This window comes from Nicotiana tabacum, chromosome 23 (assembly GCF_000715075.1).
Source record: "Nicotiana tabacum cultivar K326 chromosome 23, ASM71507v2, whole genome shotgun sequence".
Classification (NCBI taxonomy): Eukaryota; Viridiplantae; Streptophyta; class Magnoliopsida; order Solanales; family Solanaceae; genus Nicotiana; species Nicotiana tabacum.
This window is the reverse complement of record NC_134102.1, coordinates 1538409-1596742: the sequence shown is the minus strand read 5'-3', so window position 1 is coordinate 1596742 and position 58334 is coordinate 1538409. Positions and strand designations below refer to the sequence as shown.

Genomic DNA, 58334 nt, shown 5'->3' with positions numbered 1-58334 from the left:
TCATCAATTCAAGGCAATAGATACTTGTTCTTCACTATAACTTTGTTCAACTGGCGATAATCAATGCACATACGCATAGAACCATATTTTTTCTTCACAAACAAGATAGGAGCACCCCAAGGTGACACACTGGGCCGAATGAAGCCCTTATCAAGCAACTCCTGTAACTGCTCTTTCAACTCAGGTAGAGCCATACAATATGGAGGAATAGAGATGGGCTAAGTGCCCGGCAACAAATCAGTGCCAAAATCAATATCTCAGTCGGGAGGCATGCTTGGAAGGTCAGCTGGAAACACATCTGAAAAATTCCTCACTACTGGGACTGACTCAACTGTAGGGGTATCAATACTGACATCTCTCACATAAGCTAGATACGCATCACACCCCTTCTCAACCATTCGTTGAGCTTTAAGAAATAAAATAACTTTGCTCGGAGTATACTCAAAAGTACCTCTCCACTCTAATCGCGGTAATCCTGGCATAGCCTGCGTCACAGTTTTGGCGTGACAATCAAGAATAGCATAATGGGGCGACAACCAGTCCATGCCCAGGATAATATCAAAATCTACCATACTGAGCAATAATAAATCAGCTTTGGTCTCAAAACCAGTAAGAACAACCAAACATGACCGATACACACGGTCCACAACAAGAGAATCTCCCACAGGTGTAGACACATACACAGAGGAACTCAGAGAATCGTGAGATACACCCAAATACGGGGATAAATAAGAGGACACATAGGAATTAGTGGAGCCTGGATAAAATAAAGCCGACGCATCTCTATGACAGATCGGAACAATACCTGTAATGACAGAGTTGGAAGCAACTGCCTCTGTACGAGCATGAAGAGCATAATAACTGGCCTGGCCTCCCCTCTAGGGCGACCTCTACCTCCCCGACCTCCACCTCGAGCTGGTTGAGCAGGTGGGGAGGTAGCTAGTGCTGTAATCATAGCCTGAGGACCCAGTGGAGCACGCGGTGTCTGAGAAGTCTATGGAGGTGCACCCCTCATAAGTCTGGGGCAATCCCTCACCAGATGGCGAATGTCGCCACACTCAAAATAAGATCTCAGAGGGTGTGGCTGCTGTGACTGGCTTGGGCCAGGTCTGCTGGACTGACCGCTAAGAGCACCCCGTACAAGAGGTGCACTAGATACTGGCGATGCATAATAAGGCTCCTGGGGCCTAGAAGAGATCGGAATACCACTGGCGGCTGGAAGAGCTGAATGAACGGGGCGACTCCCATAGCCCCAACCATGGCAAAATGCAGTTGGGGCACGAGTACCACTATAAGTGCAGACTCTCGAGACCTCTTGGCCTCCCTCTCCTCTCTCTCCCGATCAAGCATACCCTCCAATATCCTAACAATACTCACAACTTGCTAGTAAGAAATATCCATCTCCAACTCCGGAGCCATGCTAAGCCTGATACTAGGGTGGAGTCCCTCAATAAACCGACGAACCCTCTCTCGAACTGTGGCAACCAAGGTTGGTGCATGTCGGGCCAAATCACTGAAGCGAACTACATACTCTGACACAGTCATAGCACCCTGGCGCAACTGCTCAAAATCCGCGCGCCATGAGTCCCTGAGGCTCTGAGGGACATACTCTCTCAAAAATATGTCCGAGCACTGAGTCCATGTAAGTGAAGCTGCCTTAGCCAGACTACTCAACTCATAAGCACGCCACCACTGATAGGCTGTTTCTCTAAGCTGGAATGTAGTAAAGGAGACCCCACTCGACTCCGCTACGCCCATAGTATGAAGAATATGGTGACAATCCTCCAAAAAACCCTGGGCATCCTCTGACACCAATCCACTGAAGGTAGGAGGGTGGTACTTCTTGTACCTCTCAAGTCTGAGTTGCTCCGCCTCAGAAACTGCTGGCCTAACCTCGGGCTGAGCTGGAGCTACCGGCTATATCAGTAAAATCTCTGGAACCTGGTCGACCTGAACCCACTGCTCTGGAGTACTGGCGACGGGAGTCTATGCTCCTCCCCCGACCTGAGATGTGGCAGGAGTAAGTGGAATCAATCCAGCCTGAGCTAAGGTGCTGAACATGCTCAGAAGCTGGGCTAGAGTCTCCTGGAGGGCTGGTGTAGCAACAGGTACCTCAGGTACCTACCCTCCAGCTGGAGCTACTGGGGGATCCTCCGTAGCAGCTCGTACGGGTGCTCTGGCTGCACCGCATGGATGTCCTCGGCTTCTACCCCGGCCCCGGCCGGCTCTAGCAGGGGGCACGGGTGCCTGGTCATCAGATCCGCCTATACATGTCCTCACCACCTATGAGAGAATAGAATACAAAAGCTTAGAATTTCAAAGTCAACAATTTCACACGACAAGGAATCAAGGATGTGTAATTTTTCCTAACAGTTCCATAGCCTCCCGAAGATAAATACAGACGTCTCTGTACCGATCCGCGAGACTCTACTAAACATGCTTGTGACTCACGACACCTACGAACCTAGAGCTCTGATACCAACTTGTCACGACCCAATTTTCCCTCAGTAAGACGTCATGATGGCACCTAGTCTCTACGACTAGGTAAGCCTAACAAAATGTGGAAATAACAAAAATGGAAGTAAAACTTAACAACTAACTGCAACAGATAACTAAATAACTAGTAACAATCTCCCGAGGTACCGCCTCGTAGTCTCAAAAGTAAATGTGCAAGGAAAAATCTCGAGGAACCGCCTCGTAGTCTCAAAAGTAAATATGCAGGGAGAACTCCCGAGGAATTGCCTTGTAGTCTCAAAAGTAAATATGCAGCTCAAACCGATAAATACAATAGTTAACAGCAAGAGTTCTACAGTTAAGACTGATAAAGATCAAAGAAGAACAAGAAAATAACTAGGCATGCTGCACAGAGTTCAAAAAGCAGTTAAAGCACGTAAACATGCGATATTAGACTAAATAGGATAACCACACATGTTGGTATAACTTAATTAAGATGAGAACAGGTTACTATTCAGTAAAATGGTATAACTTAATAAAAATGAAAACAGGTTGCTACCCAGTACAAATTGGGTTTTTACAACAAATAGCCCGTGTACGTACTCGTTACCTCACGTACACGGCGCTCACATATCACAACAGTACCAAATCTTAAGGGGATTCCCCCCCCCCTCCCCCACACAAGGTTAGGCAAGCCACTTATCTCGAACCAAGCTCAATCAATCAGTAAGAATGCCCTTTCCTCGATTATCCGACTTCGAATAGCCCAACTCTAGCCATAAACAATTACATATCATAAATACAACTATAATAGACTAATCTAATTAATGAAATCAAGACTTTAACAAAAATTCCGAAATTTGTCCTAAAAGTCGACTCGGGCCCACGTCTCGGAATCGGGTCAAAGTCACAAAATACGAACACCCAATCAACCATGAGTTCACTCGTACCAAAATTATTCAAATCCGATATCAAAATATGAATCAAAACTCAAAACATAGTTGAAGAATTTCCAACCTTTTCCCCTAAATTTCTCAACCAAATTCCTTAATTAAATGATGAAAACAACTATATATTATTGGAATATAACCATAAACGAGTTAAGAATCATTACCCTAAAGTTTTCTCTGAAAATTTCTTGAATTATCGCCTTAATCCGAGCTCTCTGCGGGCCAATCTCGTACCTGCGCCCACAGACCAAGCTTGACCAAACCGCACCTGCGCTCCTCTTTCCGCATGCGCGAGTCCGCATCTGCGGTCTCCCCAACACATGTGCGAAAACATCAAAAACCAGAAAACTTCAGCAATTTGCATAAGTCCAAATTCAATTTGTAAAGCATGTGAAACACACCCGAGACTCCCGGGAACTCAACTAAATATACCAAAGAGTCCTAAAACACCATATGAACTTAGTCGATCCCTCAAATCACATTAAACAATGCTAAAAACACGAATCATCCTCAAATTCAAACTAAATGAACTTTGAAACTTCAGTTTCTACAACTGATGCCGAAACATATCAAATTACATCCGATTGACCTAAGATTTTGCACACAAGTCACAATTGACATTACAGACCTATTCCAACTTCCGGAATCGAAATCCGACCCCGATATCAAAAAGTCCACTACCGATCAAACTTCCCAAAAATTCAACTTTCGCCATTTCAAGCCTAATTCAGCTACAGACCTTCAATTCACATTCTAGACACACTCCTAAGTCCAAAATCATCCAACGGAACCGACAAAACTCCATTCCGGAGTCGTCTTCACACAGTCCCATCTACGGTAAAAAACCATAGAACTTAAGCTTCCGTTTTAGGGACTAAGTGTCCCAATCACTCCGAAAATCACAATTAAACCTCCCGGCAAGTCACATAAGTAGAAAAACATACGGGGGAAGTAGTAAATAGGGGATCGGGACTAATACACTCAAAACGATCGGCCAGGTTGTTACACCGGGTCCGGTAGCCCCAGCCCATGAGTAACAGTCATGGTGAGGCTGTGACTATTGTTCCTTAGGTTGTGTTTTTTGTTCCAGTAAAATTTTAGGCGGTCTGGGTCTAATGGCATGGGCCCATGCAGAAGGCATTAGGCTATAGCACACGAAAATCTTGAAATCGGGCGGAATTCCAGTTTTATGGCCCTAAAATGTCGAAAAACGAAGAACGGTCATGGAGAGGTGGTGACTATTGTTCCTTAGCAGGAGGCGTGGGCTCTATAGCACATGAAAATTTGGGAATCGGCCGAAATTCTAGTTTTATGGCCCAAAAAGGCCAAAACATAATTGTCATGGCGAGGCGTTGATGTTCCTTAGGCCATTTTTTATGGTTTGGAAATATTTTAGGCAGTCCAGGTCCAGTGGCCTAAGCCCATGCCGAAGGTGTGTGCTATAGCACACGAAAATCTGGGAATCGGGCAGAATTCTATTTTTATGTCCCTAAAATGCCAAAAAAGAGTAACAGACATGGCGAGGCGGCGACTATATTTCATTAGGTCATTTTTTTATGGTCAGAAATTTTTTTAGGTGGTACGGGTTCGATGGCCCGGGTCCATACAGAAGTCATTGGGCTATAGCACACAAAAATCTAGAAATTGGGCGAAATTCCAGTTTTATGGCCTTAAAACGCAAAAAAAAAAAGAGTAACGATCATGGCAAAGTGGTAACTATTGTTCGTTAGGTCATTTTTTATGGTCCGAAAAAATTTTAGGCGGTCCGGGTCCGGTGGCCCAGGACCATGTAGAAGGTGCGGGCATAGCACACCAAAATCTTAAAATTGGACGGAATTCCAGTTTATGGCTCTAAAATGCCAAAATGGGGAATGATCATGGTGAGGCGGTGACTATTGTTCCTTAGATCATTTTTGATGGTCCGACAAAAGTTTATGTGGTCTAGGTGCAGTGTCCCGGACCCATGCAAAAGGTGTGGGCTATAGCACTCATAAATATGGGAATCATGCGAAATTCTAGTTTTATGATCCTAAAAGGCTAAAACGCCAAACAATGAGGAACAATCATGGAGATGCGGTGACTATTGTTCCTTAGGTAGTTTTTGTTGTTCCGAAAAAATTTTAGGTGGTCCGTGACTAGTGGCCTGGGCCCATGTAGATGGCGTGGGATGTAGCATGAGAAAATGTGGGAATCAGGTGGAATTCCAGATTTATGGCTCGAAAACCAAAAAATGAGTAACGGCCATGGAGAGGCAGTGACTGTTATTCCTTAGGTCATTTATGATGGTCCGGCAAAATTTTAGGCGGACCAGGTCTGGTGGCCTGGGCCCATGCATAAGGTGTGGGCTATAGCCATGAAAATTTGGGAATCGGGCAAAATTCTATTTTTTATGGCCCTAAAATGCCAAAAATCGAGGAACAGTCATACCGAGGCGATGAATATTGTTCTATAGGTCATTTTTTATGAGCCGACAAAAATTTAGGCGATTCGGGTTCGGTCGTCCGGACACATGCAGATGGCGTGAATTAAAAGGAATTTCAGTTTTATGGACATAAAAATCCAAAAAATGAGGAACGTTCATGGAGAGGCGATGACTATTGTTCCTTAGGTCATTTTTGATGGCTGAGAAAATTTAGGTGATCCGGGTCCGATTGACCGGACCCAAGCATATGGCGTAGGGCTATAGTGCATAATAATATGGGAATTGGGTAGAATTCCAGTTTTGTAGTTCTAAAAAGCCAATAAATCGAGGAATGTTCATGACGAGGCGATGACTATTGTTCCTTAGCACGTTTCTTTTGGGCCGAAAAAAATTTAAGTGATCCGGGTTCGGTCGCCTGAACCCATCCAAATGGCATGGCCTGTAGCACATGAAAATATGAGAATTAGGCGAAATTCCAGTTTTATGGCCATAAAATGCCAAAATACGAGAAACGATCATGGCGAGACGATGACTATTGTTCCTTAGATCATTTTTTATAAGTCGGAAAATTTTAGGCAATTTGGGTCCAGCCACGCGGACCCATGTAGATGGCGTGAGCTATAGCACACAAAAAATTGGAAAAATGGCGAAATTCAAGTTTTATTACCATAAAATGCCAAATAAGAGGTTTGGTCATGGAGAGGCGATGACTATTTGTCATGACCCAATTTCTCCCTCCGTGAATTGTCGTGACGGCACCTAGTCTCTACGACTAGATAAGCCTAACACTTTGCGAAAATGAAACAAAAGCATGAACATTAACTACTAACAGTAACAAATATCTAATAAGAAACTGAATGCCACTCGGCATATACAATTATCAGCTCTGAAAAGTATGAAAAACAGTATCCGGATTAGTATGGCTAGGGAGTTGGAGATGGATATTTCTTATCAGCAGGTTGTGAGTATCGCCAGGAGATTGAAGGGCATGCTTGCTCGGGATAGAGAGGAGAGGGAGGCCAAGAGGTCTCGAGAGACTAGTCCTTATTCTGGTGTTTGTGCCCCAGCAGCTCGCCATGGTAGGGGTTATGTGAGTCGCCCCGTTCATTTAGCTCTTCCAGCCGCCAGTGGTGTTCTAGCTCCTTCTAGGCCCCAGGAGCCTTATTATGCATCGCCATTATCTAGTGTGCTTCCTGCACGGGGTGTTCCTAGAGGCCAGTCTAGCAGACCTGGCCCAAGCCAGTCACAGTAGCCACGCCCTCCCAGAGCTTGTTTTGAGTGTGGCGACACTCACCATATGGTGAGGGATTTCCCCAGATTTAGGAAGGGTGCACCTCCACAGACTTCTCAGCCACAACGTGCTCCACTGGGTCCTTTGCCTACAACAACAGTTATTAGTCCAGCATTCAAATGGCACCTTATGAGGCTCTGTATGGTAGGTGCTGTCGGTCCCCAGTGGGTTGGTTCAAGCCGGGCGAGGCCAAATTATTGGGTACGGACTTGGTTCAGGATGCCTTGGAGAAGGTTAAGATGATTCAGGATAGACTTCGTACAACCTAGTCCAGGCAGAAGAGTTATGCAGACCGGAAGGTTTGCGATGTTGCATTCATGGTTAGAGAGCGGGTCTTGCTTCGGGTTTTGCCTATGAAAGCCGTTATGAGGTTCGGAAAAGGGGCAAGTTGAGCCTAAGGTTTATTATCCCCTTTAAGGTATTGCGACGAGTTGGGGAGGTTGCTTATGAGCTTGCCTTACCTCCCAGCCTAGTAGGAGTTCATCCGGTATTTTATGTTTCTATGCTCCGGAAGTATCACGGCAATCCGTCTCATGTATTAGACTTCAGTTCAGTTCAGTTGGACAAGGATATATCTTATGTTAAGGAACCATTGGCTATTTTGGACAGGCAGGTTCGGAAGTTGAGATCAAAGAACATTGCATCAGTAAAGGTTCAGTGGCGGGGCCAGCCGGTTGAGGAGGCGACTTGGGAGACCGAGCGGGATATGCGCAGCTGTTATCCTCATCTTTTCACAGCTTTAGGTATGTCTCTATACTCATTCGAGGACGAACGATTGTTTTAAGAGGGGGAGGATGTGACGACCCGGACGGTCATCTTGAGATTTATAGCCTTGATCCCCTATTAACTGCTTTCCACGTATCTATTTCCACTATTGTGACTTGCCGGGAGGTTTCGTTTTGGTTTTTGGAGTGTTTTGGGACACTTGGTCCCTAAATGGAAAGCTTATGTTTTAGGATTTGGACCGTAGTCGGAACTGTGTGAAGACGACTCCAGAATGGAGTTCCGTCAATTATGTTAGCTCCGTTGGGTGATTTTGGGCTTATAAGCGTGTCCGGATTGTGTTTTTGAGGTCTGTAGTTCATTTAGGTTTGAAATGGCGAAAGTTGAATTTTTGGAGTTTTGGACCGGTAGTGAAATTTTTGATATCGGGGTCGGATTCCGATTTCGGAAGTTGGAATAGGTCCGTAGGGTTGAATATGACTTATGTACAAAGATTGGGGTCAATCGGACGTGGTTTGATAGGTTTCGGCAACGGTTGTCGAATTTGGAAAATTCTAAGTTCTTTAAGTTTGAATCGGAGGATGATTTGTGATTTTAGCGTTGTTTAATGTGGTTTGAAGGCTCGACTAAGTTTGTATGGTGTTTTAGGATTGGTTGGTATGTTTAGTTTAGGTCTCGGGGGCCTCGGCTGAGTTTCGGGTGCTTAATGGATGAAAAATTGGACTTGAGCATAATATGAAGTTGCTGGTTCTGGTGTTTTCGCACCTGCGGTGGAAAGTTCACAGGTGCGGCCACGCAGAAGCGAGGAGGAGGTTGCAGGTGCATTCTTATTCATGAGGGACCATGGCCATAGATGCAACGCGGGAGCCGCATAAGCGGAGCCGTATCTGCGGTAATGTGATCGTAGAAGCGGACTTTAGGGGAGGAAGCAAGGTTCCGCAGAAGCGGAGGTGTGAGCGCAGAAGCGCATCCGCAGATGCAGATATTTATGCGCATGTGCAGAGTCTGAAGAGTTAATAAATTTCTGCATGTGCGGAGCTCTAACCGCAGAAGCGGTTATTGGACCGCAGGTGTGGTTTTACTGGCAGAAAAAGGGGTAAAATCGAGGGTTTGATTCATTTCTCCATTTTTGGACTTGGGAGCTCGGAAATTGGCAATTCTTTGAGGGATTTTCAGAGAGAGCTTTGGGGTAACGATCCCTTACTCGATTTTGGTTATATTTCATTTATCTACTATTGTTTTCTTCATTTAATTAAGGAATTTGAGTGAGAAAGTTGGGAAAATGGGGGAAAAGTTCCCCAACCGAATTTTTGAGTTTTGAGTGGGATTTAGACATCGGATTTGGATAATTTTGGTATGAGTGAACTCGTGAGTGAATGGGTGTTCATATTTGGTAACTTTTACTCGATTCCGAGACGTGGCCCCGGGGAGGCTTTTTGGGGCGAATTTTAAATTTCTTGTTTTAAGCTTTGATTTTGATAGCTAGATTAGTTCCTTTTAGTTGTATTCATGTCGTGTAATTGATTTTGGCTAGATTTGGGCCACTCGGAGCCGGATAGTCGTGGGAAAGGCATTGTGGGGGAACTTCCCCTAGGATTTGGTACTGTTTTTGATATATGAGCGTCGTGTACGTGAGGTGACGAGTGCGTACACGGGCTATTGTTGCAAAACTCCATTTTCATTTAGTAAAATACATGTCTTCCTTAACTAAGCAACACTAGCATATGTAATCATCCTGCTTAGTTTAGAACAACATGTCTACATGTCTTAATTGCTTATGTGAACTCTGTGCAGCATGCTTAGTGAATTTCCTACTTCTTCCTTGACTTGTACTTATTCTTAATCGTAAGAATTCATGATGTAGTTGTATTTCTATTGTTTACGCTGCATATTTACTTTGGAACTATGGAACGGTATTCCGGTAGATCCCCCCCTGCTCTGCATATTTACTTTGGGACTATGGAACAGTATTTCGGTAGATCCCCCTGTTCTACATATTTACTTTGGGACTACTGAACGGTATTCCGATAGATCCTCCCTATCTTGCATATTTAATTTGGGACTACAGAATGGTATTCCGATAGATCCCCCCTGCACATTTACGTTTGGGACTACGGGACGGTATCCTGGGAGATCCCCAGTTCTTATCACTGTGTTATGAGTTGTTGTCTTTCATTGATTCTATTCCTGTTAGATTTTTGTATTTATTTTTATTGCAATATTTCATTCTATCTTATTTCATTATACTTATACCAGTAGGGCCCTGACCTAATCTCGTTACTACTCGACCGAGGTTAGGCTTGGCATTTACTGGGTACTGTTGTGGTGTACTCACACCCTTTCCTGTACATGTTTTTTGTGTGCAGATCCAGGTTCATCTTACCAGCCTCATCACTAGTTGCAGTCGCTGCTACTTATTGGAGACTTCAAGGTACATCTACCCACGCCCGCAGATCCTCGGAGTCCCCCTTTATTCCCCTATGTTCATATTTCCTTCCTTCTGTAGAAATGATGTATAGAACCGTTAAGAATTCTCAGTAGCTTGTGACTTGCGGGTCTTCGGGTTTTGATTACAACACCAGCTGCCACCCCACCTGCTCAGCCAGCCCGAGGTGGAGGTCGGGGAGGTAGAGGTCCCCCGAGAGGGGGAGTCCAGGCCAGATATTATGCCCTTTCTTCTCGTACAGAGGTAGTTGCTTCTGATTCTGTCATCACAGGTATTGTTCCAGTCTGTCATAGAGATGCATCGGTATTATTTGACCCAGGCTCTACATATTCCTATGTGTCCTCTTATTTTGCCCCGTATTTGGGCGTATCTCGGGATTCTTTGAGTTCCCTTATTTATGTGTCTACTCTTGTGGGAGATTCTCTTGTTGTGGACCGCGTGTATCAGTCGTGTTTGATTGCTCTTAGTGGTTTTGAGACCAGAGCCAATTTATTATTGCTCAACATTGTGGACTTTGATATTATTTTGGGCATGGACTGGTTGTCACCCCATTATGCTATTCTTGATTCTCACGTTAAGACCGTGACGTTGGCTATGCCAGGACTTCCGCGATTAGAGTGGAGAGATACCTTAGAGTATACTCCCAGCGGAGTTATTTCATTTCTTAATGCTCAATGAATGGTTGAGAAGGGGTGTGACGCGTATCTAGCCTATGTGAGAGATGTCAGTATTGATACCCCTACAGTTGAGTCAGTAGCAGTAGTGAAGGATTTCCCTGATGTGTTTCTAGTTGATCTTTCGGGCATGCCGCCCGACAGAGACATTGATTTTGGCATTGATTTGTTGTTGGGCACTCAGCCCATCTCTATTCTTCCTTATCGTATGACCCCTCATGAGTTGAAGGAGTTGAAGGAACAACTATAGGAATTGCTCGATAAGGGCTTCATTCGGCCCAGTGTGTCACCTTGGGGTGCTCCTATCTTGTTTGTGAAGAAAAAGGATGGTTCTATGTGTATGTGTATTGATTATCGCCAGTTGAACAAAGTCACAATGAAGAACATGTATCCTTTGCCTCGTATTGATGACATGTTTGATCAACTATAGGGTACCAAGGTATTTTCCAAGATTGACTGGCGTTCAGGTTATCATCAGTTGAAGATTCGGGAGCCAGATATCCCGAAGACTGCTTTCAGGACTCGGTATGGCCATTATGAGTTCCTTGTGATGTCATTTGGGTTGTCCAATGCCCCAACCGCCTTTATGCACTTGATGCGCAGTGTGTTCCGGCCCTATATTGATTCTTTCGTCATCGTATTCATTGATGACATTCTAGTGTATTCCCGGACTCGAGAGGAATATGAGCAGCACCTGAGGACAGTGCTTCAGACTTTGAGAGAAAAGAAGTTATATGCAAAGTTCTCAAAATGCGAGTTCTGGTTAGATTCCATGGAATTCTTGGGTCATATTGTGTTGAGTGAGGGGATCAAGGTGGATCCGAAGAAGGTGGAAGCAGTGCAGAGTTGGCCCAGACCGTCCTCAGCGACAGAGATTCGGAGCTTCCTTGGTTTGGCGGGGTATTACCATCGATTTGTTGAGGGATTTGCTTTTATTGCAGCACCTATGACCATGCTGACCCAGAAGGGTGCTCCGTTCAGGTGGACAGAGGAGTGCGAGGAGAGCTTTCAGAAGCTTAAGGCAGCTTTGACTTCAGCCACAGTATTGGTATTACCTTCAGGTTTGGGGTCTTATACAGTTTATTGTGATGCATAACAGGACCGTAGGGTGATTGCCTACGCGTCTAAACAGCTGAAGGTGCATGAAAAGAACTATCATGTCCACGACCTTGAGCTAGTAGCTATTGTTCATGCCTTGAAGATTTGGAGGCACTATTTGTATGGTGTCCCTTGTGAAATCTATACTGATCATCGGAGTTTGCAGCATCTGTTCAAGCAGAAGGATCTTAATTTGCGTCAGAGGAGGTGGTTAGAGCTACTTAAGGATTATGACATTACCATTTTGTACCATCCCGGGAAGGCCAATGTGGCGGCTGATGCTTTGAGTCGTCGGGCAGAGAGTTTGGGGAGTTTAGCATATCTACCAGCAGCAAAGAGGCCTATGGCATTGGATGTTCAGGCCTTAGCCAGCCAGTTTGTGAGATTGGATAATTCTGAGCCGAGTCGAGTATTGGCTTGTGTGGTCTCTCGGTCTTCTCTTTATGATCGTATCAGGGAGCGTTAGTATGATGACCCCCATCTGCTTGTCCTTAAGGACACGGTCCAGCACGGTGATGCTTAAGGAGGTCACTATTGGGGAGGATGGTGCATTGAGGATGCAGGGCAGGTTATGTGTGCCCAATGTGGACGGTTTGTGTGAGTTGATTCTCCAAGAGGCTCACAGCTCGCGGTACTCCATTCATCTGGGTGCCGCAAAGATGTATTAGGACCTGAGGCAGCATTATTGGTGGAGGAGGATGAAGAAGGACATAGTAAAGTATGTGGCTAGATGTCTAAATTGCCAGCAAGTGAAGTATGGGCATCAGCGACCGGGTGGGTTGCTTCAGAAGATAGAGATTCCAGAGTGAAAATGGGAGCGGATCACTATGGACTTCGTTGTTGGACTCCCATGAACTCAGAGGAAGTTTGATGCAGTTTGGGTGATTGTGGACAGGCTGACCAAGTCAGCTCATTTCATTCATGTGGTGACTACCTATTCTTCCGAGCAGCTGGCTCGAATTTACATTCGTGAGATTGTCAGACTTCATGGCGTACCGATATCTGTCATCTCTGACCAGGGCACGCAGTTTACATCGTGGTTTTGGAGAGCCGTACAGCAGGAGTTAAGGACTCGGGTGGAGTTGAGCACAGATTTTCACCCTCAGACGGACGGGCAATCCGAGCGCACTATTCAGATTCTAAAGGATATGCTCTGTGCATGTGTGATGGAGTTTGGAGGTTCTTGGGATCAGTTCTTGCCACTTGCGGAGTCGTCTTCACACAGTTCCAACTACGGTCCAAATCCTAAACCTTAAGCTTTCCGTTTAGGGACTAAGTATCCCAAAACACTCCAAAAACCAAAACGAAACCTTCCGGCAAGTCACAATAGCAGAAATAGATACGGGGAAAGTAGTTAATAGGGGATCAGGGCTATAACTCTCAAGACAACCTGCTGGGTCATCACACTATTATTCCTTAGGTCATTATTTTTAGTCTGGAAGAATTATAGGTGCAGAAGACGGGGGCTATAGCACACGAAAATATCGAAATCGGGTATAACTCCAGTTTTATGGCCCTAAACCGCAAAAAAAAAAGGAACGGTCAAGGTGAGGTAATGGCTATTGTTCCTTAGGTCATTTTTTATGGGCCGACAAAATTTTATGAGATCCGGGTCCGGTCGTTCGGACCCATGCAGATGGCATGGGCTATAGCACAGGAAAGTGAGAGAATCAGATGGAATTTTAATTTTATGGCCCTAAATCACCAAAAACGAGGAACGGTCATGGTAAGGTGATGAATCTTGTTCCTTAGGTTGTTTTTGATTGGCCGGTAAAATATTAGGCAATTCGGGTTCGGTCGCCCGGACCCATGCAGATGGCGTGGATGGGAATTAGGCAGAATTCCAATTTTGTGACCCTAAAACGCCAAAAACGAGGAACGATCATGGCCAGACGATGACTATTGTTTCTTAGATCATTTTTAATGGGCCGACAAAAATTAAGGTGATCCGGGTCCAGTCGCACGAACCCATACAGATAGCATGGGCTATAGCACACAAAAATCTAGTAATCGGACGAAATTTCAGTTTTATGGACATGAAATGCCAAAAAATGAGGAATGGTCATGGAGATGCGATCACTATTATTCCTTAGGTCGTTTTGATGGGCCGGCAAAATTTTAGGTGATCTGGGTACGGTCGCCCCGACCAATGCAGACGGCATGGGCTATTGCACACAAAATTTTGGAATTGAGCGGAATTTCAATTTTATGGCCCTAAAACGCCAAAAACAAGGAACGTTCATGGTGATGACTATTGTTCTTTAGGTCATTTTTTATGGGCCGGCAAAATATTATGCAATCTGGGTCCGGGCGGTGGCATGGGTTGTAGCACACAAAGAATTGAGAATCGGGCAGAATTCCGATTTTATGGCCCTAAAATGCCAAAATACGAGGAGCGGTCATGGCGAGGCGATGACTAGTGTTCCTTAGGTCGTTATAGATGAGCCGGAAAAATTATAGGCGATCGGGGTCCGGTTACCCGGACCCATGTAGATGGCATGGGCTATGCATAATAAAATCTAGGAATCGGGCGGAATTCCAGTTTTATGGCCCTAAAACACCAAAATATGAGGAACGCTCTTGGCAATGACTATTGTTCCTTAGGTCATTTTTTATGGGCCGGTAAAATTTTATGTGATCCGGGTCATGTCGCCCGAACCCATGCAAATGGCGTGGGCTATAGCTCACGAAATTTAGGAATCAGGCGGAATTCCAGTTTTATGGCCCTAAAATACCAAAATGAATAAGGAACGGTCATGGAAAATCTATGACTATTGTTCCTTATAACATTTTTTATGGTCCGAAAAATTTTAGGCGATCCGGGTCTGGTCGCTCGGATGCATGCAGATAGCGTGGGCTATAGAACACGAAAATCTGGAAATCGTGCAGAATTCCTATTTTATGGGTCTAAAATACCAAAAAATGTGGAAAGGTCATGGTGAAACGATAATTATTGTTCCTTCGGTCGTTTTTGATAGGTCGAAAAGTTTTTAGGCAATTCGGGTCCAGTCGCCCGGACCATGCAGATGGCATGGGGTATAATACACAAAAATCTGGAAATCTGACGAAATTCCAATTTTATGGCCCTAAGACGCAAAACAACGAGGAACAGTCATGGTGAGGCGATGACTATTGTTCCTTAGATCGTTTTTTAGGGCTAACAAAATTTTAGGCGATCCGGGTCTGGTCACCCCGACCCATGCAGATGGCATGGGTTATTGCACATGAAAATATGAGAATCTGGTGGAATTCAAGTTTTATGGCCTTAAGACACCAAAAATAAAGAACGATCTTGGCGAAGCGATGACTATTGATCTTTAGGTTGTTTTCGGTGGGCCGATTAAATTTTATGTGATCCGAGTCTGGTCTACCCGACCCATGCATATGGCGTGGGTTGTAGAACACAAATATTTGAGAATCGGGGAAAATTCCAATTTTGTGGCCCTAAAATACCAATAAAAGAGGAACGATCATGGCGAGGCAATGAATATTGTTCCTGAGGTCATTTTGATGGGTCGACAAAATTTTAGGCGATCTGGGTCCGTTATCCCAGTCCCATGCAGATGGCGTGGGCTATAGCATACGAAAATCTGGGAATTGAGCGGAATTCCAGGTTTATGGCTCTAAAACACCAAAAAATGAGGAACGGTAAGGGCGAGGCGATGACTATTGTTCCTTAGGTCATTTTTGATGGCCGGGAAGATTTTAGGCGATCCGAGTACGGTCTCCCAGACCATGCAGATGGCGTAAGCTATAACACACGAAAATCTGGGGATAGTGTGGAATTCTTTTTATATGGCCCTAAAATACCCAAAAATGAGGAACGATCATGGCGAAGCGATGACTATTGTTCCTTAGGTAATTTTTTATGTGTCGGCAAAAGTTTAGGAGATTCGGGTCTTGTCGCCCGGATGCATGTATAGCACACAAAAATCTAGGAATCTAAAGAATTTCAATTTTGTGGCCATAAAATCCCAAACAATGAGGAACGGTCATGGAGAGACTATGACTATGGTTACTTAGGTCCTCTTTGATGGGCCGAAAATTTTTTTGGCGATCCGGGTCTAGTGGCCCGGACCCTTGCAGATGGTTTGGGATATCACACGAAAATATGGTAATTGGGCGGAATTTCAATTTTATGGTCATTAAATGCCAAAAAACAATGAATGGACATAGCGAGGCAATGACTATTATTTCTTAGGTTATTTTTTATGGGCCGGCAAAATTTTAGGCGATCCGGGTCCAGTCGCCCTGACCCATGCATATAGCGTGGGCTATAGCACATGAAAATCTGAGAATCAGGTAGAATTCCAGTTTTCTGGCCCTAAAATACCAAAACAAAAAGAGGAACAGTCATGGAAAGGCGATTACTATTATTCCTTGGATCATTTTTTATGGTCCGGCAAAATTTTAGGGAACGGGGTCAGGTCACCCAGATCCATGCAGATAGTGTGGGCTATAGCATATGAAAATTTAGGAATCGAGCGAAATTCCAGTTTTATAGCCCTAAAATGCCAAAAAATGAGGAACGGCCTTGGCGAGGAGATGACTATTGTTTCTTAAGTCGTTTTTGATGATTTGGCAAAATTTTAGCTTGTCTGGTCACCCAGACCCATGCAGATGGCAAGGGCTATAGCTCAAGAAATCTAGGAATCATGCGGAATTCTACTTTTATGTCCCTAAATTACAAAAGAACTAAGAAACAGTCATGTTAAAGCTATGACTATAGTTCCTTAGATCATTTTTTATGAGCTTAAAAACTTTTAGACGATCCGAGTCTGGTCGCCCGGATGCATGCGGATAGCATGGGCTATAGCATACGAAAATCTGGGAATCGTGCGAAATTCCTATTTTATGACCCTAAAATGCCAAAAAATATGGAAAAGTCATGGAGAAGCAATAACTATTGTTCCTTAGGTCATTTTTTATGGCCGACAAAATTTAGGCAATTCGGATCCGATCGTCCGGACCCATACAGATGGCATGAGCTATAGCACATGAAAATTTGAGAAACTGACAGAATTTCAATTTCTTGTCCCTAAGACGCAAAAAAATGAGGAACAGTCATTGCGAGGCGATGACTATTTTTCCTCAGATCGTTTTTGAGGGCCGGCAAAATTTTAAGCGATCCGAGTCCGGTCTCCCGATCCCATGCAGATGGCGTGGGCTATAGCACACGAAAATATGGGAATCGGGCAAAATTCTAGTTTTATGGCCCTAAAATTCCAAACAATAAGGAACGGTCTTGGAGAGGCGATGACTATTGTTCTTTAGGCCGTTTTCTATAGGCCGATAAATTTTTATACGATCCGAGTCTGGTCTCCCTGACTCATGCAGATGGCGTGGCTATAGCACACGAAAATCTGAAAATCGGGTAAAATTCTATTTTTATGGTCCTAAAACGCTAAATAATGAGGAACGGTCTAGGCGAGATGATGACTAATGTTGCTTAGGTAGTTTTTGATGGGCTGGATAAATTTAGGCAATCCAGGTCTGGTCGTCCGAACCCATGTAGATGGCGTGGGCTATAACACACAAAAATTTAAAAATCGGGCGGAATTCATATTTTATGGCCCTAAAACGCCAAAAAAGAGGAACGGTCATGGTGAAGCAATGACTATTGTTCATTAAGTCATTTTTTATGGGTCGGAAACATTTTAGGCGATTCGGAGCCGGTCACCCGAATTCATGGATGGCGTAGACTGCACACGAAAATTTTGAAATCGTCTTGCATTCCTATTTTATGGTTCTAAAATGCCAAAAAATGAGAAACGGTCATGGCGAAGCGATAACTATTTTTTATTAGGTCATTTTTTATGGACCGGTAAAATTTTATGCGATTCCCTGCCGGTCGCTCGAATTCATGTAGATGGCGTGGACTATAGGATACAAAAAATTAAAAATCGTCCTGAATTCCTATTTTATGGCCCTAAAATACCAAAAAATAAGGAACTGTTATGGTGAAGTGATCACTATTGTTTAATAGGTTATTTTTTATGGGCTTGCAATATTTTATGCGATTCAAAGCCGGTCGCCTGAATTCATGTAGTGTGCTAATGTTCATGTCATCTTCATGAATTTGGATGACCAGTCCCGAATCGCCTAAAATTTTGTGTCCCCATCATAAATGACCTAATAAATAATAGTCATTGCTGCTCCATGATCGTTCCTTATTTTTGGTATTTTAGGGCCGTAAAATAAGAATTTCGCATGATTTTTAATTTTTCGTGTGCTAATGTCCACGCCATCTTCATGAATTTGGGCGACCGGCCTCGAATAGCCTAAAATTTTATGGGCCCATCAGAAATGACCTATTGAATCATAGTAATTGTTTCTCCATGACCGTTCCTCTTTTTTGGCGTTTTAGGGCCATAAAAACGGAATTCTACACAAGTTTTGATTTTTCTTGTGTTAATGTCCAGGTCATTTTATGAATTCGGGCGACTGGCCCCGTATCGCCTAAAATATTTTTGGCCCATCAAAAATAACCTAATGAACAATAGTCATTCGTTAGAGCGCATCAAGGCTTGCTAGTTTGATGACCCTCACTTGTTGGTGTTGAAAGACACGGTACAGTGGGGTAGTTCTAAGAGGGTTGTGATTGCAGACGATGGTGTTAGGCGACTTCAGGGTCGGATTTGTGTTTTGAATGTTTATGGGATGAGAGAGTGATCCTTAAGGAGGCTCCTAGTGCACGGTATTTCACACACCCAGGTGTCACGAAAATGTATCGTGATTCATGTGTATTAGTACAAGGTGATATTGTAGGATTTTTTTAACGGACTCCGATTGGTCTGAAATTCCGTAGGTTCTTAGGAAACAGCCTAGTGAACAATACTCATTATTTCGCAATGATTTTGTAGAATTTCTTGGACGGATTCTGATTGGCCTAAAATTTCGTAGTTCTATAGAAAACGGCCTATTGACAAATACTCATTTTTTGCCATGACTTTCAGTTTTATTTTATGGCGTTTCATGGTCATGCAACACAAATCTATGATTATATCTATTTTTTCGTGTATATTACTACATTAAAAAAAATTGTCGAACTCTAATTGGTCTAAAATTGTGTAGGTGTATAGGAAACGGCTTAGTGACCAATACTCATTGCTTCGCCATGACATCCAGGTTCATTTTATGGTATTTCTGGGTCATGCAATATGAATTTATGATTATATCTACTTTTTCGTATATATTAGTACATGATGATTTTGTAGAATTTCTTTGACGGATTCCAATTGACCAGAAATTTCGTAGGTCCACAGGAAACAGCCTAGTGACAAATACCCATTATTTCGCCATAACTTTCTGGTTTATTTTATGGCATTTCGGGGTCGTGCAACACGAATTTATGATTATAATTCTAATTTTTCGTGTGTATTTGTACATGCTGATTTTGTAGAATATTTTTAACGAACTTCGATTGACCTAAAATTTTGTAAATCAATAGGAAACGGCCTAGTAACCTATACTTATTGCTTCGCCATGACTTTTGATTTTATTTTTTAGTATTTTGAGGTTATGCAACACGAATTTATAATAATATGTATTTTTTCTTGTATTTTTTATCCCTAAAGCAGGGTGGGCTGATATTGCAATTTAAATTACAGAGATTCATGGAGAAAGTTTGTCCACAACTAAATACAGATTTAGGATTTTAACTTGATGCTTTCAAATTTAAGGTTCATATCTATATTGCACATCAAAAGTACTAGATTCGGATGAACTCAGTGGTAAATCACTGGATCCGTCCCTGTCAACAATATTAACATTTAGATGAAACTGGAAAGAATATTAGATGTTGAGTATAACACCATTTATTATTTTTGCTTTCTATCTATCTACTGGTACTTGTGATGTTGTTATTATTTCTATGATTTTTGTTGATGGTACTGATAAATTATCTCTTTTTGTCTTCTTGAAAAGTCGAGAGTCTATCGGAAACAGCTTCTCTACACCCTTGGGTAGAGGTAAGGTCCGCGTATACACTACCCTCCCCAAATCCCACTTGTGGGATTTTACTGGGTCGTCGTCGTTGTTATTGTTGAATATAACACCATTTAACCTTCAACTGTGGTCAATAGTAAGTCAATCGTCATGAGGATAAGAATGTCTTTCACAGCTGACAATGCTTCATCCATGTCTTCTTCACATACAACGAATATTGTTTTAGATTCGTCTTTCACTTGATCTAGCCTACGTATAACCTGAGAATTTGATAAGAAATGAACATCAAATAATGCAGGGGGAAAAAATAACATACTCCATTTCGTTATTTTCAATTATCTTCATCTTAGAGAAATACACAACTTCAAGTAGAGAAAGAACTATCTTTCTAGAGAAATGCGGAGGCTAAGATCAATGGTAAGTTCTAGTAAGTTTCAGAAATGCGGAGGCTAAGATGGATGTGCGGTCATACAATATTAGATAAGATTAAAAATGACCATATTCTTCAAAAGATGCAAGTAGCACACGTTAAGGATAAAATAAGAGGAAATTATGCTTAAGATGGTTTGGTCATGTTCTACGTCGACCTACATATGCACCGGTCCGTACGTGTGAAACTATGGTGAGTAAAGGATAAAAGAGGACGAGGTAGACCTAAAATCACATGTAAATGAGTTGTCTCGCAACACCTATAATTTCTTGGAATCAACACTGACTTAGTTGAATATAGGATACAATTAAAAAAAGAGTCCATATAGGTGATATCTACAAGTTGAGAATAGATTTTAGTCTTGTTAAAGAACTTCTATTACTATTATTATTATTATTATTATTATATGAGTTGAGCTAAACTGAAGAAGTTGGGATTCATATAACGGATCCTAATTTATTTTGGGATTGAAGCGTAATTACTATTGTTGTTGTTATTATTATTTTTTCTACTAATAGGAAGCTAAATCAATTAATTTTTTGCATCAATATATTTCAACTGAAATTATATTTTAATAATTCTCTTAACCTTTTTCTCTAATTGATTCGCTTTACTTTTCTATTTTACAACAAAATGCCGAGTTTAAGAGAACACAACTGTAAAGCATGGCCATTGAGCAAAAAGTAAAAGGATAGAATCTGCCTTTGTTAGTGTGTTAAGTTGAGAATAAAGGCACTCTTAATGCTAAGGCTGGTCTTGTTTGACGATACCAAAATATATACAGCACTCTTCCAAAAAATACCAGTCTTGATATCAAAGAAATCTATATATATATATGCAAGGATGCTCCAACTGATTTTATCGAATATACATACATTCTCAAATGGAAGTTCTGGCAGCTGAATCCATCAGAGGTAGAGCAGACGAAGTGGCTGAATGGTTACATTCTGTCATTGATATAGATGACCCTTCTCCTAGTACAACATCAGTTAATTCAACAGTACCGCGTGAGGAGAAGTACAAAATAAGAAGAAGAATTTCAGTTACTATGAGCCCCGTGTGGTTTCCATTGGTCCAATACACCATGGAAAACCTCATCTTAGAGCCATGGAGAAGTTAAAACCGACAGCAGCAAAAAGACTACTTAAAGACAAGTTATCCATTGAGCAAGCGTACTCAAGTGTTGAACAGGACTTGGTAAGAGCTAGGAATTGTTACTCTCCTAGTCATTTCGAACGTTATGCTAACGACCGTGACTGGTGTCTGATGTTGTTCCTTGACGGCTGCTTTATTATTGAATTCATCTACAGTCCGACCAGGCTGAATATGAAGAAACATGATAGAGATTTGGTGTGTCGTGACCTTTTATTGTTCGAAAATCAATTGCCTTTCCAGGTTCTAGATGTGTTAGCACGCGCATTTGGAATTGACGAGACTTCTTTGCGACTGGTAATTACTGACTGGTTCCTCTTTAAGCAAGGGTTAACAATATCCTCTTATACTATTTTTGATCGTGTAGTGTACGCTATCTTAATTACATCCCTCACGTTCCCCACTCCAGCTCCTGCTCATCTTCTTCAAAGTTTTAGAGGCCTATGGATTCCTTCTTATTTTATAGTAAAAAAAGAAGAAGAAGAAGATGATGAAGAAAAAAAAGAAGATCGTGCTATTTGTGAACCTTTATCAGTCACAGAGCTGAAGAAAATGGGTATTCGCTGCAGTTGTTCAAATAACCCACGATCTCTTGACTCACCAGTCATCCAGCTTAAATCATTTGTGTTATCAGGAGAGTTGTTCCTTCCTCTACTAACTATCGACGAATGGACCAAGACCCTTTTATTAAACCTAGTTGCTTTAGAATTTTTATGCAGAGAACAAGATACAACCTTAGGGGTCTGGTCTTACTTGAATCTCATGAATATGTTGATTAAAGGAGAGGAAGATGTTAAGGAGCTGCGAGCCAGGGGCATACTCCAACTCAGATCCATTAGTAGTGACCAACAAGTGGTTGACCTGTTGAGATATATAACAGCACGTGGAGCGCCTAATCATCGAGCTTACGGGCATCTCGAACGACATATTTTTACTTACTCCAAAAGTAAAATGTTCCCTCTACGACTTCTCCTTGCTGAACTTAAGCATAGGTACTTTCGTGGTCCCTGGAGTTTTCTTGTGTTTCTTGCTGTTCTCTTCACTGTCAGTATGACTGTAATTCAGACCGTCCTCACAGGAATTCAGACTTATAAATAGACCGACTGTGCATGCGCATGTTGCCCGTCTTCACTGTCATTCTTGTTTTTGTTTGTATCTTCATTAGTTGTATTATGATTGTGGTCAAATATGGAAACCCGTTGGATGAGTTTAACTCGTCCAATGGATTTGTTAGGAGGCACTAATTAGGCCTTTTGTTTGGCATCATGTTTCCAATTGTACTTTCCATATATTCATCATATCTTGATTGTGTTCTGTTTACCCGAAAAATGGATAGAGTTGAATTTATACGTAGTTCTAAAGATACGTGGTATAAATTGGCACGAATCGAAAAAGCATGTAGAAAAATATCGAATATTGACTGTAAAAAGGGAATGAAATACAAACCAAACTGAGTAGAAAACGATTTATGAACAAGCAAGATGAATCAATGTACCAGGCTCATAAAAGCATAATCTCTATATGAATCTTAATAATCTTTTCAATATGGGAGTATGTAGATGCCTTTTCTTACAGAAATGATAGTCATTCTTCTTATAGTGAAGAAAATCCTACTTTAGATATAAAAAATACATAGTGGGATCCCGTGATAGATTAGTTTAATTGATTTTTTCTTAATTCCCGTTGAGATTCTCTCCCTTAGTGCGGCTATAATGGCTCTTGTCTCTTAGCTCGATCTTGATCGGACTTGGTATTAGTCGATCTCCAGATTTAGAGATCGATATTGGCTCGAGCTCGATATTGACTCAGTCTCGGTATTGGTCGGTCTCTATCTCTTGAACTCGATAACACCACTTCACATCATAGTTCGATTTGGACCCGAGCTCGATAGTGACTTCGAGCTCGGTATTTGATCGGTCCCTGAAACTTGAGCTAGGTATCCTAGTTTCAGATCTCATCTCGATATTATGAATACAACATTCGGTCCATTACATTCCAATCTTGACTAATCATACAAAGGTCGAAACCGATTTTGACCGTATACATGTTCTTAGTACAATAGTAGAATATGGTACAACAATTCCAGTGAAGACATTCTTTAGTATGCTTACAAGTTTCTTACAATATCTATTTGATCAATAAGGGTCAATTTTTATTACTTCTAAAGCAACCAGGAAGTGTTCTGCTACTTACAAAGCAAAAATACTTTCCTTACGTGTTACCATTACTTATTAATGTCTGATTTTGCTATTGAAAATTCACCAAGAAGCAGAGGATGAGCAACATCGCTTATCTTATTTGCCAACATGAGGAAAAATGTCCATTACAACCATTTACAAATACAGACAAGATATTAGAATTTAGAAGAAATGGAAACATCTGGAGTGATTCTCCCCAACTGTTAACAAAGAGCATATAAACTATCCTAAGTTTTATTTTTCAAGTTTCCTTCCTCAGAAATATTCACATTTTTTCATATTTTATCAGATCACTTTGCTCTTTATCAGTGCATTAGAGGGACTCTGCAAATTGAGGAGCTCCTAAGTCAAGCTCTTGTTTCATTATGCAGTTCATAAACCAGTCACTGCTGAAAGTCCATATTCCCTTCTTAACTGCTGACAGTGCTTCATCCATGTCTTCTTCACATGCAACGAATATCGTTTTAGAATCGTCTTTCACTTGATGTAGTCCATGTATAACCTACGAATTTGGTAAGAAATGGCATCAAATAATGCAGGGAAAAAATGACATGCTCCATCTCCTTATTTTCAATTATTTCCATCTTGGTCGTTTTTTCTCAAGCGGAGAAAGTACAAGTTTACTCCCCTTAGTTGGCCTACCGAGTGCAAATCCAGATTAGTCGAGCCAGTAGATTTTAGATAACAGATGGTGAAAGAGGAGAGTGCAAGTTTGACATGATGTTGGAAAAATATAAACGGCATTATGGATATTCTGAAGATTGCTTGCTCATTAAGCAAATATTAACTCACATTTCCTCCTGCAGATTTTACAATGGTTGATAAGGTACCAACTGGAGGATGGACATGAGCTGCAAGACATATGTCATACCCCTTGAGCAGAGATTGGGGGTATGTTTTTGCTCTAAGAACTGCCCCTTTAAGCTCAGTTCTGTACTTCAGTTCGTAGTCTTCATCCCTCAAAATAAATGGCATTTCATCTGGAAAAATCAACAGGGAATGATCAACAAGTGTCGATAGTCCAATTAAGGTCAAACTTAACAGTTTTTACCCACCTATAAATTTGCCATTCCGGAAGCTTTCTTTCAACCAACTTGGTAACAGTATCCAAGCTCTGATCGCATTTCCACAAGACCAAAAACAAGAACACATGCAAAAAAATAACAAGAGATAGAAGTGAATGACGTAGTATTGTCTATATGTTTAGAAAAATAAGACAGTACATATGACATTAAAAAAAAAATCAAACGGACATTTGGATAGTATCTTAACTTTGTGGCACTATGATGCATTATTTCTAGCCATGACAATCCTACATATTTTTCTAAAAGCACAACAACCAAAATCATCCTATCAAAAATTTATCCTATGGATGCAGACCTAGATTTTCACATAGGTTTGGAACATTTTATGTACATTTTGCATAAAATGATCCCTAATCTCTTATTTGCACGTGCTGTGACAATTTTGCACACACTCTTAAGATGTCCATCTTGTAGAAACTGTCCTTTTCAGAAAGGAAAGCTTAAAGTAGCCTTAAGAAAGAAAATGCTCATCTCTTAACCTCAAATAAATATCAGATGTAAACTCTAGTAATTGTATTCAGGAAATAAGCAGAGAAAACAAAGGGATGGACAATAGTCAGTCCATCTTGTATTTTTAGACTTAGGGCAGTTCACCTCCACCTGAAGCGCCTAGGCTAGCAAACCAAGTAGCTATTTGATCTTGTGTTATGCTGTGTTAGAATGACAAGACTCACTCAAAAATGTAAGTTGCATATCCATCTCATCTTCTATACTTCTGAACTGGGTAACTATGGTGCACAATATACTTTTGGTATAACTATGGTGCGTAAAGTACAATATTGGTCTTTGATTTGATCGTTCCTCGTCGACTGTAGTTCACATGCCCATGGCCAGTATTGAGAGGCTTAAAACCTGGACTTACTTCTGACTACTTTGAACTAGTAGTCTAGTACCATAGCCTAATTAACACAACTCTATGCTTTTACCTTTCCTGGTTTAATTCTCCTTCAATTGATCAGTTTTGGGTTTTTCTCTCTCAATATTACTACCGATAAAGGACTACAGGACAGTGCTGTGAAAAGCGCTCGCTTCAGCGCTTTAAGCGTGAAGCGAAGCGAGGCGGCCACTGTGTTGCTTCTGTAGGGTGAAGCGTAGCAGGTAGGTTGAAGCGTCCGCTTTTGCCAAAAAAGCGAGAAGCGACGGAAGCAGCAGAGCAAGCAGCGACTAGGGTTTCAATTTTCAAGCCCAGGTTTCTTCTTCTTCAGTGCTTAAAATAGCAGCGAAATGCTGCCAAAAAATTTTTCTCCTTCAGTTCTTTTTCTCATTCTCTTCTTCTTATTATTATTTTCGTTTCAGTCCTTAAAACTGCAGTGAAATGCTGCCAAATTTTTTTTTCCTTCAGTTTTTCATCTTTTGTTCCTAGTCTCATTGCCAATTTTTTTAGAATTGGGTATGCAGTTACATGTGTAACATATGTTGTCTATACAATATTTCTTTTAATATTTTTCTTAATTCTGCTTCACTTCAAAAAAGCAAGCGCTTCGCTTCTCGCTTCACGCTTTAAGAGAAAAGGGACTTGTCGCTTTTCCTCGCTTCATACTCTTCACAACACTGCTACAGGAGAACTAGCAGAAACAGTGGACAAAAAAATAGGAAAATAACAACTCCAAATTTATGTAGTCAAGATAGATTAAAATGCCATCAGGGCTGCAGCAAGCAGCACGCGTTGAGAAACTCACCCTGAGCAGAGAGCAGAACAAAAATTCAAGGTTTTCCTCACTTTGCCTGTGACTACGTGTGTGCTTACACTTCCATCAGAAGTAACATTTCCACCAAGGTCTCCGATTATCTGCATAAGCAGCATAACTGTGCATTTAAAAGGAATAATAAATGAGAAGAATCCTCAAATAGGTGACAAAAATAGTTTACAAATTCATATTATGAAAGGGATAAGCATCAAACAATTATTAAAGAAGTATCTGGGAAAAGGGTAGGCAACTAGAGTATACCTTGGTCAAATTTGCTTTTTTATTATCATCAGCAATATTCATCAGCATAATTCTGTAGTTTGTCCCTCTTGAAGAAATGCTTGGGCTACTGTGACCTTTGTATGTCAAATTAACTGTTATAGCTTCTTCAGCATTCTTTTCCAGAGAGCGGCTTGTTAATCGGTCACTAGGATTAATATCTGTCTTACATTTTCTCTTTGAAACTGCAGAGAAACTAATCCCTACATCACTTTCTAAACTATTGTCCTTAGCATGCAAGTCACAGTCAGTTTGATGTCCTCCCTTTATTTTTTTGGATTTAACAGAAGTGTATGAGGTTTCCCAAGTCCTCTTCTTTGATCCTGATGCTGAACAAGAACATTGCTTCAGAAAAGCTTGGCTTTCGCTTTCATTGAATCCCATAGGTCCGTGCTTGCTGCTCCCAGCAGCACCTTCTCCAGGTGGAAAGTCTTGACAATCTTGAAAGAAATACAGAAATGAGAATAGTGATACACATTGAAAGATCTGTAGAAGTCGCAATATGCTCTAAACTTATTTTTTGTTTCTTACTTTCTTTTGAATTCAAAGTAACTAAAAATAATGTTGATGCAGCCAGACATTTAAGGGTCATAAGATTACAAAGTTACCTTGGAGCTAGTAATTATTTTGATGTGTGCAGGGAAGTAATTGTTGCAAGGATAAATAACTTAGCATGGAGTTAATACAAGAGGAAAAATAATGTGGTTCTGTGAATTAGCAGAAGTGGTAGTAGCTTCACTTACCATAGTAGTTAGAGCAGATGCTTTTAATTGCCTCATTTCTGTCCTGGGAATGGTCATTTCCCTCAGACACAGTTTCTCTTTGTTCTTGAAGAACTGGAGATTGGCAATCCTCTCCTGAAGGCTTTAAGGGGAATTTCAAATTTAGATACACTGCAGAATCGGGTAAGCTGTCCTTGTTGAAATGAGAAATCATGAGATTTGAACCACCAGGAAAACACAATACTTTTCAAATATCAGCCTTAATGGAGAGCCTGCGAGCTCTGCCTTTCGTGTCAACTTGACCAATAACTGAAAACCCCTACATATATTGCTTATTATCATAAAGTGTAGGAACAACAGAGAAAGCATACGCATAGCCAGTATCTATGCACCTATTTGATGCAGAGGGATTGTAGAAGGTAAATACCATAATGCATTTTGATATATTTTGTTTTCGACTTGATAAAGTTCATCAAAAATATGGAACTTACCTTAAATAGCATGCTTTGGGAATCTTTTATACATATTTAGTAATGTATTATATTCTAAAACCAGCCATGATTGGTTATAGTTCAACCCCATACAAGCATTATTGAAGGTTTACCTGCCTAAGCCAAAATCCTTCAGACTCCTTACCTCCCTAGCAAAGTACGGTTCGAACGCCCACACCTTGCAATCTTTTCCTCAGCTCCAAATAGATTAAGTGACCAATCCCCTGCAAGTCAAGGTATTAATATTGTCCCAAGTTCCTATACCATTAAACATTATCTATTAGGAAATTTGTCAACATTAATGCATGCAGCTGTTTAAAAGCAGCGAAATGTTGGGATGTTTCAAACTTTAAAAAACTTTTTGAATAGTTATGAAGGAATTGTTAAATGAATGATGTATACCATATTATTTAAAAGTGTTAGTTATGTGTAGTCCCATATTGAAATGGGAGTAATATGTACTTTGTAGACTATAGCTATAAATAGGTCCTCTTGTATTATATTGAGTATCTAATATCAATAATATATTTTCTCCCGTGCTTTCTCACATGGAATCAGAGCGTTAGTGAGAAAAGATCGTTGTGCGTCATTCCAGTGTTAACCGAGAAGAAAAGAACTTAGTCATCTATGTGAAAGTCACTTTCTGTCGGTGTTGTGCTAAAACCAACACCACCACGAGGTAGAACATCCTCCGACGACCAACCCCTGAAAATTTATCCGGCAGAAAAGCTGCCACGCGCCTCCACACGCCGGCAACAACAACTTTTTCTGCAAGGGTTCCGGCAACATTTCGACCATTTTTTCGCAAAGCTTCTTCAGTACAGTATGCTCTTCTCACAATTCCGAGCCTACCCATCTAATTCAAATCAAATTCCGACCACTTTTATATTTTTCCGGCGTGAACAGTGACTTTTCCGGCCTTTCTTTAGAGTGATCTTGTGAGGTTATTCTCTTAGGGTATTTGGGATTAATTAGAGTCTTTATTCTAATTTTGCACTCTTTTTTGTACTCTTATTAGTATAGTAAAATTGCTCATTTCCGTTTGTGGACGTAGGTCACTTTGACCGAACCACGTTAAATTGATATCTTCTTTATCTACTTTAATTGTCGTTGTTATCAACTTCCATTGTCTTTATTATTGCCATTATACCGTTTTTTTGGCTATATTTCGCACTACCCGGGTTTTCGGTTCTAACAAATTGATATCAGAGCCGGATCTAAATGGGTTTGTTTCAGTAGCCAATATGACTCTAACAAAGTCTTATGTTGAAAAATTTGATCGAAGTGCAAACTTTGGAATGTGGCAATTAAAGATGGAAGCTATCCTAATTCAGGATGGCTTAGACTTGGAGTTGCAAGGAAAGGAGAAGAAGCCGGATAAAATGACGGATGAGGAGTTTGCCGTCATAGACAAAGGGGCAAAAGCACGTATCATTTTAAATCTCTCAAATGAAGGTTTTTTACGTGAAGTTTTTGTAGAAACCACAGCCAAAGGCATATGGGAAAAATTGAAAACCTTATATATGAAGGGGACGGTGGAAAATAGACTTTACCTGAAGCAGAAGCTTTATACAATTCGTATAGGTGAAGGTACCTCTATTCTTTCTCATCTTGACACCTTTGATTCCATTCTTATGGATTTGAGTAATATAGATGCTGAAATTAAAGATGAGAATCAAGCCGTGTTATTGCTTTGTTCTCTACCCCCATCTTTTAAGCATATAAGAGATACTATGCTTTATGCAAAGGATAATATCTCTTATAAGGATATTAAATCTATCTTAAAATCAAAAGAACAGATATATAGTGATATTATTGGGGAAGCTAGTGGAACTCAAACGGAAGTTGGCTTGTTTGTTAGGGGCAACTCCGACTCCATATTCAGATACAATAATTTACAGTGTTGCTATTGTCATAAGAAAGGTCACATTATCTCCGAATGCTATAAGCTGAAAAATAAAGAAAAGCATAAGGAAAGAAAAAATGAGCACAAAAATACTAACACCGCCGAAGCTAGTGTAGCAACTGATGAGATTGAGGGGAACTATATTTTTAGCAACTGAAACTAGTTTCAGATTAGACAATGAGTGAATTTTAGATTCCGGTTGTTCATATCATATGTGTCCTAGTAGGGACTTGTTTTCTACATATGATTCAGTTGCAGGTGGAGTTGTCCAATTGGGTAACAATGTTACTTGTAACGTTATTGGCAAAGGTACAATTCGGGTCAGAATGCACGATGATGTGGTGAGAACTCTCACCGATGTTAGATATGTTCCTGAGTTGAAGAAAAATCTCATATCTTTGGGCACTTTAGAATCCCCCGAATGCAAATTCACTGGTGAAGGTGGAGTTTTGAAATTTTTCAAGGTGCTCATGTGATCATGAAAGCACACAGATCTGGTTCGTTGTATACTTTATTGGGCTCACACTGTTATAGGCCCTACTACAGTTTCGGTATCAGACAACTTGTCTGATTTTGACAGTGTTGTGAAGAGCGTGAAGCGAGAAAAAGCGACAAACCTCATTTCGCTTAAAGCGAGAAGCGAAGCGCTCGCTTTTTTGAAGTGAAGCGAAATTTAAAAAAATAAAAAATAATAATATATATATATTGCATAGACAACACATGTAATTGTAAGCAAATGTTCAATTCTTCAATGTAAAAACTAAATAGTAGCATCAACCAAAGCACAAAATGAGCATCCTATTCTTCTACAAGATTGTCAAATTCTTGTATTCCACTATCATTATTATATTGCTCGTCATCTTCTTCAACTTCTTCTTCTTCATCAACTAGGGACAAAGTAGCTGCCTCTTTTCCCTTCCTCTGTGAACTTGAAGTTGAGGTACTCCCCCTCAAACCATAAATCCTCTCCCCAATTCTACGCGCTTCCGCAACATCACCCCAAGTGAAATCAGAAGTTTCCTCAAATACTTTTTCATCTGCATGATCTTCCGGGACTCCAGTTAGCCGTTCATTAGCATCATCGATGTTGTCCAAACTAATTGGATCAATTACATTGCGAGCGTTGTAACGACGCCTCAATGTTCTATTGTACTTAATGAATACTAGATCATTGAGACGCTTCAAGGTTAGTTTGTTTCTTTTTTTGGTATGAATCTGCAAATAATAAGTAATTAGTAAGTTTAGGACAATTGAGATATAATTTAATTATCTCAATATACTAAATCTTTCTTCTTAGTTCTTACATGTTCAAACACGCTCCAATTCCTTTCACACCCGGATGAGCTACATGTTAGACTTAGAACCTTGATGGAAAACTTTTGTAAATCCGGAGTGGAATGGCCATATTGCTTCCACCATTCAAATGTCGAAATAGAACAAATTTTCAAAACATAATATTGATAAAGAAATAACATATTAACTATAAAACAACATATAAGCACTCGCTCACCTGGTGACTTCGTCTTTCTTTGTCTAATTGCCATGTTTTTTCCAAAAAGTTGCTCAGCATTCCTATAAATACTAAACTGCTCTGTTATTTTATCTTGCACGGATTCTTCGGGTATCAACTTCTCAATACATTCATAGTATCCATTCCACAAAGGTTCATCTCCTAGAATCCTTTCTTCATTGTCATAAAACAGTTCCGGGTTCAAAACAAGTCCAGCTGCATGCAAAGGGCTATGAAGCTTACTATCCCACCTTTTATCTATGATCTCAAAGACTCTTTTGTATTTTCTTTGATCACTAAACGAGACTTGAATAGCCTCTTTTGCCCTATCCATTGCTTCGTACAGGTAGCCCATTGGTGGCCTTTGCTCCCCATCCACCAAACGAAGCACTTTAACTAAAGGACCACCAATCTTCAATGCATGAACCACATTGTTCCAGAATGAAGGAGAAAGTATAATATCTGCAGATTCTCTCCCTCGAGCTTTCCTTCCATAGGCACTGTTAGTGTACTCATCTGAAACAAACAACTTCTTCAAATTGTTTTTTTGCTCATACATCCTATGCAAAGTCAAGAAAGCAATAGCAAATCTTGTCTTTGCGGGTTTCACCAAGCTTCTTTGTTTAGTGAATCTCTTCATCATATTCAATAACAAAGGCCTTTGAACAATATAGGAATGCACTCTAATTGCCTGATTAAGATTGAACTAAAGGGTCTTTCCTTGAAAATGTCACCGAAGATCAAATTAATGGAATGTGCTGCACACGGAGTCCAATAAATATGCGGGTACCCAGCAGACATCAAATCGCCAGCTTTAACATTTTCACTGGCGTTGTCCGTGACAACTTGAACAACATTTTCTGCTCCAATAGAGTCTATTGTACTCTTGAACAAGGAGTACATTTTGGTTGAATCAGTCGAAGAGTCGCTTGCATCAACGGACTCAAGAAACAGGCTTCCCTTAGGAGAATTCACCAAGATATTGATGATCATTTTTCCATTTCTCGCCGTCCACTTATCCATCATAATGGAACAACCAAACTTGTTCCATTCTACTTTGTGCTCCTCCACGATTTTGTTCACCTCTGCCACCTCTTTTTTTAGATATGGCCCTCTAACTTCATGATATGTTGGAGGCTTCATTCCTGGACCATATTGGCCTACGGCCTCAATAAAAGCAGAAAAAGTGTCAGTATAATTAACACAATTAAAAGGAAGACCTGCATCATACATCCACCGCGCAAACATTGTAATTGCACGATCCCTCAAAATAGTTTTGGCATCAATTTGAGGATTACCACTTTTTCCTTCCTTATCTCCAGATTTTTGCGAGAAGTAACAATCCATAGGACCTTTGGTCTTGCCAGTAGATCCACAACTAGAAGACATTGGTTGCATCCTTCCCCGCTTTTGTGATTTTGGTGGAAGCGACGAAGCATCGTCACCTTCTTCTGTTTCATCATCGTCATCAAGATTATACAGTTCTTGTTCATGAATCAGTTGAGTCTTTAACTCTCTCTTTTTATGAAGGAATGCTTTCAAATCTTCCTTCACATGCGACGGAACTTTAGGACAAGATGCGACATTTGGATCACCGCCGATTAGATGCGCTTTTTGACGATAGATTCCTCCATTTGAAATCTTGTCACAAAAAAGACATCTAATTGCCATCTTGTTGGTCTCGCAAACTCTTTCAGAGTAAGCCCAAGCCGGATCTTTCCTATCTTCTTTTGGCGCCATTAAAAGAACAACTACATAACACATAAGAAAGGCAATAAGAACTAAGAATAAACTATAAAGGATATAAAAAATCATAGGAATTCTCTGTTAATAACTGAAAAAATTGGGCAGTAAAATTCTGGAAAAATTTCGCCAGAATTTCGCAGTAAAATTCTGGAAAAATTGGGCAGTAATTCTGGAAAAATTGGGCAGTAAAATTCTGGAAAAAATGGGCAGTAAAATTCTGGAAAAAATTCGCAAGCATTTCGCTGCTTTTTGGACGTTTAGAAAGAAAAAGAAGAAGAAGAAGAAGAAGAAGAAGAATGGAAATCAGAAGTTCAGAACATACCTGTAGAAGTCTTGAAGTCTTGAACTTGAAGTTGAAGAAGAAGAAGAACAACCCTAGTGATGAAGAAGAAGTCGCTGCTGTTGGAAGTTGAAGAATACTAGTCGCTGTTGTTGAAGATCAGTGTTTAATCCAAAAAACTTGTTTTTAAAAAAATAGGATTGGGTATTTTAATATAGAGAAGCGGACGCTTCTTCGCTTCGCTTCGCTTTTCCCACTTCTCGCTTTTTACAGAGAAGCGGTCGCTTTTACCTACCTGAGTCGCTTCAGCAAGCTGAAGCGCTGCCTTTCACGCTTCGCCTCGCTTCTCGCTTAAAGCGATGAAGCGAGCGCTTTTTTAAACACTGGATTTTGATGGCATTAAATTTTGACATATGCCCATTGGGACGTTTGCAGAGAAGGTGGAGCAAATTTACTATATCATCCAAAATTAGGCCAAGGTGGAGATTTGTAATATGGCCATTATTTTGGCTAATGGAGTCCATATCACATAAGCATAAGTAACTTTGCAAAGTGTAGACTTTACTGGAAATATTTTTTGGGATCCAAAAATATTGCATTGTGTGGTGGTGGACATCATTTGCACAAGCTATATCTCTTCATTTACACCTAAGAGGCCAAGACTTTTTTGCCTATAAAAGCGAAGACCATTAGTTCATTTTAGACACACTAACAAGACTTGAGTCTTCATTTCTTGTTTCTTCATTTCCTTCTTTATTAGAAGTGTTTTGTATGAGAGTTAGTGTTGGGAAGCCCTTGTGTGAACCATTTCTTTGGAATAATCTTGTGAGGTTATTCTCTTAAGGGTATTTGGGATTAATTAGAATCCTTACTCTAATTTTGTACTCTTATTGGTATAGTAAAATTGCTCCTCTCCACTTGTGGACGTATGCCACTTTGACCGAACCATGTTAAATTAGTATCTTCTTTATCTACTTTAATTGTCGACGTATGCCACTTTGACCGAACCACGTTAAATTGGTATCTTCTTTATCTACTTCGATTGTCTTTGTTATTGCCATTATACCGTTTTTTGGCTATATACCGTACTACCCGGGTTCTCGATCCTAACAGAAGGTAACATCAACGGACATAAGGTACCGCTGGTAGCATCGATACCCCTTTTGTGTTCTCGAGTAACCCAGAAATACGCACTTAAGAGCACGAGGAGCTAACTTATCTGTTCCGAAGTAAGGTTATGGACAAAACAAGTGCTTCCAAAGATACGGGGTGAAATAGAGAATAAAGGTAAGTAGGAAAACATGACAGAATGGAACTTGGTTCTGGATAGCTAAAGATGGCATACGATTAATGTTGCGACCAAACACACTCACGCAAGTATACGCAGTCGTCAAGTAATAGAGTAGCGAATAAAGTATCGTTCCCACAAAGACTATATTAACTTTTGACTAATTCAAACTCAAATAGCTTATCGATTCAAGCGATTTCTTATAAAATAGATAATTGTCTAATTTACTACCTAAAGACTATCAAGTAAAGACTTACTAGAAATCAACAAAACACTTAAATAGTTTTAAATGACAATCAATGGGAGATAATATTTCAGGATCACGGGTTATCTAACAATCATGTTGCATTCTTAGCTTAAAATAACTAATTGATTTATCTGAATTGTTGGTTGACAGGGTTGATATTACTCATAAGAATCTGGCGAACCCTTACTCGCCTATTCAAGCTAACTTAATACATATATGTCTATGGAATTAAGATTAACAAGCACGCATTTACAATTCCTGTATTGCAACCGAGCAAGGCAATTAGGTATATGTCTATCCCAATTGCGAATCCGTTCCCCGATGCCCGGATTTAAGAACCTGCTCTATTTAATTCTATATGCAATCTAGAGTTCCCACTTTCGAGTTCAACTCTAGATTCATAGATAGTATTTCACTGTTAGCTACTCAGCAAAATAATTACAAACAAAATTAAATAAACAACCCAATATGATAAAATCAACTTCGTACCTGAGATTGTAAAGAAGGAAGCATTCCAACCATAATAATTTCCATTCTTATAGGCTCATAACAACCATCCAAACAAGTTGTAAAGAAGGAAGCATTCCAACCATCCAAACGACGACATTCCAACCATCCAAATCAACGTCGTTTGGATGGTTGTTTCCAATCGACGACATCATATTATTGATATTATTTTATCTTTTATTGATTATTATGCACTCCAAACAAGTTGTAAAGAAGGAAGCATTCCAACCATAATAATTGGGTTGTTTATTTAATAAAAGAAGGAAAAATAAGAACTCAAGATGAATTCCGTGGTTCCCCGGCTTTGTGTGGCTTTTCTCCTCCTCCCAATATGTTAGATGCCCTAAAAGAGGCGTTTTTGGCTTATATATTGCGTACAAAAGTCGTGGGCCAAAGTTCTCTTATTCCTAATCCGACTTGGCTACAGGGATTGATGTTGGGATGGATGCGTCACATCCACCCCGTCCTCCACTTCGCATGCTAGGGTGGATGCGTCGCATCCACCCTTTGTTCCTCCTTCTCAGCTTTGACCAGGTGCGGATGCTATGGGCCGACTTCACTGCTAAGGGTGCACGAAATCTGATTTTTTTCTAGATTGGATGTGACGCATCCAATCTCTCTTCCTATACCTAGAGCACCTTTTCTTCATATTTTTGCACTCCAAACACCCTAATTCATCACACACAACTCAATTAGTCATAAAACCAATAATTAAACCATGTTGGGCATTTTAAGGATCAAATAGCATCAAAAAGCGGTTAAAACATGGGTAAAGTAACATCAACACATATCGAAATATGCCCAACATCACCACCCCACACTTAAACCTTTGTTCATCCTCGAACAAACCATCACTATAGTAGACGAAACAAAATTAAGCTCTTATCATTCAAAGTATACTACACCTATGACCATGGTCCTTTGCCACAATTAGGCTCTAGAATATGCATCATATGCACTTCCCTTTACTTGTGTCATTCTTTTAAAAATATTCAAACAAAGACAACATGCTCACAACAATCCTAATCTCAAAAACCGACTCAATGTCACAATGCACTCATGTCTTGAACACCCAACATCATAGAGAAGTCTAATAACGTTACTTATCCCTCGTGAAACCATGTGCCCTCACAACAAGAACAAGAGAGCGAGTTCAATCCACACATTCGAATCTCATGATCAAATATATTTTAATGACTCACATATATCAAAGAAAATCGCTCACTCTCACAGAGAAGTCACATGCATGCAATTGGTACCATAGGCTTGCCCTTAATGTAGATCTCTACTAATGTAAGCTCGCTCGATCTAAAATCAATTAGGACTTTTTTTATGGTTGTAATGTGGGCTAAGGGAAGGGTAGGATATATTTTAGGAATAGTGACTCAACCTCCTAAGCACTTTAACACATCATCAAATAACTTAAGCGCAAATTCTTCAACACTACTTTAATTTCACAAATAATATCACCCCAACCATATTTCCTCTTTCCTTAAGCACTACTTTAATTCATACCCACTAGCAAGAACAAGACAACAATTTATTCATCTATATTTTTTTTTCTTATTTTTTTTGATAAATTCCGCTAGTGTTGTATTATTTTACAAAACAAGTGCACTTTTCTTCCTTTCATTGGTTTCACTCAAAAATAACCCCACACTTAGTCCCTTCTTACTTCTTTTAGCGCTCATCTAACAATTAAAGTGCTTTAAGAGGTAAAAGGATCAAAACAATGTCAATTAAGAATAAAAAGGGTATAGGCTTGTAATGTGGGTACCAAATAAAAGTTAATAAGCTCAAAATGGTTAACTAGGGATAAATTTTATTTGTGATAAGCAATAAGCTCAAAAAGACCAAAGAAAGCCTAAAATCATTTTTTCAAACCGAGCATCACCTCAAATTTCGCGTCAACTCACATACCGGGCAAGTTCTAGACACAAGTACAATACATGGAGTACACAAAAACCTCACCACACATGGCACATGACTCACTAAGGACGATCACATTCCGACTCTCAAGCAATGCAAGTATTCACGGAGCCACGAGATATTAAGCATTAAGCGTAAAGTGAACACGAGTCAAGAAAATGAGAAATAGTCGTCACAAAACATGCTATCTAATATATAAAGGCATCAAGATTAACATCACAATATAGGGGAGATACTACACATGCCAAAGCATAAGTATGTTACTATGAAACAAGTCAAGGGCGCTTAGGTTCATCATTCTTCCTCCTTTTATTTCCTAAATTTCTAATCTATTCTTAAAAAAAAAACTATTACTGCCTGGTTCAAAATACATCCTATGGAAAAAAACCGAGGCACAAAGAAAAACCACAGGAGATTATTATTACCTAAATTTTTTTTTTACTAACTACTTTTCTGCTTTTCTTTAGTTTTCTGTCAAACTTCTAATACTAACACTAATTTCAAAAAATCAAATGAAAATCTTTTTGTGTTTTTCTAAGGACATTAATCCCTCGAGAGAACTGTCCAGGTAGTCCGTCGTCGGGAAAAGTCCTTTATTTTCTACGACTACACATAACAATAAACTAAGAGTTACTCCATAAATAGATGACATTTACTAACTATAATATTACAACACTCAATAGTATCAAAATCAACAAAAATTGTAACAGTTACGTACATTCATCCACAAGCATAAGGATAACCCCCACCCCACATTTAAAACCGTGCTTTGCCCTCAATGCACACAAATAACGTAAAGTAGGTTGAGAAGAAACTCCCCTCAAGTCAAGGTGGAAGGCTCATCCGCAGTCTGTGAAAGAGCATCAGCATCCATTAAGACCCCCCCTCCCCCGGGCCTGGCGATAGCATCCTTACGAATATGGGGGGCTATCACAGTCCTATCATCACCAACTGGAGCTGAGTCTGTAGTAGGTGGGACATCGGCCTCAGCAGGCATGGTGTGTGGGGCCTCAGGGACTATAGGAGAAGCAGAAGTGGATGGTCCAGCAGTGGAAGATGCAAGCAACTGTGAGATGTCTATATTTGCACGTTGAACCATAGCACAGAGAAGTAATGATACCTCCCTCATAATCGTGGCCTGCTCAGTCTGAACTCGGCTTAGATCTGCACGAGTCTGACTCAACTCATCCCTGGTGGCACTCAACTCTACACGAGTCGCTATTAACTCAACCCTATTCTCTTGCATATCAGCTTGCATCTGCTCAAACAACTGTTGAATGGTGAGCTTAGAAGACCTTCCCTTGTTCGGCTCTAGAACATGAGTAACATCATATGGTCCTGGAGCTTTAGCCTCAATGTCGTCATTCTCCTTGTCCCATAGTACCCCCATCTTTGTCAAGAAAGCCGATAGGGTATTTGCAAAGAACAACCTCCACTTGTAATTCATCCTGGTGCACTGCATTTGGTCATGCATGATGGCTCTTAAGTTGAGCGGTATCCCCTCCAATAAAGCATACAATACTAGTGCGCAGTGACGAGGGACATCAGTTTTGTGTTGGCATGGCATCAGGCGGTTGCATATGAAATTTAGAGCCACATGCTAACGCACTCATGAATTCCTTGGCCAGAGAATGGTACTCCATACTCACATGCTTCCAACTTGCATCCTTCCTGGTAGGGCATAGGACCGACCGAATGTGTGCATAATCCGATGTTGTGCTGCCTATTAATTGTAATGGTTGAGAGATTATGCACACATTCGGTGGGTCCTATAATAAGATACTGGGTTCAAAGAAGTACATTCCAAAAAAGTCGATCAACATCGAAACACTTAAGAAAAAGTACCCAGAGTTTCTAAAATCAATTCGAGAGGTGCAACAATGGGGACGTATCTTGAAGGGTCACAGCAAAGCCAACCTCACTATCGTTAGAGAGCTTTACGCCAATTGGCGTCATTCCAGCGGCAGCATTGTGAAAGTACGAGGGGTGGATATTAATGTCTCAGCTGAAGCTTTGAATAATTTCTTAGGGGTGCCACACACACTAACATATAGGTTTGACTCCATATGCACAGCACCGGATTATGCACACATTCGGTCGGTCATATGCCCTACCAGGAAGGATGCAAGTTGGAAGCATGGGAGTATGGAGTACCATTCTCTGGCCAAGGAATTCATGAGTGCGTTAGCACGTGTGGCTCTAAATTTCATATGCAACCGCCCGATGCCATGCCAACACAAAACTGATGTCCCTCGTCACCGCGCACTAGTATTGTATGCTTTATTGGAGGGGATACCGCTCAACTTAGGAGCCATCATGCATGACCAAATGCAGCGCACCAAGATGAATTACAAGTGGAGGTTGTTCTTTGCAAATACCCTATCGGCTTTCTTGACAAAGATGGGAGTACTATAGGACAAGGAGAATGACGACATTGAGGCTAAAGCTCCAGGACCATATGATGTTACTCATGTTCTAGAGCCGAACAAGGGAAGGTCTTCTAAGCTCACCATTCAACAGTTGTTTGAGCAGATGCAAGCTGATATGCAAGAGAATAGGGTTGAGTTAATAGCGACTCGTGTAGAGTTGAGTGCCACCAGGGATGAGTTGAGTCAGACTCGTGCAGATCTAAGCCGAGTTCAGACTGAGCAGGCCACGATTATGAGGGAGGTATCATTACTTCTCTGTGCTATGGTTCAACGTGCAAATATAGACATCTCACAGTTGCTTGCATCTTCCACTGCTGGACCATCCACTTCTGCTTCTCCTATAGTCCCTGAGGCCCCACACACCATGCCTGCTGAGGCCGATGTCCCACCTACTACAGACTCAGCTCCAGTTGGTGATGATAGGACTGTGACAGCCCCCCATATTCGTAAGGATGCTATCGCCAGGCCCGGGGGAGGGGGGGTCTTAATGAATGCCATGGATGCTGATGCTCTTTCACAGACTGCGGATGAGCCTTCCACCTTGACTTGAGGGGAGTTTCTTCTCAACCTACTTTACTTTATTTGTGTGCATTGGGGGCAAAGCACGGTTTTAAATGTGGGGTGGGGGTTATCCTTATGCTTGTGGATGAATGTACGTAACTGTTACAATTTTTGTTGATTTTGATACTATTGAGTGTTGTAATATTATAGTTAGTAAATGTCATCTATTTATGGAGTAACTCTTAGTTTATTGTTATGTGTAGTCGTAGAAAATAAAGGACTTTTCCCGACGACGGACTACCTGGACAGTTCTCTCGAGGGAATTAACGTCCTTAGAAAAACACAAAAAGATTTTCATTTGATTTTTTGAAATTAGTGTTAGTATTAGAAGTTTGACAGAAAACTAAAGAAAAGCAGAAAAGTAGATAGTAAAAAAAAAATTTAGGTAATAATAATCTCCTGTGGTTTTTTTTTGTGCCTCGGTTTTTTTCCATAGGATGTATTTTGAACTAGACAGTAATAGTTTTTTTTTTAAGAATAGATTAGAAATTTAGGAAATAATAGGAGGAAGAATGATGAACCTAAGCGCCCTTGACTTGTTTCATAGTAACATACTTATGCTTTGGCATGTGTAGTATCTCCCCTATTTTTTTCAGCATCCGTTCTCTGCACGAACTCTTTTGTAGTGTCTGCCTGTAGCAAATATTCCAACTGATTCCTTTATGTTATCATGAGAATCTTGAGGTAGTAGCTCTGAACAAAACCTTTCGTACAGTGAAACAAAAGGGATGGCCTAACAGTGGCATAAATGGCCAAGCCTCTTCCATCTCTTCTTCTTCCTAAATTCCCACCACACCACTCAAGACCTAAGCTCCCCGCGACCAAACCCCAATAAATTTCTCCGGCAACCGATCCCTCACGCGCCCCCACGCACCTGACTTTCCGGCGAGTCTCAGCCACGCGCCGGCACGTGTGGCCTTTTCCGTGTGAGCAAATTGTTGGGTACACATATGTTGATTGGGCAGGATCACCTTTTGATAGACGTTCTACGTCTAGATATTGTGTTCTAGCAGGAGGTAATTTGGTCTCGTGGAAGAGCAAGAAACAGAATGTAGTTGCTCGATCTAGCGCCGAAGCAGAATATCGGACCATGACTATGGCAACGTGTGAGTTAGTTTGGGTCAAACAGTTGCTCAAGGAGTTAAAATTCAGAGATATCAGCAAAATGGAACTGGTGTGTGATAACCAAGCTGCTCTTCATATTGCGTCAAATCCAGTGTTCTATGAGAGGGCTAAAAACATTGAAATCAACTATAACTTTCTGAGAGAAAAAAATACTTTCAAGAGATATTGTTACAAAGTTTGTAAAGTCGAATGACCAACTAGCAGATATTTTTACTAAGTCTCTTACTGGTTCTCGTATTAGTTACATGTGTAACAAGCTCGGTACATATGATGTGTATGCACCGGCTTGAGGAGGAGTGTTAGTTATGTGTAGTCCCACATTGGAATGGGAGTACTATGTACTTTGTAAACTATAGCTATAAATAGGGCCTCTTGTATTATATTGAGTATCTAATATCAATAATATATTTTCTCCCGTGCTTTCTCAGAAAAATCATATACCATTAAAGGGATACACTTAATTTGGTTAATTTGGGTATGCAATAAGCATTTCTCTTATAAAAAGCGGAGAAGAGTACATAAAGAATAAAGATGATGAAAAAATTTAACAAGTTTAACAGAACACTACATCTATGTTTCGCACAAAGTTCATAGTTCTGACAGCATTAAAATTTGCAATTTTGCACTCATATCTCTTGAAACACGAGAGAAATGACTCGTCTTAATCCAGTATGTGAATCAAAGCGACAATCAGAAATCAACATAAAAATCATATTAAAGCTAGGGAACAACTAGTGAACCTTGAGTTGGTACACCGATTTAACAGCTGCAAGAGGAACCTCAGCAAATTGCATATCAGCTGGAACTATTTGATAAGTGATTGCGGCAATGACCTTGAATAAAAAGATAAAAAAGGATTAGATGCAGAATTTCAGATAAAGCAATGTGCAGTACACCTTCACAAGCACACTGACTTGTACATTTAAGTAGTAATGTTAACACATAGAAATCATCTATACACATGCCATCAAGCTCGATGACCTATAGGATGGAATTTTTTATTCCATTTATACCAAGAAGCACATAATAAGTACTAGTACAGCAATCATCGGAGCATACCTCCCCAGGCTCTATGCCATCCTTGGTTTTCAGAACTAGCGTGCAGTACTTCCTGCCAAAGCAATCAACATTCAAAATGCAGATTTTCACATCCATTCACAAAATATGTGAAATCCATCATAATCAGGATTATGCTAAAAACCATGAGAAAAACATATCAGCACAAAGAGAAGAATTAACTGTTACGTATTTATACCCATTTGATACACATCTTTCAAGGAATTGTGATTCTTTTCCTGTGTTTGCAGCATAATTCATTGCTGGTAGCTCTTTTGAATAAATGCTCAATACTTCCTGCCACAACATAGACAGTAAACAAGTGAGAACTCTACAAGGAAACAACTCAGTCTAAGCAATTATCAAACTGGGTAAAATAAATGATAAGCACAGACAACAGAGCAAGAAACACGGCCTTCATTTGTTACATAACACGAATAATTGTCCTGTGTTCTGATTTCGTCAATCACTAGACATAGAAAGGGCAAATTAATCACAACTGCACAGCCTTTACAGATTTCCCTATCACCTTATGTTCATGTCTTTACCTAATAACCAACTCATCTATTGGTAAATGCTCTGCACACAGACATACTGAATCATAATCCAATCCACATAGAATGCCAACCACAATTTTCTGGCAGAGATTTGTCGTGTATAGACAGAAACAAGAAGGAAGATGTGTTCCAAAATATTGGAGCTAATTCTTTTCTTTTTTAACCGTGGTGTCCAGGCCAGCTTGCGAACACCTCGACTAATTCCACGTGATACCTGCCACATCCCACTAACAGGTACCAGGTAACTCTATCCACCAAGGCTTAGATAGATGGGAAGAAATTACCTAATGGTTTTTGCCTCCACTGGGATTTGAACCTGAGACCTTATGGTTCTCACCCACTTCATTGACCACAAAATACCGGAGCTAATATTAACCAACAGATCATTTACTTCAGAAGATGTTATCAGCCAGTATTGCATGATGCTTTAAATGAGACGCCAACCAAATTTTTTTTAAATCTTACCTATCAAACTACCATTTTCATATTCTCCATTTCCTCAACAAGTTCCAAGTACAGTAGCCAAGATCATGAGAAAACTTTTGTCCAAGATCTAAGCTAAAGCAGCTGCAATATACAGAACTATACAGATGGACTACAAATAGTCTAATTATGAATAAAAAGAACTTATAAACCTGACATGAATTAGTTCCGCATGAAGGCACATTTGGTTGAATAGAATACATACACATACACTACACTCAAAAGTACCTATGTACAAACATAGGCATATACATTACCTGACGTAAAGACTTGGTTTTTGCATCAACATCTTTTGGATTAATGAGCATGAAGCAGTAATTACCTAATCAACACAAGCCCAGAACCAGATTGATCATTTCATAAATCAAGAAAAATCATAGATACAACAAATTCAATAAAATGAAACAAAATATGAGAAATTTATCCCAAAAAAATCCATGCTCCTTACCATTTTCCTCATACCCACTATTCATAGGGATTTTGCCTTCCTTTGAACAATTCCCATCATCCACCACTACAAACACATTAACATTAGCAAACCACTCACTTCAAAATATTATAAATAAAGAATTAAGTAATATACACTAACTGTCTAATGACTTTTTACATTATCAGTGTATTAGCCTCCCATGGCAGGTTAGTTACCGTTTTGATCAGGTTATCAATTAAAGCTTACTATAAATATTTAAGGTAATTATCTTATAAGTGATTGTGTATAAAAAATTACACTGCCAGTGCACAAAACTCAAACTTATTTATACTGGCTTGTCCATAACCAATGACGCAATTCATAGTATAAGGGTAAATATATATATAATTTTCCATGTACAATCATGGATCAAAAGAGTACTATAAAGCACAAATATAAAGATTTATTAATATATAGAAAAATTTGTAAATAAAGAAAACTATGTACTGACAATATAAATAATATGCACACAATCAGGTTACTTATTAGGAACTTACAAGTAAATCTTTCGATAAGCATTAATTAATAATCAAATAAAAATGGTAACTAACTTGCTATCACATGTTAAAATTCACTTACACTATTGGTGTACATAACTTAATTACTAAAGAAAAAACTGAATGACAATCCAAGAAGTATAGTAAACAAATAAATAATAAAAATGTTAAACTAAGTAAGATTATTACCAGAGATTTTGACTTTGGCGTTCTTTGCCAAAGATATTTCGAGACTATTTTCGTTTAATTCTGAGGAGAATTTCCCAGCTTCCACAACAACCTTACAATTTCCTAAAAATAACAAAAACGGAAAAATAATGAAAATTAGGGATTTTATGAGAAAAATTATTGAACTGTTAATTGGAGCAATCTAGGGTTTTTTTTTCCCTTACCGATGGAAATAGGTGTAGTATAAGAGAAGAGAGAAGAACGCTTTTTCGGTGCCATTGTAACGTACGTCGTAAGCTACTTTAACTTTGTTTTTTGTTTTGAAAAATGGAGAAAGAAAAGATACTCAGAGCGAGTATTTATAAAGGATGATTTAAGCGGGAAAAAGAAGTGGTTTTGAATTTCGTTTTACGTTTTCTCTTTTTCTTTTTAAAATATTCCGTCTCAAATAGTTCTTACCCAAAGTTAAAATTAAAAATTGATTAAATAAACCATTTGTTAAGGTGAAAAATAACTTATAACTCTAACACGATAGAATATGCAAATTAAGTGCGAGAAATCAGTTAAGGTTGCTTTTATGTTTTTTCAAGGTTAATTACACTAAACATTCTTGTAATACTAAATTTTGGACATACCACTTAGTGGGCGTTTGGACATAAAAATTGTAAAATTCTAAAATAGGGGGAAAAAATTTTCAAGTAAAAATGGTATTTGAAATTTAGAGTTGTATTTGGATATGAATATAATTTTGGGTTATTTTTGAAGTTTTGTAAGTGATTTGAGTGAAAAAAATTTGAAAAACAGTTTTTTGAAGTTTTTTAGAGCCCGTTTGGACATAAGAATTTTTTTGCTTTTTTCCAAACAAAAAATTATTTTTTTCCGAAATCAACGTTTGTTCATAAAATTTCCAATTTTCACTTGAAAATGTATTTTCAAAAAAAATCGAAAATTTAAAAAACTCCAAAAAACTGTTTTTCAAAATTTTTACTCAACTCACTCATAAAACTTCAAAAACAACCCAAAATTATATTCATGTCCAAACACACTCTAATTTTTAAATATTATTTTTACTTGAAATTATTTTTCCCCTATTTTAGAATTTTTATGTCCACAGTGAGGACCCCTTAAATATTTTAAGTGTTCCCCCTAAACACATAAATTGGACATAAACGTTGGTTTAAGAAAGTGCTCAAAGTGCCTTCACTTCCCTGATGTCCCAAATTAGAATCCTGTCTCCTGTAACTTTTATAATTCTATTTTACTTTTACTTTTTTTAATTCAATTATTGTTTAATTACTTAATAGTCAACCAGTTATATTTTTATAACCTTTTCTGAATTCAATTATAATTTGATACCTCTACATAATAATAAACTTAAAACTTAATTAACCTTTTTTCAAATCCCTTGCTCATTCAAAAGTCTGGATATTCATTAACCTCTCCCTCCACAAATAGAGTAGCAAACTCTTTTGTCTCCCTTCAATTTAGTTAATTCTCTTTTAGTTCTATGCATCTCTTCTAAATCTGATAGCCCTATTTGAAAATATTACCTTAACAAAACAATGTGCTACAAACTTTTTCTTTTCTGAAAAAATTCTTAAAGTTATAAATATTTGCTTTATCGATTTATGTAAATTATACCCAGATTAGCAGTTGACTCTTGCATCACTTTGAGGAGAAAACGTTAAATTATATTTCATGTATGTAATATAATATTAGTTAAGGAGAAACGGTTTTTATTGATTCAATATTAATTTAGTTATAATGCTTACATATGAATGGTCAACTGGAGCATATTATATTATTGAAAATAGTCTATCTAAAAAGTGAAAATAGAAGAAAGATCCTTCTTTGATTGAGAAGCAAAGATCCTTCGGTGATTGAAGAAAATATTATTTTGCTTGGAATCGTTATTTTTAGGAAGTTTTTGTTCTTGTGAATTTAGATGACATATTGTTGGCGAAGTTTAATTCTTTTCAATCAAGTTCTAGCTTTAAGATACAATACCTCTCCTTTTATGACTTCCATTTAAAGCAAAATTGAATGACTGACTTCTTGACTTTCTACTTAATTTCATTTACAAATCCTGGTAAAGAACGCACATATTAATTCCAAATAACGTAAGTATCTTAATGTTCCGAGTTCTAATCACTCCAAGCGCTGGTATTAAAATTCGCGCGATGTGGATAATTTGACAAAATATTAATCCTATAAAATTATGATCTAATATATCATGTTATTTTAATAAATATTAGTTGCATTTTATTATTTAATATATTATGCAAAAATATAACAAAATATATACAAAACTAAATGATACACGTCATATAGTAATCAAATAAATTATTTGTTCCTTTTATTTTTATTTTTGAATTAACAAATACTCATGTCACGACCCCAATTTCCCATCTGTAGGATGTTATGATGGCACATAGTCTCTAAGACTAGATAAGCCTAACAATTTGCGGAATAACAGAATATAAAACTGAAATCCAAATCTCGGCATACGAAATAAGTGTAAAACTGCGAATCAATAATTACAAATTCCAAAACTCGGTAGAAATAAGTCACAAGCTTATGAGAGAAATACTAAATGTCTCTATACATCATAGCCTACTTAAATAAGGAAACAACATGATATGGATAGAGGGAGACTCCGAAGTCTGCGGACACGGATAGATGTACCTTGAAGTCTCTGTATACAACTATCTCACTAGTATCTGGCCGGATAGGGAGAACCTGAATTTGCACAAAAATATGTGCAGAAGAGTAGCATGAGTACACCACAACGGTACCCAATAAGTGCCAAGCGGCCCAAGCCTAACCTCGGTAGAGTAGTGACGAGGTCAGGTCAGGCTCTACTGGAAATAATAGGAAATAAGGCAGAAGATATAATAGTATAATGAAATGATTGATGTCACGACCCAAAATTTCTCATTCGGACCGTGATGGCGCCTTAACATTTCACTTGCTAGTGAAGCCAACGTTAGAATAATATTAACCAATTTTTAAATAATTTTTAAATTATTAACAATCAAGGAAACAAAAGCGGAAGCAGAGTTTGAAATATAGTGAAATAATTCATAAAAGCAACGGTGTCTAAATACCATCCCATAATTGGTGTCACAAGTGCACGAGCTTCTAGAATAATACAAATAAAGGCCTGAATAAAATGAAGCCGTCTGGAAATAAACACACAACTAAAGTAAAATAGACGGGGACTTCAAAACTGTGGACGCCATACAGTTATACCTCAAGTCTCCTCTGAGTAGCTGAAATCCGAGCAAGTCTATGGCACACCGTTAGGACCAACTCTGATTCTTCACAAGAAGTGCAGAGTGTATTATCAGTACAACTGACCCTATGTATTGGTAAGTGCTGAGTCTAACCTCGATGAAGTAGTGACGAGGCTAAGGCGGTTCACTTACATTAACCTGTACGCAATATTAGTAACAACAGCAATAATAGAAAAAAATCAAGTAACTCATTTATAATGACTTAAGCCAACTCAGCAGCCATAACCAATTATCATTTCCGTCAATTCTGTTGCAGCGTACAATCCGCTCTCACAATATATACACATTCAATTCTGTTTGCAGCGTGCAACCCGCTCTCACAATATATTCGCACTCAGTTCCGTTGCAGCGTGCAACCCGCTCTCACAATATATTCATTTTAATCAAGTCTGTTGCGGCGTGCAACCCGATCCCCCAATATTATATATATATATATATATATATATATATATATATATATATATATATATATATATATATATATATGTGTGTGTGTGTGTGTGTGTGTGTGTGTGTGTGTGTGTGTGTGTGTGTGTGTGTGTGTGTGTGTGTGTGTGTGTGTGTGTGTGTGTGTGTGTGTGTGTGTGTGTGTGTGTGTGTGTGCAACCCGATCCTCCAATATAGACTTTTAATAATATATATATATATATATATATATATATATATATATATATATATGTGTGTGTGTGTGTGTGTGTGTGTGTGTGTGTGTGTGTGTGTGTGTGTGTGTGTGTGTGTGTGTGTGTGTGTGTGTGTTGTGGCGTGAAACCCGATCCTCCAATATGGACTTTTAATAAGTCTGTTGCGGCGTGCAACCCGATCCTCCAATATGGACTTTTAATAAGTCTGTTGCGGCGTGCAACTCGATCCTCCAATATATTCATTATAATTAATTTTGTTGCGGCGTGCAACCTGATCCTCCAATATATTCATTATAATTAATTTTGTTGCAGCGTGCAACCTGATCCTCTAATATATTCATTATAATCAATCATGTTGCGGCGTGTAACCCGCTCCTCCAACATATTCATTTACCAATTATTATAGAAGAATTTTCCCAATAAATGCAACAATTAATATAAAATTACAAGACAACAAGCATACAATAATTATGATTTAATTGCGAAACAAGGAAAGGCAAATAGTAAATTATTATAGAAATCATAGAGAAAATATGCAGTTTAATATTTAATATGCTAAATGTCAAATAAAAATTAAGGCACATCATTCAAATAGCATGTAACAATTAATGCAGGAATTCAAGAATTAATTTTTGACAAAGAATATGAGAGAAATAATTATTATAACAATTAATTCATAATTTAAAACAATTTATGATTTTTCAAGTGAATATGCAAACAATTAATTTGACGACCTATAGACACTCGTCACTTCGCCTATACGTCGTTCATATGCATTTCACATAACAAATAATTTAAGGGTTATATTCCCTCAAGTCAAGGTTAACCACGACACTTACCTCGCTCCGAAGGCCATTTAATTCTCTATCACACCTTTTCCTTTGGAATTCATCTCTAAACCACTCATATCTATTCAAAAATGACTCAATAATATCAAATATTGCTAAAGGAATCAAATATATTTCATAAATTAAATTTCCCAAATTTTCCTCCAAAAAGTCAAAAATTCGACCCCGGACCCGCTTGGTCAAAACCCGAGGTTCGGACCAAAATCCTTTTACCCATTCATCCCCGAGCCCGAATATATAATTGGTTTTGAAATCCGACCTCAAATTGAAGTCTGAATCCCTAAATTTCCGAAATTCCTAGTTTCTACCCTAGCCCCTAATTCTAGCATGAAAACTCTAGATTTTAGGTTGAAAATTCAAGAAATATAATGGGTAATTGAAAGAAAATGGTTTAGAATCACTTACCAATAATTTGGGGAAGAAATGGCTCTTGAAAAATCGCCTCTCACCGTTTGGTTTTTGAGAAAATGAATGTTTTGCTAAAATCCCGTTTTTGGATTCTGTTAAGTGTTGGGCGACAGTGTTCAATGCGTTCGCGAGAGCACTGTCGCGTTCGCGAAGGGTACTGGCTGCCAAGCCTACGCATTCGCGAGACCCAGCTCGCGTTCGCGATGGTTACTCCCCCCTGGCCTTCGCGTTCGCGATGAAGAAACGACTAACTCCCCATCCTCAATGCCTAACACTACGCGTTCGCGATGGTCTTGTCACGTTCGCGAAGGGTAACACCCCAATCGCTTCGCGTTCGTGACCAAGCCTTCGCGTTCGCGAAGAAGAAATCTTCAGCTGCCCAGTTTACTCTTCGCGTTCGCGAGAGTACCTTCGCGAACGCGAAGAAGGACATGCGAGAACACCTGCTACAGCAAAATACCAGATTTCCAAAGTCCAAAACATTCAGTGTCATATCCGAAACTCACTCGAGCCCTCGGGGCTCCAAACTAAACATGCACACAAGTCTAAAAACATCATACGAACTTGCTCGCGCGATCAAATCGCCAAAATAACACCTCGAACTACGAATTTAGTACCAAATCAAATGAAATTCTCATGAACACTTTAAAAATTCTATTTTCTCAACTGGACGTCTGAATCACATCAAATCAACTCCGTTTCTCACCAAATTTCACAGACAAGTCTTAAATATCATAATGAACCTGTACCGGAATTGAAATACGGACCTGACACTAACAATGCCAAACATCAATCAATTCTTAAAAATAATTATTTTTCAGACTTTTAATTTTTATCAAAAAATTATAACTCAGGTTAGGGATCTCCGAATTCGATTTTGGGCATACGTCTAGGTCCCATAATTCGATACGGGCCCACCGAGACCGTCGAAATACAGATCCGGACCCATTTATCAAAAATGTTAATCGAAATCAACTAAAATCAACTTTTAAGGCATAAATTCTTATTTTCAGCAATTTTCAACATAAAAGCTTTCCGGAAACCTGCCCGGACTGCACACACAAATCGAGGATGGTAAAAAATGAGATTTTAAGGCTTAATAACGCAGATTCGAGTTCTAAAACATAAGATGACCTTTTGGGTCATCACAATTGAGAAGTGAATAACGATAGTTTACAGAACGATAACAACACAATAAATAGAGGCAAACAACATGAGCACTCCCGAGGTATTGCCTCGCAGTCCCAACAATAAATATGCAACAGTAAGGGGAGCTCCCGAGGAAATGTCTTGTAGTCCCAAAAGTAAATATGTGGCAAGGGATCTCCCGAGGAACCGCCTCATAGTCTCAAAAGTAAATATGTTATAGCAGGGGGGAGCTCACGAGGAAATGCCTCGTAGTCCCAAAAGTAAATATGTGACAGAGGGTACTCCCGAGGAAATGTCTGGTAGTCCCAAAAGTGAATATGTGATAGAGGGTACTCCCGAGGAAATGCCTCGCAATCCCAAAAGTAAATATGCAGTAGATAACCGAAGAAACAACGAATTTACAACAAGAAAACTTACAATTAAAGATTTAATTCAAATCAATGAAATAAGTAATTCAGCTAAGCATGCTGCACAGATTTCAAGTAAGAGTTAAGGCATGTAGGCATGCGATATTAGACTAAACATGATAGCTACACATACTAAGTCAACTCAGTTAAGGAATAAAAAGGAGACTACTCAGCAAGAATCAAAATTTCCACATTTAGCCTGTGTATGCACTCGTCACCTTGCGTACACGGCACTCACATATCACAAAATATTACAACAGTACCAAATTTTAATGGGACCCCCCCACCCACACACACAAGGTTAGACAAGTCACTTACCTCAAATCTCGCTCAATTAGTCAAGTTGTATGCCTTTCCCTAAATTTTCCAACTTCGATCGGCTCGAATCTATCCAAAATAATTTCATACTATAAATATAACTATGAGAAACTAATTTAAATAATGAAATTATGACTTTAGCAAAGAATTAAAAATTCGTCCCAAAAGGTCGACCCTAGCCCACGCCTCGAAACCCGAAAAAGGTTATGAAATTTGAACGCCCATTCAATCACGCGTTCAACCATACCAATTTTATCAAATTCTGACAACAAGCCTGTCTTCAAATTCTCAAATCTTATTTTCAAATTTTAGGCTCAAATTCTTGAATTTCACCTAAAAACACATAATCTAGTCGAAACAATCGATGATAATTTAATATTATTGACTAACGATGGTCACAAGTGACTTACCTCAAGTTTTCCCGTGAATTAAAAACCGTGTTGGAAATGTCCAAAAATGCCAAATAATTGAACTCCATTCGAAATGTATATTGCCTAGGGGTTCCGTAGCTACGACTCAGTTAGACGCTTCTGCAATCTCGCATGTGCGAGCAACCAACCGCTTCTGTGGTTTGCCAAGGCCACTGCCTCTACTTCTACGTCCTTAAAGTCGCTTCTGCGAGACTCAGTTCGTTTTTGCAGACTTAGCGCTTTTGCGGTCAGCAAGCCTTTTCTGCGACTTCGCAAATGCGGTGAAAGCTCCACCGGTGCATTCTGTCTTGCCCCTTCCTATTTCGATTCTGCGATCTCGGCCTCGCTTCTGCGACCAAGGCACCGTAGAAGCTATCACACCAGCTGCTACTGAGCTTCAACATTCCTTAAGTCTATGAATCAATCTGTTAACCATCCGGAATACACTCGAGGCCTCCCGGGACCTCAACCAAATATACCAACAAGTACAAAAATATCATACGAACTTAATCAAAGCCTAAAATCACATAAAAAAAAAGCTAAAATATGAATCATACCCAATTCAAGTCTAATGAAACTAAGAAATTCCAACTTTTACATTCGATGCCGAAACCTATCAAATCAACCCCGATATCAAAAAGTCAACTCCCTAGTCAAACTTCTAAACTTAAACTTCCCATTTTCGTCATTTCAAGCCTAATTTAACTACGGGCTTCCAAATAATTTTCTTGACATGCTCATAAGTCCAAAATCACTATATAGAGCTATTGCAATCATCAAAACTCTATTATGGAGTCGTTTACACACAAGTCAATACCCTGTCCACTATTTTAACTTAAGCTTTAAACCTTGAAACTAAGTGTTTCAATTCATTCCAAAACCTCACCGGACCCGAACCAATTACCCCAGCAAGTAACATAACAATTGCAAAGTAAGAATTGAGTAGTAAATGGGGGAACGGGGTTGTGATAGTCAAAACGACTGCTGAGCCGTTACATACTTCTCCTGTTAAATAAACATTCGTCCTCAAACGAGTATAGAGACATACCTGAAGTGCTGAAAATATGAGGATAATAGCTACACATATCATGCTCGGTCTCCCATGTCACCTCATCGACCGGATAATCCCTCCATTGAACCATTGAACGTTTACTGAAGCAATGTTCTTTGACCTCAACTTTCGAACATACCTATCCAAAATGGCCACTAGCTCCTCAACATAAGATAGATCCTTACCCAACTAGATTGAGTTGAAGTCACATATGAGATGGATCACCGTGATACTTCGGAAGCATTGAAACATGGAACATTGGATTCACTGCAAGGAGACTAGGCGGTAGTGCAAGTCTGTAAACCACCTCTCCAATCCTCTCAAGAATCTCAAAAGGCCCAATATACCTAGGGCTCAACTTGACCTTCTTCTCGAACCTCATAACACCTTTCATGAGTGAAACCCGGAGCAAGACCCGCTCCCCAATCATGAATGCAACGTCGCAAACCTTCCGATCCTTATAACTCTTCTGTTTGGATTGGGTTGTACGAAGTATCCTTAATCAATTTTACCTTTTCCAAAGCATCATGAACCAAATCTATACCCAATAATCTAGTCTCACCTGACTCAAACCAACCCACGGGATGTCGGCACCGTCTACCATACAAAGCCTAATACAGTGCCATCTGAATGATCGACTGGTAACTGTTGTTGTAGGCAAACTTCGCAAGTGGAAAGAACTGATCCTAAGCACCCCCAAAATCCATCACACATGCACGAAGCATACCCTCAAATATCTAAATAGTGCACTCTGACTGTCCGTCTGTTTGAGGGTGAAATATTGTACTCAACTACACACGAATGCCCAACTCTCATTGTACGACTCTCCAGAACCGTGATGTAAACTGTGTACCCCATTTTGAGATGATAGATACCGGTACGCCATGATGCCTGACAATCTCGTGAATGTAAGCCTAAGCCAGCTGCTCCGAAGAAGAAGTAGTAACTACATAAATTAAATGATATGACTTGGTCAATCTATCCACAATCACCCAAACTGCATCGAACTCCCTTTGAGTTAGTGGGAGCCCAACAAAGAAATCCATAGTGACCCACTCCCATTTCACCATTGAATATCTAACTTCTAAAGTAATCCACCCGGTCGTTGATGCCCATACTTCACTTGTTGACAATTTAGGCACCTGGCAACATACTCCACTATGTCTTTCTTCATCCGCCTCCACCAATAGTGTTGCCTGAAGTCCTGATACATTTTGCGGCACCTGAATGAATGTGAGTACCACGAACTGTGAGCCTTCTAGAGAAATAACTCATGTAATCCATCTACGTTTGGCACACATAGCCTGCCCTGCATCCGTAATACATCGTCACCTCTAATAGTGACTTCTTTGGCATCACCGTACCGAACCATGTCCTTAAGGACAAGAAGATGAGGGTCATCATACTGACACTCCCTGATACGATCAAAAAGAGAAGACTGAGAAGCCACACAAGACAAAACTCGGGTCGGTTCAGAAACATCCAATCTGACGAACTGGTTGGCCAAGGCCTGAACATCTAAGGCTAAAGGCCTCTCTGCTACCTATAGATATGTTAAGCTGCCCAAACTCTCTGTCTTACGACTCAAGGCATTGACCACCACATTGGCCTTTCAGGGATGATAAAGAATGGTGATGTAATAATCTTTAAGCAACTCCAATCATCTATGCTGCCGTAAATTAAGATCCTTCTGTTTAAACAGATGCGGTAGACTTCGATGATCTGTGTAGACCTCATAAGGGACACCATATAAATAGTGCTGCAAAATCTTCAATGCATGAACAATAGATTCTAACTCTAGGTGGTGGACATGATAGTTCTTCTCATGCACCTTCAGTTGTCTAGAAACGTGGGCAATCACCATATCGTCCTACATCTACACTGTGCCGAGAACAATATATGGTGCATCACAATACAATGTATAGGACATTGAACTTGTAGGCAATACCAACATTGGTGATGTAGTCAAAGTATTCTTGAGTTTTTGAAAGCTCTCCTCACACTCCTCGATCCACGTGAACGGAGCACCCTTCTGGGTCAATCTGGTCATAGACAAAAAACCCTTTACAAAGCGACGGTAATACCCCGCCAATCCAAAAAAACTCTGGATCTCCATAGATGAGGATGGTCTGGACCAACCCAACACTGCCTCAATCTTCTTCGGATCCACCTTGATACCCTTATTCGATAATATGTGACCCAATAATGCCACTAAATCTAGCCAAAATTCATACTTTGAAATTTTTGCATATAACTTCTTTTCTCTTAAGGTCTGAAGTGCAGTCCCCAGGTGTTGCTCATGATCTTCCCGACTCTGGGAGTACACCAGAATATCGTTAATAAACACAATGATGAAAGAATAGAGAGAGGGCTGAAATACACTGAAAGAGTAGTGTTCGGGATATCTGGCACCCTAATCTTCAACTGATGATAGCCTGAATGCAAGTCAATCTTAGAGAACACTCCCCCCCCCCCCCCGAAGTTGATCAAATAGGTCATCAATGAGAGACAATGGATACATGTTCTTCACTGTAACCTTGTTCAACTGGCAATAATCATTACACATTTGTATAGAACCATCCTTCTTCTTCACAAGTTCTTCTTCACAAATAAGACAGGAGCACCCGTAAGGCAACATAATAAATCGAATGAAACCTTTATCAAGTAACTCTTGCAACTGCTCTTTTAACTCTTTCAACTATACTGGGCCATAAAATAAGGTGGAATAGAAATGGGCTAGGTGTCCGGTAACAAATTAATGCCAAAGTCAATATCTTTATCAGGCGGCATAAGATCCGCCGGGAATACATCTGAATAATCCCTCACTGCTGGAATTAACTCGATGGTCGGAGTATCAACACTAACATCTCTCACATAGGCCAGATTCACACCACTTTTCAACCATTCGTTGAGCCTTATAAAATGAAACAACCCTGCTAGGAACATAATCTAAGGTACCTCTCCACTCTAGCCGTGGTAGACCTGGCATAACCAACTTTACCATCTTGGCGTGATAATAAAGGATAACATGATAGGACGACAACCAGTCCATGCCCAAAATAACATTGAAATCCACCATACCGAGCAATGATAAGTCAACTCTGGTCTCAAAACCACTGATAATAATTAAACACGATCGATACACACGATCCACAATAATAGAATCACCCACGGGTGTAGATATATAAACATGACAACTCAAGGAATCACGGGATACATCCAAATACATGGCAAAATAAGAAGACACATAGGAATAAGTAGAGCATGGATCAAATAAGACTGGTGCATCTCTATGACAGACCGGAACAATAGATGTGATAACAGAATCGGATGCAACTATCCTAGCAAGAAGGGAACAATATTTGGCATGGCCTCCCCATCTAGGGCAAACTCTACCTGTACGACTCTAGCTAGATGTAAAAGTGGGGTGGTAGCTAGTGCTGTAATCATAGCCTGAGGACCTGGTGGAACACGTTGTGCATGAGTATTTTGTGGAGGTGCATCCCTCCTAAGTATGGGAAAATCTCTCACCAAATGTCGAGTGTTACCATACTTAAAACAAGCTCTAGGAGGACGTAGCTGTTGTGACTAGTTCAGGCCTGATCGACTAGACTAGTCGTTGGAAGCACCCCGTACAAGAGGTACACTACACATTAGCGGTGCATAATAGGGATCCTGGAGCCTAGGAGTGGCTGGATTACCGTTGGCAGTTAGAAGTGCTAAATGAACATGGCGACTCCCACAACCCCTACCCTGGCAAGATGCAGCTGGGGGCACGAGTACCACTATAGGTGCCAAACTCTAAAGACCTCTTGGCCTCTCTCTCCTCTCTATCCCGAGTCAGCATGCCCTCCAATCTCCTATCAATACCCACTACTTGCTGGTATGCGATGTCCATATCCAACTCTCGGGTCATGCTAAGTCTGATGCTAAGGTTGAGCCCCTCAATAAATCGACGAACCCGCTCTCGAGAAGTAGCAACCAAGACTAGTGCATGCTTAGCCAAATCATTGAATCAAACCGCATACTCTGACAGGGTCATAGAACCTTGGCACAACTGCTCAAACTTTGCGCGTCATGCATCTCTAAGACTCGAAGGAACATACTCCCTCAAGAACATATCTGAAAACTGAGTCCAAGTGAGTGAAGATGCCTCAACTGGACTACCCAACTCGTATGCTCACCACCACTGGTAGGACGCTCCTCTAAGATAGAACACAATGAAAGAAACCTCACTAGTATGCACAATACCTATAGTACGAAGGATACATTTAATACTAGTCTCTAAGACTAGGTAAGCCTAACAATTTGCTAAATAACATAATATAAAACTTAAACCCAAATCTCAACATACGAAATAAGTGTAAAACTACGAATCAATAATTACAACTCCCAAAAATCCGATAGAAATAAGTCACAAGATTCTAAGAGAAATACTTAGTGTCTTTATACATTAGAGCCTACTAAAATAAACAAACAACATTATAAGGATAAATGGGAACTCCGATGTCTGCGAACGTTGGCACAGGTACCTTGAAGTCTCCGCGTACATCTATCTCACTGGTATCTGGCCGGATAGGAAGAACCTGAATCTTCGCAAAACGATGTGCGGTATAGTAGCATGAGTACACCACAACGGTACCTACTAAGTGCCAAGCCTAATTTTGGTAGAGTAGTGACGAGGTCATGTCAGGCTCTATCGGAAATAATGTAACAGATATAATAGTATAATAAAATGACAGAGAAATGAACAACAAAAGTTTACAGAAATACAACAACACAGTAAATAGAGATAAACAACAAGGGCACTCCTGAAGTACTGTCTCGTAGTCCCAAAAGTAAATATGCAATAATAAGGGGATCCCGAGGAAACGCCTCGTACTCCCAAAAGTTAATACGTGATAGGGGATCTCCCGAGGAACCACCTCGTAGTCCCAAAAGTAAATATTCAATAGTAGGGGGAGTTGCCGAGGAAACGCCTCGCAGTCTCAAACGTAA

General features: G+C 39.7%; 2 protein-coding genes across 7 annotated transcripts; one reads left to right on the top strand and one right to left on the bottom strand.

Annotated features, from left to right (window-relative positions):
• The first annotated feature begins 21542 nt into the window (after positions 1-21542).
• LOC107771700 (UPF0481 protein At3g47200-like) lies at positions 21543-22685 on the top strand. The gene has a single exon (XM_016591127.1). The coding sequence runs from the start codon at positions 21543-21545 to the stop codon at positions 22683-22685; it is 1143 nt and encodes a 380-aa protein (XP_016446613.1).
• A 1185-nt stretch (positions 22686-23870) lies between these two features.
• On the bottom strand, positions 23871-45130 carry LOC107771697 (uncharacterized). Of its 6 annotated transcripts, none has more exons than XR_012706100.1 (8): positions 45033-45130; positions 44830-44931; positions 44123-44188; positions 43932-43996; positions 42818-42931; positions 42638-42689; positions 42319-42411; positions 27970-28274 (listed from the first exon to the last, which is right to left on the bottom strand). XR_012706100.1 is itself a non-coding variant. In XM_075246694.1 (8 exons), exons 1-8 carry the CDS (start codon positions 45085-45087, stop codon positions 28200-28202), a joined length of 606 nt encoding a protein of 201 aa, XP_075102795.1. In that variant the 5' UTR covers positions 45088-45130; the 3' UTR covers positions 27970-28199. The 6 variants fall into 6 exon arrangements, 4 of the variants coding, with proteins under 4 accessions (XP_075102794.1, XP_075102796.1, XP_075102795.1 ...); XM_075246694.1 differs by having other exon boundaries at positions 42834-42931; XM_075246693.1 differs by lacking the exons at positions 42319-42411; positions 42638-42689; positions 42818-42931; ... (2 more) ...; positions 44830-44931; positions 45033-45130 and adding exons at positions 23871-24287; positions 24578-24765; positions 24841-24899; ... (1 more) ...; positions 26820-27277; positions 33535-38247 and having other exon boundaries at positions 27581-28274.
• Between the last annotated feature and the right edge of the window lie 13204 nt (positions 45131-58334).

Bases quoted from the DNA above. Each gene is read 5' to 3' on its own strand.
- LOC107771700 (XM_016591127.1), top strand. From the start codon at position 21,543: ATGGAGAAGTTAAAACCGACAGCAGCAAAAAGACTACTTAAAGACAAG.
- LOC107771697 (XM_075246693.1), bottom strand. From the start codon at position 27,773: ATGATTTCTCATTTCAACAAGGACAGCTTACCCGATTCTGCAGTGTAT. The intron at 27,278-27,580 runs GTAAGTGAAGCT...ATTTCTTTCAAG, and splicing joins CATCTGCTCTAACTACTATG to ATTGTCAAGACTTTCCACCT. The intron at 26,660-26,819 runs GTATACTCTAGT...CTGCTTATGCAG, and splicing joins AAAAAGCAAATTTGACCAAG to ATAATCGGAGACCTTGGTGG.